Here is a 72,089-nt window from a genome sequence, read left to right as displayed (position 1 = left end):
ACCTTAAGTCTATGCCCTCTAGTTTTGCACTCCCTTACCTTTGGGAAGAGATAGAACATAGAACATAACAGCGCAGAACAGGCCCTTCGGCCCACAATGTTGCACCAACCAGTTAAAAAACAATGACCCTCTAACCTAAACCAATCCCTTTTCATCCATAAACCTATCCACGGATCTCTTAAACGCCCCCAAACTAGGCACATTTACAACTGCAGCAGGCAGGGCATTCCAATCCCTCACCACCCTCTGGGTAAAGAACCTACCCCTGACATCCGTCCTATAACTACCCCCCCTTAATTTAAAGCCATGCCCCCTCGTGCTAGCATCTCCATCCGAGGAAAAAGGCTATCACTATCCACCCTATCTAAGCCTCTAATGTTGATGTTGACTATCTATTGTATCTATGCCCCTCATTATTGTATAGACCTCTAGAAGACCACCCCTAAGCCTCTTATACTCCAGGGAGGAAGGTCCCAGTCTATCTAGCCTCTCCTTATAACTCAAGTCATCAAGTCCCAGTAGCATCCTTGTAAATCTTTTCTGCACTCTTTCTAGTTTAATAATATCCTTTCCACAATAGGGTGACCAGAACTGTACACAGTATTTCAAGTGTGGCATTACAAATGTCTTGTACAATTTCAACAAGCCGTCTCAGCTCCTGCATTCAATATTCTGATGAATGAAACTAAGTATGCTGAATGCCTTCTTCACCATCCTGTCCACATGTGACTCCACTTTCAAGGAGCTTTGAACCTGCAGCCCTAGATCTCTTCCTTCTATAACTCTCCCCAACACCCTACCATTGAACTGGGGAGGATTTCCCAGTTAATTTACCAAAATGTATCACCTCGCATTTATCTCAATTAAACTCCATCAACCCAATGGCCCAATTAATCAAGATCCCATTGCAATCCTAGATAACCTTCACTGTCCACTATGCCACCAATCTTGGTGTCATCTGTAAACTAACCATGCTGCCTAAATTCTCATCCAAATCATTACTATAATGACAAACAACAGTGGACCCAGCACCAATCACAGGCCTCCAGTTTGAAAAACAACCCTCTATAACCACTCTGACTTTTATCAAGCCAATTTTGTATCCAATTGGCTACCTCACCCTGGATCCCGTGAGATTTAACCTTATACAACAACCTACCACGTGGGACCTTGTCAAAGGCCTTGCTAAAGTCCATGTAGACAACATCGACTGCACTGCCCTCATCTACCTTCTTGGCTACTTCTTCAAAAAACTCAAATTCATGAGGCATGATTTTCCATTCACAAAGCCATGCTGACTGTCCTAAATTAGCTTTTCCCTCTCTAAATGCCCAAAGATCCAGTCTCAATACTTTTTCACAATTTATGCACTACAGGCATTAGGCTCACTGGCCTGTAGTTCCCAGGCTTTTCCCTGCAACCCTTCTTAAACAAAGGCACAACATTTGCCACCCTCCAACCTTCGGGCATCTCACCTGTGACTGATTCAAATATCTCTGCTGGGGGACCAACAATTTCCTCTCGCCTCCCACTTCATCCTGGGATTCATTTCATCAGGTCTCAGGGACTTAGCGACTTTGATGTGCTTTAAGACTTCAAACACCACCTCCTCTGTAATATGTACACTCCTCAAGACATCACTATTTCCTTCCCCAGGTTTCCTAACATCCATGCCTTTCTGAACAGTAAATACTGATGAGAAATATTCATCAAGGATCCACATCTATTGTGGATTCGCACAAAAATGACCTTGATGATCTTCAAGAGGCCCGACTTTCTCCTTACATCTTGCCCTTTATGTATTTGTACATAAAGCTCTTTGGATTCTCCTTTATCTTATCTGCCAAAACAATCTTGTGTCCCCTTTCCACCTTCCTGATTTCTCTCAACTCTACTCCTACATCCTCTATACTCAAGGGATCCACTTGATCCCAGCCACCTATGCATGTCATGTGCCTCCTTCTTGACCAGGAACTCAATATCTCAAGTCATCTAAGGTTCCCTACTTCTACCAGCCTTGCCCTTCACTGTAAGGGGAATGTGCTTACCCTGAATCCTAGTTAACACACTTTTGAAAGCTTCCCATTTACCAGCTGTCCCATTGCCTGCCAATCAACTTTTGAAAGTTCCTATGTAATACCATCAAAACTGGCCTTTCCCCAGTTTAGAATTTTAACGTTTGGGCCAGACCTATCATTTTCCATAGCTATCTGAAAACAAATGGAACTATGGTCACTGGTCCCTAAGTGATCCCTCACTAACACTTCTGTCACCTGCCCTTCCTTATTTTCCAAGAGGAAGTCAAATTTTGGTCCTCTCTCTAGTCAAGCCATCCACATACTGAATGAGAAATTCCTCCTGAATACACAACAAATCTTTCTCCATCCTAATAGTATGGCTGTCCCAGTCAATGTTAGGAAAATTAAAGTACCCTACAATTGCCACACTATTTTTCTTGGGCCTATCTGTAATCTCCTTACATATTTACTCAATTCCCCACTGACTATTTGGGGGCCCATAATATAATCCTATCAAAGTGATTTCCCCCTTCTCAGTTCTACCCATATAGACTCGGTGGGCAAACCCTCAGAAATATCAGCCCCCCCGTACTGCTGAGGTATTTCCCTAATCAAAAACGCAACTCCCCCTCCTCCCTTACCTCCTGTTTTATCTTTCCTAAAGCATCCGTACCACGGAATATTGAGCTGCCAGTGTTGTCCTTCCCTTAATCATGTTTCAGTAATAGCTAACCTATCCCAGACCCACTGTATCCATCCATGCCGAGTTCATCTGCCTTACCCATCAGGCCTCTCACTTTGAAATAATGACTTCTCTTGTTGTCTGCCCTGCTTTTGCCTTGATGTGGAGGTGCTGGCATCGGACTGGGGTAGGTACAGTTAGTCATCTCACAACACCAGTTAAAGTCCAACAGGTTTATTTGGTACCATGAGCTTTCAGAGCATTGCCCCTTCACCTGAAGGGGCAATGCTCCAAAAAGCTCAGGCTACCAAATAAACCTGTTGGACTTTAACTGGTGCTGAGACAGTACTTACTCTGCTTTTGCCTGACCTGTCTAGTATTAGGAAACTGACACTGCTATTTAATGTGCTCTCTAACTTTGGTGCTGTCCCCAACCTTCTCTTCTGCATGTCTACTGATTTGAGTCCCAACCCCCCTGCCAAACTATACGATGCCCTGTGTGATTAGACAAGGTGTATGCCTGTTCAATAACACACTTTCAAAAATACATGTTTAAATGTTCTGTCATTATATGTACACAGACAGTACCTCTGCAAAATATATACAAGGCAGTCTGTTATTCTTATCCCAAGTTAATCCATTCTGTTCTAATATTCTTTATTCGTGTTTTAAATCCCAGAGTATTTTGAAGTTCTCTAACATACCACATTAGACATTTTTCATTCCACAAAATGGCCAAATCAACTTGCTGTGGCTCTGGGTTTGATTTGGCCCAATTAAATTTGCATATACACAAAGCATTTCTAGTGATGATGTAACCATTCTGACAATTTTGAGGATCCATTCCAATGCATACTTCTCAAGATCAGGCCACTAGGCTCATTCCTGTTTTCATGACACACTTGGTCTTGGGCATCTTCTTCTTGGCGGATGCCTCATTCTCCCATTCTCATATCAGTTTCTCCTTAACACCAAATTCTCTTGCTGCAACATTGAGTTAATTGACAAGTTAGCAAACGTGATCATTTTTAGCTTGTAAAGATACCCAATTCTTTTTGCAGAGGGCCCTCTTTTCATCATTTGCCAATGCAGTCTGCAATATGGGCATGTCTTTAACTCCTACTCATGATCTTTACAACATGGCTGGCATTGTCTGTATGATCCTATGCCAACCTGTAAGGCAAGTAAAACATGAGGCCACTCCTGATGCAAGTATTCAGCTTGCATGCCGAATGTAGGCCGGTACACAACAGATCTGATGCCTAAAAGAAATGGAGTTGGCTTATACATTAGGATCTATAGTATCTATCTACCAAAGAAACTGAGCCAGGATAATGATCAGAAAATGCAAATAAACTACATTCTATTTTAATTGATAGCTTCCTAGTCTCAGATTCATCACTGTAACATACTGCCCAATACAGTACAATTTTCTTTCCATTCCGTCTTAGATTAACCTAATGTGCAATACTGAAGATTTTCTGTCTGGAGAATAGGCGTTGCTTTAGATGTAAACAGCAGAACTCAGTGGTTTCCATAAATGAATGGCTAAAATGAATGACCTAAATTAAGAGGGATCATTTCAGTAAAGACTTAGTAAATACCAGCATGGCGTTTGCCCTCAGGGTCCAGAATAAAAATAGAATTTTCATTTCAAAGCTGAATCATGGTTGCTGGAAAAATACCACATACGTTTTTTATCATTTGCAAACACCTTCTGTAGTGGTATATCCATTTACATGTTCTTAATAGATGCTGGCAGTGAAGGTTCTAGCATTCTTCAGGGGCAGCATGGTGGAACAATGGTTAGCACTACTGCCTCACAGCAAGAAGTCTCAACACCAGGTTAAAGTCTAGCAGGTTTATTTAGTATTATGAGCTTTCAGAGGGCTGCCCCTTCATCAGGTGAGTGGAGAGTTGGGTTCACAAACAGGGCATATATAGACAAAGACTCAGTTGCAAGATAATGGTTGGAATGTGAATCTTAACAGGTAATCAAGTCTTTACAGGTGCAGACAATGTGAGTGGAGAGAGGATTAAGCACAGGTTGAAGAGATGTGAATTGTCTCAAGCTAGGATAGTGAGTAAGATTTTTGTAAGTTCAGGCCAAATATTTACATGTAGTGTGACATGAACGTGAAATCTCTGTTGAGGTGCCTTCACGTATGTGGAACTTAGCTATCAGTTTCTGCTCGGCAATTCTGCGCTGGTGTGCGTTTTGAAGACTGCCTTGGAGAACGCTTAGCCGAAGATCAGAGGCTGAATGCCCCTAGCTGCTGAAATGTCCCCTGACAGGAAGGGAACATTCCTTCCGGTCGGGGGACACTTCAGCAGCCAAGAGCATTGATGCTCAACGATCATCAATTCTGGTGACTGTTGAGCACCAGGAAGTCATGATGTGGGCATGATGAGCAGAGACTGATAGCCAAGTTCCGCACGCATGAGGACGGTCTCAACAGGGATCTTGGGTTCATGTCGCACTATCTGTAACCCCCGTGACTTGCCTGGGTTTGCAAAACCTCACTTACTGTACTGTCTGGAGACAATACACATCTCTTTAAACTGTGATCAGTGCTCCTACCACTCACATTATCAGCCACTTCAGGTCTTGAACAGCAGGTTAGGTGTAAGGATTCGCATTTTAATCAGTAATCTCTAAACTGTGTGCTTTATATGCTCTGTCTGAGGCCAGAACTCTCCATTCACCTGACGAAGAGGGTAACCCCTCGAAAGCTTGTGAGAATATTATCAAATAAATAGGTTGGACTAAAACCTGGTGTTGTCAGACTTTTTACTGTGTGAGCACCAGGAACCCAGGTCACTGTGAGAAGTTTGCATGTTCTCCCCATGTCTATGTGGATTTCCTCCAGGTTCTTCACTTACCTCCCACACTAAGATGTGCAAGCTAGGTTGATTGGCCATGCTAAATTGCCCATTGGTGTCAGGAGCATTAGCAGGGTAAAACGTGGGGTTGAGGTAGGGCCTGGATGAGATTCTTGTTGGTGCAGTTTCGATTGGCTGTATTGCCTCCTTCTGCAGTTAGGGATTCTAAAGACTCTAACATGTGATGAATTTACATGCTCTTTAAATTGTTCATTCTTCATTCCATGTGGCACAGCACAGTTTTGCTTTAAAGTTGGATATTCACAAGTACAACATTACACTATAGACAAGGGTGGTCATTTGTCCCATCTTAGTTCATTCACCTAGAAACAACAAAGTTGCACCATTTAATTATTTAAATGATTCCAAGGTTTTCACTTTTAGTGCTCTATTATGAAGCCTGTACCACATGTTAACTCAGTATTCTATATAATTCCCAATTTCAGTTTTAAATTGACCTATTACTGGTCTCCTTGTCCTACGCTTGCAATTTAATAAATTGTTTCTCATATTTGCTAATATCGAGAGTCTAGATGACCCTGCATCAGAGAGCCTGCTCTGATGAAGGGTCAGAGGAAATATATGATTATATCAATAAAGGAGGAGTAATTGTCACATCCTGGAGTTTTGCTCCATTTATAACCTCACTCTGATCATCAAAGTTCTGCTGTGTTACTCAGCAGAATCAATGGCATCCTGTAAAACGCCTGCTGTTGGGCATTACTTTTGCTCCTCATACAAGAAAAAAAGCCTGCCTCCTACAAAGTACCAAGACTTAAGCTCTTCCATTGCCTGTTTATATATGGAAGAGTTGGAGAATGGAATGTATTTTTTTCAATATACATGTTCCAGAATTTATGTGCACAGCTGTGCCAAAAATAAGTACACTGAGAAGGGAAAACTGACCATTTAGGAACTAATAGACTTGGTTCTGCATTATAATCACAATCCTCCTCATTCACTCTGCTTTATCATTTCTCCCAAAAAGAGGGTCTTCTGCAATTCACTACAGAACTAAAATGCAGCCATCCATTTGCAATTCAAAATGAAAACTGGAGTCTTGGTGTCTCAACGGGCAACTTCAGGAGTTAGTTATAGACCAACAGGGTCATCATTTTGATCAAATGTCTGTGTTGAGTTAGCTAACTTCAGTTTCCATGGCGGCAGAACTGGTACGAAGTTTCCATGCCCCAAAGCCTGAGCAAGAAAATAACTGAGGTTCCAACTTTCAACCACCTCTGGGTGAGCATCAGGCAGTCAAATAAGCTTGCCAATAGCTACTGTGCCAGACATTAGATTAAGAGGTAGACAACTGGGTAATCCACGATATACCTCTTTTTCTAAATAAACAGTCACTTAACTAGTGATCCAGAGACCCAGGGTAATACTCTGGAGACCCAGGTTTGAATCCCACCACAGATGTTGGAATTTAAAAATGCAATAAAACAGTTTTGACACCACGTGAGTAAAAGCAATCTGCTTGACTGCTACCCCCACCATAAACATTCAATCCCATCACCACAAACTAACAGCAGCCATCACGTTTACCACCTACAAAAGATGTAGTACAGAAAACTCGTGGTGGCGGTGGCATGTGCGCGTGCACCACAACCTACAAGTTCTCCTCCAAGCCACTCACCATCCTGACTGTCACTATTAAAGTGCTGGAAGTTCCTCCCTAACTGTACTGTGAGTGTACCTACACCTCAGACTGCAGTGGTTCAAGGCAATGGCTCATCACCACCTTCAAGAGTAACGAGGGATGGGCAATAAATGCTGATCTAGCCACTGAAGCTCACGTCCAAATCAATTTTTACAAGTGCTTTCAGAATAACGAAACGAGGAAGAATCACAGGAACCCAAGGTTTTATTATTTGCAAATAGTTACTCTGTATTGTGAGCATCATGACCTTGCAACTAAGTAACAAAACAGTGTGTTTACCCATCATCGTTCATCAGGAATCTCAATTATGCAATCTGAGCTCAAATTACAAACAGAATTCCTGCACAAATATCAAACTTAAGTGCTAGGTAACTTCCAGAGATATCTGGAAGAAACAATTAAATAAGCAGTAAAATTTTCAGCTGCATCTTCAATACTACATCCTTCTATCTGCGTTAAATCACGAATCTGAAAATTACTGGAACATTTTTCTCAAAGAATTTCTGCTCAGAGAGTGAAGCTGGTGGGGCAGTTATTTGCCAAATAGGAGCCGCAATGATTTTCTAAAATTACTTAGCAGAATTACTGCACAGCAGGATCAAGGTCTGATTAAATCCCTAGTTCTGAGGGTACAGCTATACTATAATAAGTACTTGGGTGCTCCCATGTGCCAAGTCAGAGCGACAGGATACAGGTTTCAAATCCTCACCTCTACTGAGCTTCCAATCGTGAATATGCCAATGAGGCAAATTAAGTAGAGATCAGAAATCATCCTTTAGCAAAGCAAAACATTATACAGCAAGTAGTTCTCTTATACACCATGCAGTTCTCTTCAACCTTTCAGCATTAGATAAAGTAATTTTGAAACAGAACTGACAACATGCTTCCAATTAGAGAATAATGCCCAAGAGTGAACTTAAAATAACCACACTCCCAAACAGCACATGCATCAGTTGTATGAGAGATTAAACACTAGCATCACAACAAAAAAAACAAGTTATACATAAACATTTGTCTGTCAGCAGCAATTTGTAAAAGAGTCCAGTATCTATAAAAAAGTCTAGTAGAAATGTATACTTAACTCATAAGCACCCACAAGGCTATTAAAAATAGTCTTAATTGCCATGATCACCTCCACCAATACTGGTCTTGGTCAAATCAATATGCTTCAAGTCTGCAGGAATTTGCTTATCATTTAAATCTGCCTATTTCAGTGCATCAAGGCTTTTGAGAAGAGACAACGTCAGGAACTTAGAGGAAATGCTGGAAAATCTCAGCAAGTCTGACAGCATCTGAAGCACAGAAAAGTCTCACAACACCAGGTTAAAGTTCAACAAGTTGGACTTTAACCTGGAGTTGAGACTTTTTAACTGTGCTTACCCCAGTCCAACGCCGGCATCTCCACACCACAGCATCTGTAAGGATCAAAAAGAGCTGATGTTTCGAATCCAGATAATCCTTTGTCAAAGTAGGATTTGAGCTTTGACAAAGGGTCACCTGGACTCAAAACATCAGCTCTTCTCTCTCCTTAAAAAGATACTGCCAGACCTGCTGAGATTTTTCAGCATTTCCTCTTTTGGTTTCAGATTCCAGCATCCACAGTAACTTGCTTTTATCCAACGTCGGGAACTTGCAGTGTATCTCTAATCAGATACAAACAGAGCACTGAGGTCCCCGCCACTTCCACTGTTCCTGTTTATCCAAAACAGCTGCTTATTGTGGGGAAATGCAATTACCATATGTAACAACTTTGCACATTAAGCAGCTGATCCATCTCCATAGGCACATTCTTCAGCATCATCCTGAAAGGCAAGAACAGTCCTAATTTCCTTCTCTCTACAACCAACTACTTTGGATCTTCTTCCCCCAACTCCACCTGCACTCTGAATATGAACTGTCACAAATAATCTCAAGATCTTTATTTTCAACACTGTCCACAGCCTTGCATCAATTTACTTCCACTATCGAAGCCAAACCCAAATCCTCCCTCCCTGATTATATTATAGCCAGCCCAAAACCCACGTCTGCTACTGCTTGTTAAGAACAAGTCCCCACTTCACCTTTAATTTCTAATTTTCCCTGCATAGAATTCCTACAGTGCAGGAGGCCAATTGGCCCAGAGTCTGCACCAACTCTCTAACCAACCCCTGCCCTATCCCCATAACCCGACACATTTATCCCCCTAGTTTACCCACCTTGTATAATCTCCCTAACCTATATATTTTGGGACTGTGGGAGGAAACCGGAGCACCCAGTAAAAGTTCACACACACACACACACACACACACACACACACACACACACACACACACACACACACACACACACACAGGGAGAACGTACAAACTCCACAGTCACCCAAGGCTGGAATAAACTCCAATCCCTGGTCTGTGAGGCAGCAATGCCAATGATTGTGCTGATATTTTAACGCTGTGCCCCTATTCCTAGCCTTATGCTATCTTACATCAATTTATCAACATTCTTTCAGCAACGTCTCCAATCTCCACAAAAACCCACGAGCTGTGCTTATCAAGTTGCCACCTTGCTCTTTCACTTGGCAAATGAATAACTAAATTCACGTTTGCCACTCCCAATGCTTTGTGGTCTCCTCAAATCGGCTTACCACCCAGATATAGTAACAAAATTGTCCTGATCAAAATCAGCTATAATGGGTTTGTGTCTGTGCTTGCAGCATTTTGCTCCATCTTGACCTCTCAATAGGTATCAACTACTCCATACTCTTGCACCGTTTCATGCCATGGTCTACCGGCACAACAATTCCTATTTGTCTCAGTGTAATACATAATAGGCCAGAGGCATCTGTGAAATCTGATGTATTTATCCATAGACCCTCCTCACCTATATACTACCGTTCAGTGGCACCATCCAGAAAAGCAACCATTACCATCAATTCTACAGCTGTTATTGCATTTTATGACTTAATCTCAACATTAAATCATGGAATTACTAAATGTTCTTTTGACACAATGGAAGAATTCTTCGATTCAGAGTAACACCCACAAACATTAGTCTCGTTGACTGCCTGTTCAGGTTGAAACAGGCATCCCTCCCCATCGTTCTCTTGTTGCCAAAAATCTTAAGCCAGGCATCCAAGGCTAAGAAGCAACTTCTTGAATATTCTGATCAACATCTTCTCCAATTCGCACAAACACCAGTCAAATCAGAATCATTCAGGCCAGGTTCTCTCCCACAATGAATGTCATCACTGCCTGGCATCTATTTCCTTGCTGTACTTCACAGCCCTCCAAGTAATCGGTTTTAAGGTTTGCAGTCTTGATCCAACTTGGACCAGCAATCTTTGGCAGATCTATATCCTTTTTTCCACTGATTCTATCCGACAACTTGCCTCCACCTTCTTTGATCCAGAGGCTTTTTTTAAAGCAACAATGTCTTTATTCTTACATTGATTCTAAGACTACTTTGCTTCCTTCAATAACTTTAATATTTCTTTTCAATTAGCCTCCATGTCTTATAAATCTCTAGGGTTCTGTTCCTCTTCACAACCATTCTTATGCAAGAGCGACATTGCACAAATGCAAATGGTAGTAAAAAAATTCCAGGATCATTATTCATTCAACTCGACACCTTCCTGAAACTTTTAAAACCTTCAGCAAAAACAGAACTTGTAAGAAACAAATCTTATCTGTCAACTGTCACCTTGTACCATAGTTTTTCTTGACATATGGGAAGGCCTGCAACATTTGAATTCAAACAATAAACTCTCACTCTGGGTTTGAGTCAAAGCAAAACTACCAAGCAGTTCTGATTTCCTATAAATGCCACTCTGCCAGCAACCAAGCTCTATGCTGTCAATAGAAGGTTATAAAGTTCTGATGTCAGCAACTTTTCTTGTAACCCAGATTCTTAATAAGTGAGTCATAAACTAAGAGCTATTACAAAAATACCACTGTCATATCAGCAATAACTTGCATTCATATAGCACTTTTCATTTAATAAAACATCACAAGATGCTTTACTGGAGTGTTATAAAGTAAAACTTGACACAAAGTCATAGAGAAATAATTGGGCTTGGTCAAAGTAGTAGTTTTTAAAAGGAGCTTTCATGAAAGGAGGTTAAAAAAAGAGGTTTAGGGAGAGAATTAAGAGCCTTGGCAGCTGAATACACTTAAGGAAGCTCTTTTTTTAAAAAAAGCTATTAACGCCACACATAAAAGTAGAAATAAAGAAGAGTCATGCCCTTTGGGAATAAGAAAACTGAGGAAGAAAACAAGTTTTTGAAATAAGAAAACAACATCTGATTTTAGAAGATAATTTTAAGATGAATAATTATATTGTGCTTTTTAACAACCTCAAGATTCCTCAAAGTATTTTAGAGCCAAATAAATACTTTTTTGTCATGTAATCTCTGTTGCAATGTATGAAACTTAGTAGCCAATTTGCACACAGCGATATTCTATAAATAGCAGCATGATAATAAGTAGGTAATTCATTTTAGCAATGTTAGTTCAGGAATAAATATTGACCAGGACATATGAATTATTAGTTTAAGTTTTTGCTTTCCAGAATGACTCTTAAAAGCAGCCATGTTTTATCTGGTAACCCTTCCAAGACAGTCAACAGCTACAGGTTTCAGAAAGATGACTTGTCCTTAGACCAACAGTAATTTATATACTTCAGCCACACTCTATAGCCCACACAACAGTACTGAGACTGGGTAAAAGGGTTTTCTCCCAATATGGAAATGAAGTTCGCAATGTTAAAAAAAGGTAATAAATAAACTTTAACTTTTTAAGTCACAAGTAGGCTTATATTAACATTGCAATGAAGTTATTGTGAAAATCCCCTAGTAGCCATCCTCCAACGCCTGTTTAGGTACACTGAGGGAGATTTTAGCATGGCCAATCCACCTAACCAGCAACAAATTTTCTGCAGATACTTTCAATAACTCAATGTAGAGAAATCTTGTGTCCAAAATACATTGCCATGGCAATGAAATAACTTGCAACAGAGGTAACATTCCTCCGTGTGCTAAGTATAGGCAAGAGTCATATGCAACTTGCGCCAATATCACCTTTGCAACAAAAGTACAAATAGCAATTTCACCAATGTGACTGTTTTCTGAAATATTCAGTGGTTGTTCATTTGCATCACACAAGAACGATGGCAACATACCTTTAAAACAGCATTATTATTTTGTAACATTGTAGAACCTGAAACATATCAAGGGCCCAAATTTATCAGAGGTATAATATTTTAAGGGTACAATGCAGTGGTACAAGCATCTGCGTTTTCTTGTAAAAAGAAAAAACAAAAATCAGAGGAACAAAGTCATAATCGGTGGTTTGAGTGTTTCCTGAGGCAAGCTACTATGGCACAATCTGCCCACTTTCTCAGTAAGACGTCAAGATCCTGTTCACAGCAGATGAGACATAATGGACTTGGAAAAATGCATAAATATTTAATACAAAGTTTACAGGATCAACATTTTAAATACACACAAGTGAAGTGACAAGCAATATTCTGCAAAAGGAAACAGCAGCACAACAGAAAACAAAGACAACTGACTCAAAGTGAAATTAATTTGGAGCACAGCTATTTATGCAACTCAACACCAAAAGTCCACAATCAACTGTAAATAATTTACATTAAAGATATAAAACAAATCTACTGAACAACTTTGATTTGACAATATACTAGTATACAGTGGAAGATATTGTTTCTTTCGCGCTATACAAAGCATATCCTACATAGAAAAGGAGAGTGCAGAATGTAGTGTTAGTCATAGCTAGGGTGTAGAGAAAGCCCAGCTTAGTGCAAGATTGGTCCACTCATAAGTCTGATAGCAGCAGGGAAGAAGCTGGTCACGAGTCGGTTGGTACATGATCTAAGGCTTTTGCATCTTTTTTCCGACGGAAGAAGGTGGAAGAGAGCGTGTCTGGGAAGCTTGGGGACCTTAATTATGCTGGCTGCCTTTCCGAGGCAGTGGGTTTGTAGACGGAGTTGATGAATGGGAGGCTGGTTTGCTTGATGCACTGGTTCAACCTTTCGTAGCTTCTTGTGGTCTTGGACGGAGCAGAAGCCAAACCAAGCTTTCTATGGTGCATCTGTAGAAGTTGGTGAGTAGCAGACATGCCAAATTTCCTAAGCCTCCTGACAAAGTAGAAGTGTTGGTGGTTTTCTTTTAACAAATAGCATCAGCATAGAGTAATCAGGACAGATTGGTGGTGTTCTGGATGCCTGGAAACTCTCGACCATTTCCACTTCATTCCTGTTGACGTGGACAGGAGCATGTTCTCCACTACACTTCCGGAAGTTTCTATCTCATTCCAGGCATGCTAGATGCTGTATTTGTGATGTCACAGGAATACAAGTTGAATAATGTGCACTACAAGCAGATACTTATTTTGACTCTCTGTATATTAAAGATGGAAATATGCAGGTCCTGATAATCTTTCAAAATTAACCCATTTTTAATATGGTAAAATTAAAGGATTCATCAAAATTAATGCAAGCAAAATAACAGCAAAGACAATAATAGCACTAAAAAGTGCCTAACCCGCAAAAGCAGATGATTTCCAGTATTTTAACTTGCAAACAGTGCAAATGCTCAAACTATAAATTTCCAAGCTCCTCTTGATGTACGGATCATTCCCTTGTATTGGAAAACTGTGCAGGCCACTCCACTATTTAAGAGCATTAACACAGAGAAACTGAGGAATTAGAGGCCAGTTAGCTTCATTTCTGTTGCCAAGAAATTACTAAAGTCCATATTAAGAGTTAGGGTGACTAAACACCTTGAAAATTTTCAGCTGATCAGGCAATGAGACAGGCAATATTCTAAAGGGCACGTGATAAAAAAAAACTTGCCAGCTTGAAATTTTTTGAAGTTGTACTTGAAGTGGACAGGACAGTGTTTTTGGATGTTATTTGTATGAACTTCCACAAGACAACTGATGAAGTCCCTCATAAAAGACTGTTAGCTTAAGTTGTAGGCAAATTGTTGACCTGGTCAGGAAATTGGCTGAACAGAAAAAGACAAGAGGGTAGGTTAATGGGCAGATTCTCTAACTGGTTGGATGTGACAAGTGGTGTCCCACAAGCATCCCTGTTATAGCCTCAACTATTCACTGTACCCAATAGCTTAGATGATGGAATATAAATCCACGTATCTAAGTGTTGATGACATCAAGATAGATAGCATTGTAAGTGCTGCAGACGGAAGTGAATTATAGAGGGACAAAATTGATAGATTAAATGAAAGGACAAAATTGAGGTAAATGATTTCAAAGCAAATGTGAGGTCATCCACTTTGGTCCTGAAAAGGATAGAACAGGGTACGTTTGAAATGGGGTAAAGTTAGACATAGTAATAGTTCAAGGAGACTTGGGGTCCAGGTGTCTCTCATTGGCTTTATAGTGTTGTTAATGATCCACATTTACTACTTATCTGTTGTGAGTCTTCAGATGGGAGGACAGTACAATTCAACAAAGAGGAGATCAGGTACACAGATCATTAGAATGTCACGAACAGATACAAAAAGGAATATAAAAGACTAACTGAATACGGCCTTTATCTCTACAGGGATACAATATAAGCGGTAGAAGTCATGGGACAGATATACAACGCCCTGGTTGGACTTTAGCCAGAGTGCTGCAACTAGTTCTGGGAGTCACATCACATTAATGTTGGAGGGAGTACAGCATAGATTTAATCGGGTTAAATGAGAGATTATGCAGATTAGGGCACGATTCCCTGGAATCTAGAAGTTATGATCCTTGGCCAGATTCCCAAATTGTTGGCAGAATCCAGTCAAGGGCTGATAATTTCTTGTTTAAAATAGACAAGTTTGATATTCAAGATACTTGCTTACTGAAGAAAGTCGTAAGACTCCAGGAGTTTTGGATAAACAATAGTAAACTTTACTAGACAAGGTCAGAAAGAAAATAATTTACAATATTTATTCTATACGTTCATCAATTAAAAAGATCTGTGATCAAACACACCACACAATAAATGAACGTGATCAAAACGGATTCCAGGATTTCTCAACCACCACCCCGCCAGAGAGTCAACCAATCTCAGTAAAACTCTGTCCCTTACAAGGGTTTCCTGTCTTCACCTTAGGAGATCTTATTTTGGAATTCTCTCCAAAGATTGCTCCAATTGGATGGCTTCAACAATGGCCCACTTTACAAGGTTTCAATCTTGTCTTCCAAGATTCATGTCCCCTGGAGTTCCAGAGTACACTCAAACACCAATACACAAACACAATTTCAGCTCTTTGGCCTTGCCGCACAGAACACTAGTGGTTCACAGGCTTGTAGTACAGAGTCGTCAACCTTCAGCTGCCTTCTCAGATCTTCAGGGCTTCTCCACCCCTTTGACTACCAGAGGTTCTCCTGAGCCCCTATTCACATAAAAGTCTGCTCTCCAAAGCTCTCTCTCTAATTTGGAGCCTGTGGAGAAAAGCTAGGTAAATGGATTTAGGTCACAGGTCAGCCATGATCTTACTGAATGGCAAACAGGCTCAAAGGCCTCATCTTGTTCATGACAAATGGTTTCTAATTTTTAAACACAAAGTTAGAGCATTTTCCTGTTAAAAAACCCATGCTTTGGGGACAAAAGGACTCAAAACATTAACTCAGTTCTCTCTCCCTACCGATGCTGTCAGATCTGGAGAGATTTTGCAGCATTCTCCATTTGCATGTTAACTCCAGTCAGAACTAATGTTTCCAATAGATTAAAGGATAAGTCTGGGAATAAGCGGTGGGGTTTGGCTCCAAATCCATAGCTACAAAGTTCCAACAATGCTAGGTGTCAACTGATGACAACTTGTATTCAATATATAAACGACATTAAGTGATTGTTTTGATACAATCCACAAATTAACTATGTTCATGATTCCTTGGCAAATGCATATAAATGGCTCCTTGAAGAAGTAGCACTCAAAACATTTTTGTCCACAAAAATGGGACAAAAATAGGGCAAAAATACCAAGACAACCAACTGGTCCTACCCCAACTTTATAGTCAGGAGTTTGCAGCATGGGTACAGGCCCTTCGGCCCAACTTGTCCATATTGCTCAGTTTTTAACTACTAACCTTGCTCCAATTGCCTGTGTTTGGCCCATATCCCTTTATACCCATCTTACCCATGTAATTGTCCAAACACTTTTTAAAAGACAAAATTGTACCCCCCTCTACTACTAACTCTGGCAGATTGTTCCAGACCCTCACCAGTGTGCGTGAAAAAATTTTCCTTCGGGATCCTTTTCTATCTCTCCCCCTCACCTTAAATCTACGCCCCCTAGTATTAGACTCCCCGACCTTTGGGAAAAGACATTGACCATCTATCTTGTCTATGTCCCTCATTATTTTATAGACCTCTGTAAGATCACCCCAAAGCCACCTACTCTCCAGAGAAAAAAGTCCCAGTATATCTTTTTATAATTCAAAACATCAAGTCCCAGTAGCACCTTAGTAAATCTTTTCTGTACTCTTTCTATTTAATAATATCTTTCTATAATAGGGTGACCAGAAATGTAGTGTATTCCAATGTGGCCTTACCAAAGTCTTGTACAACTTCAACAAGGCGTCACAACTCCCGTATTCAATGTTCTGACCAATGAAACCAAACATGCCGAATATCTTCTTGACCACCCTGTCCACCTGCGACTCCATTTCAAGGAGCTATGAACCTGCACTCCTAGATCTCTTTGTTCTATAACTCTTCCCAATGCCCTATTAACTGAGTACGCTCAATCTACCAAAATGCATCACTTCACATTTATCTAAATAAAACTCCTTCCACCATGCATTAATTGAATTGGTCCAATCAATCAAGATCCCGTTGCAATCCTAGATAACTTCCTTGACTGTCCACTATGCCAATCTTGGTGTCATCTGCAAATTAACCATGCCTCTTAAATTCTCATCCAAATCATTAATATAAATAACAAATAACAGTGGACCCAGCACCAATCCCTGAGGTACACCAGTCGCTGGTCACAAACCTCCAGTTTGAAAACAACACTCTGTCTTCTGTCATCAAACCAATATTTTATCCAATTGGCTACCTCACCCTGGATCCCGTGAGATTTAACCTTATGCAGCAACCTACCATACCTTGTCAAAGGCCTTGTCATCCCTCATACAAAAGCTCAGAAACAATGGGAAGAACAGCATGGCTTTTGACGAGACCCCAATAAGTGATGTCTAGTTCCAAACTGGAGAGCTTCAGTCCATGTTGGACTCCAATTTAACCAGATCCTCCTCTTTCCTTTCAACCTCAAGCGTTGAAAATTTGATCTTGCAGTCACATGTTGCACCAGTCACAAAGATTTTGCTTATAAAACTATATGACAATTCACATCATGCACACAGGAGTCACTGTGGTTGGGTACAGTCACGTGTGTGTGGTGGGGTGAGGGCTCTGCTCTGATTCTGTCATAAGGCCGCAGACTGCAGTTTTGCATGAGCGATTTGCAATTTGAAATTGAGCTTAAGGCAGTAGTTCTCAATCAGTTACGTAATTTTTTTTAATGCTTTTACTCATCAACGCTGCTAAAAAAAGTTCACTTTCAGCTTGTGTATGGTCCCACAGGTGCACTACTTCTAGTAATGTTATTCAAGTGCGGGCCTCCACAATCAGAGGGGAGCGTCACAACAAGGTTGTCCTTCGCAAACATCCACATAAGATCTTGCACACAGAACTCCAAACACCAATGTTTGAGGCACTGCAGAGGGTAACATTAGTGTCAGTCTGGGCAGAATGACGGTCAATGACTTTTCTCTTTTGCATGACACAGCTAATCAGGATGGGAAGTCAGGACAAAATTTAGCAGCAATCTCAAACTATTCCAAGAGGTGAAGATTGCAAAAAAAGATTGAACTACAAATTAAAGGAACAAGAGCCATTAAAGATCATCAATAACAACCTTGGAGTTCAAATACATAATTCACTACAAGTGCAAATGAATTTAGAGCCATAGATAAGACTCATTCTCTAACTGCTGCACAACTTAAAAGAAATCATGATAAATTTATGTACAGCAGTTATGGAAACCCCATAATAGAAAGTATACTAAAATCAATGAGAATGTAATGGGGGATTCACCAGAACAATGACAGAGTTATATTTTAACTATAATACAGCAAAATGCTATCAAATAAAAGCTGCCTAATGGCACTCTGGTTTCACATACATCCACAACAGAGCTATAACGAAAATGTATGATATGAGCTAAGAGGTTGACTTTCCTCGCTGGTCACCAGGGCAAAACAGAACAGAATGCCCCAGAGATCTGCATCTCCAGATAACACAAGCATAACACACAGCAAACTGTATTCTAAAGATTTAAAACATGTTGTAATTAGAAAATATTCATAACTCTTTCAGGTATTTTGTGATATTATTGAAATTCTGACTTGTTCCACATACTACAGTTATTAGAACAGATATAAAAACAGACATTATTCTCAAGATAGCTACATTATCTCTCTATTCAGTGAATGTAGAATCATTTGAGCTTTATTCAGAGTGTGTGGCAATCTGAATGTCTCAAAAGGTCAGCTTTGTTGTTAAAAGTTAAGCCGATATATTTTAGAGTCCAATGTGTTTTGAAGAACTGACTAATCACTTTATATTGCTCTCAATGTTGCATAGCCCGAACAAAACCAAAGGTTTTCTCATCCAATTTCTTCCTTTTGGCCTGTCTTTTAACATGGAGGAAGGCTTGAGTGCTATGACCTGACAACTTTGTTAGCAGGAGCACAATGCAGTCTAGACCCATCAAAGCCAGACAGGGTGAAAGGCAGAAGCTAATTGTAAGGCAGCCTCTGGTACTCCCAGCACGCTGTGTCAAGTCAATAACCTATCAATGTAGAAGTGTACCAAGGAATTCCAGAGGCGAAATAAGTCTGTTACAGCGCTGCAAATATAAACATCAACTGGGGAGAACCACAATCTGCTAGATGCATATAAGGTAAAATTCAAAAATCTTGTTCTCGACAGGTAACAGTAGAAGAAACATGTCACCTCCTTTCACAAAGATCAAACTAAACTATTATGGCAACAACGTTTTTGTTCTTTTAAAAAAGTTCTGTGACCATAAATTCACAAGAATTTTTGGGCACTTTGTTTACATTCACACACACGTCCTGATTTTCACACAGATACTGATTATATTTTGTCAACAGGCAAAACATTACAGCCAATGGACGTCAGCAAAGTTGCACATATTCATTGTCACTCTAAAGGAACACAATTTATCCCGCAGTACATTAAAGGGTATTTCGTAAATATAGCAGCATTGTCTACCTGGATGCATTATTAACAAATAATGTTCCACAGCAATCCAATAAAAGTTGAGGTTTCTACCCAGAGATGATGGGCTAAACATCACATGATTCAACAACTCCAACAACAGAATTAAAAAATACAGTCTTACATTCGCGAGTAATTATTCAAGAACTAATGGAACCAGAATAAAAAGGATAAATTAATAGTCAGTTTGGGAAAACAGTATCAATAAAATTAAATGCTCAATCTTTTGGATGAATTGATAGCCCTGTTTACATGATCAATTGCATATAAAAGATGCCAAGGCACTTTTTGAAAACAGTTTGTGAACTCTCCTAGTGACTTAGTCAGCAGTGATCCCTCAAAATGACACCACCAAAACAAACCACCTTATTTATCTCATTTGCTATTCATGGGACCTTGCACATTAACCACTGGTTTGCAGATAAATGTGGCAAATTTCAAAAGGCATGCTTTGACTATGAAGCATTTTGGGTTATCCCGAGGACGTGAGGGATGCTATGAAAATATGTTTTCTCTTTCCTACTATACTAAATTGCACAAGTAAGGCTAATATATAAACACATGTTGACCTCAAGCTGCTAGCCTGAAGCAGAAATAATAACCTTGTACAATGTGAATTCATGCAGTGCAAGGTCAGCAACTATGGCAATTTTGTATCCAGTAAAGTGTAAATATGCATTAAAAAGTTAATAAACCTGTATGATAATCAGTTCATCACTGCAACATGCTTTTAAAATTATAAAATTTCACAGCATCTCACAGGAACAATGACATTAAAAAGGACATTAACATAACAACTTCATTGGAAGGGAGTTGGAGTATAAAAGTAGGGAAGTCTTGCAACAGCTGTGACACAGCACCTAGAGTATGATGTACAGTTTTAGCCGTACTTGAAGAATTCTACTAGCACTGGAAGTGATATAGATCAGGTTGACAAGGTTGATTCCTAGGCTGAAGTAGTTGTCTTAAGGTGAAAGTTGCACATGTGGGCCTGTACTCATTGGAATTTAGAAAAACCAACAGCAATCTTATTGAAACATAAGATTTTTAGGGAGCTTGCTGTGATGGATGCTGGGAATGTTGCCTTTCGTGGAGGAATCTAGAACAGGGGAAGGTGCAGTTTAAAAAAGGGTCTTCCATTTAAAAGAGAGAACACGATTTTTCTTCTCTTGACGTTCACTAATCTTTGAAATACTCTTATCCAGATAATAGTCAAGGGTGGGTCATTGAATTATTCACAGCTGAGGGCAACAATTTTTTCAATCAACAGCAAAATTAAAGTTTACAGGGAAGTGACAGTGGAGATAAGGGCACAACCAGATAGGTCATGATCTTACTAAACGGGAGAACAGGCAGAATGGGCCAAATCCTACTCCTATTACATATCACAAAGTACTTGGATCAGTACCGCCATCCAAGATAAAAGTATGCTCCCATAAATTTCAAAAGATCAGTCCTAATAAACAGTACAACTGATGGTCCAAAAGCCCCCCAAAGCAAATGAGCTTTGGAAGCCAACCTCTCCAACAAACTGGGGAGGAGCTGAAGCAACTATCTGCGTAAAACTGTCACAATAAATCAAATAAATAGGTTGGACTAAAACCTGGTGTTGTCAGACTTTTTACAATAAAATGTCCCAGGGGCGCGTCTGGGGGAATGCGATATGGATCAAGTCCTTACAAACCCAGCACTAACATCAGAGAGAGAGAGTCCTTCCAAAAGAAACAAAGGGGGGGGGGGTGGTGGGGGCGCACGACTCTGCAAAGTTCTCCGAGCCTGAAACTTTTATTTGTGACCATCCACAATCTTATTTTAATTAGTTTCAAATAATAAAAGCTCAGCCCTGTCACAAGTTATTGGGCGATTTAAACTCTGGAGGTAAGGCACGATGGTACACAAGGGTAGTCAGAGCAGCGGGAGGGGGAGACTGGAAGAGGAGACTACCTCCCTTCCCCCCTAACCCCAGCCCCGCCATTCGGCGACAAAGCCCCGGGGAGCAGACCATCCAGCCGCCGCCTAACCCCACCCCCTCTCAAACCTACACACACACACACACACATTTAAATAAATAAATATTTTAATAGATGGCCTTACAAAGGAGAGAAAAAAATCCTTACTGAGGGTGTAAAAGCTCGGGGGGGGGCCTCCTTCTCCTCCTACCCCCGCCGCTGGCTGGGCTGAGCTAAGCAGAGCACCGCACACCCGCCTCACAAGGACAGCCGCAAACTCCTCTCCGCCACTGCCACCTCCGACGCCATCTTGCAGCGCCCGCTCACGTGACCCGAGGCCCGTGGCCGCCCGATTGGCCGCCCGACGTCATGGAAACCGACTGTCCCGCGAGGGAGGGGGTGGACACGCTACCCATTGGCTGATCTGCACGTCAATCAGGGTGGAGGCGCAGCCGATAGGATGTCCTGTACGTCAATCAGAGCAGAGACGCAGCCCATTGGCTGATGTGCGCGTCAATCAGAGCGGAGGCAATGATGCCGCCGCAGATAGCCGTTGGAGACCGCTCCGTCAAATAGGTGAGGGCGGCTGGGTCGTCACCGCCAACCTCCTCCACTCACCTGAAATTTCCCCTCACTACCAACCTCTTCCGCTCACCTGACATTTCCCCTCACTACCAACCTCCTCCGCTCACCTGAAATTTCCCCTCACTACCAACCTCTTCCGCTCACCTGACATTTCCCCTCACTACCAACCTCCTCCGCTCACCTGAAATTTCCCCTCACTACCAACTTCCTTCACTCACCTGAAACTCCCCTCACTACCAACCTCCTCCACTCACCTGAAATTTCCCCTCACTACCAACCTCCTTTACTCACCTGAAACTCCCCTCACTACCAACCTCCTCCACTCACCTGAAATTTCCCCTCACTACCAACCTCCTCCGCTCACCTGAAATTTCCCCTCACTACCAACCTCCTTTACTCACCTGAAACTCCCCTCACCACCAACCTCCTCCCCTCACCACCAACCTCCTCCCCTCACCACCAACCTCCTCCCCTCGGGATGGCGACCTCCTCGTGAACCTGCTTCTGGGCCTGGCGAAACCCGCCATTTACAGCTGCAGGCAGAGGGCAATCGAGGGGGCCATCCATCCTGACTGTCTGCTCCTCTACCGCGGCTACGTTCATGGCCAAGCCTCCCTGGAGAAGGAGTATGCGGTGTCCGCGGGCGCAGTTGACACCTTTCGTGTTTGTTGGGCACCGCAGGGGATGGGGTGCATTATTGACCCAAATAATTACATTTTAATTTGATGTGTCTTAAGTTTCCTTTGTACTTTTGTTTTTGTTCGGGCTGTTCCCCTTCCTTTTGGGAAGCTGCCCCTTTTACTTTGTCCTAATTTAGTTTGAATTTGTTTAATTGGTTTGACCTTAAAAGAGGACTAGCTTCCTCTATTAACCTGAATCCTCCCCTCACTACCAACTTCCTCTATTAACCTGAAACCTCCCCTCACTACCAACCTCCACTCACCTGAAATGTCCCCTCACTATCATCCTCCCTTCTCCTGAAACCTCTCCTTACTACCAACTCTGCTCAACTGAAACCTCCCCTCACTACCATCCTCCTGTCACCTGGAACCTCCCCTCATTACTAACCTCTGCTCACCTCACCATCAACCTCTCCTCACCTCAAACCTCCCCTCATCACCAGCCTTCCCCTCAGTCCAAACCTTTCCTCCAACCTACCCTTACCTCCAATCTATCTTCACCTGAAACCTCCCCTCACCGCCAACCTCTCCTCACCACCAGCCTTCCCCTCAGTCCAAACCTCTCCTCCAGCCTACTTTTACCTCCAAACTGAAACCTCCCCTCACCGCCCAACCTACCCTCACCACAAACTTCCTCTCAGTCCAAACCTCACCACCAACCCCCTGTCCCGCCAGTCCCCCATCCCCTCCAACCTCCCGCCCTGTCCTATCCATTTATTTTTTGACAGGTGGACTAGAATCAAGACACTACCACTTTTTGGCCTTTTGGTTAAAGAGCATGCATTAGATCAAGCCCCAAGATAGGTTGCAATGCCTCATCTTGTCAGCTTGAAGCTTGTTTGTCTTTCTCCAGGGGACCTTGAATTGGATTCAGTTGGATTTTTGAATTTGGTTTTTTGGAGCAAGCAGGGAATGGATTTGGGTTTGCCTGGTCCACTTTGAGCATTAGCTTTGCAACTTTAAGGATGGAGTTTAAAAAAAAGACAGAAAATCTCAGCAGGTCTAACATCATCTGTGAAGAGAGAACAGAACCAACGTTTCGACTCAGAGTGATCCTCTGCCAGAGCTAGAACCGTAATTGCTCCATTTTTATAAACTGCATAATTGAATGATAATGTTTCAATATAACTATTGAAAATGGTTTGGCAGAACAGAGCCTGAAAGAAGATGTTGCGGTCACTGGGACAATTCACATGATTACTGAGCAAGGGAAACAACAATCTGAGATGGGGTGGGGAAAATGACCTGGATAAGATAATTTTGTCAGAGAGAGAGAGTTGGTGCAGACTTGGTAGGCCGAATGGCCCATTCTGCACTGTTGTCATTCTATGAAAAGAGTGCTGGTGGTTGACAAGTTGACCTTGAGACATTGCCATAGAGAATGCAGCAAGGAATGGTTAACAGCCAAGCTTTTATAAAAATTCAAACCAGGAAGGTTCACTCCAATTGATCAGGGCATTGCCATGGGAGTGAAACAGGGAATGGCAGTCTCTACCCTCAACAACCACCCCCCCCACCCCATCTGTCCGCCACAAGGTTCTGTTTAGTTGTAAAAGGCAAAATAAGCGGACATGCCCCTTCTGTAGACAAAGGACGGGGCCTTTTGTGTTAATATATGTGGCTTTTTGTGAGATTAAGTCAGCCATACTGTGAGCCTGACTGACAATGTTAAAATGGTTTTCAATATAATTTTTAGCACACACACAATCAGGATTGCTCAGCAAGTGTTGTTCAATCACTGATTCACACCTAATGTTGAATGCCACATTTTGTGCTTTGCAGGCATGGGCTGGCTGGGTATGGTCAATACTTTACCAATCTGCACTCTCTTCTCACGCAATGTAAATTGTTGTTCCCCTCGGGTTATAACATTAAGGGTAAGACTCTTGGCAGTGTGAAAGATCAGAAGGATCTTGGGGTCCGGATTCATAGGACGCACAAAGCAGCTTCGCAGGTAGAGGCTGTGGTTAAGAAAGCATATGGCATATTGGCATTCATCAATCAAGGAACTGAGTTTAGGAGTCGGGAGATAATGTTGCAGCCGTATAAAACCCTGGTCAGATCCCACTTGGAGTACTGTGCTCAGTTCTGGTTGCCTCATTTCAGAAAGGATGTGGAAGCCATAGAAAGTGTGCAGAGGAGATTTACAAGGATGTTGCCTGGATTGCGTGGCATGCCTTATGAGGGTAAGTTGAGAGAGCTTGGTTTTTTCTCCTTGGAGAGACAAAGGATGAGGGGTGTATAAGATAATGAGAGGTATTGATCGAGTGGATTCTCAGAGGCTTTTTCCCAGGGCTGAAATGGCTGCCACAAGAGGACACAGGTTTAGGGTGCTTGGGAGTAGGTACAGAGGAGATGTCAGGGGCATGTTTTTCACTCAGAGGGTGGTGGGTGCATGGAATCCGCTGCTGGCTGTGTTGGTGGAGGTGGATTCGATAGGGTCTTTTAAGAGTCTTTTGGTTAAGTACATGGAATTTTGTAAGATAGAGGGTTATAGGTATGCCTAGCAGGTAGGGACGTGGTCGGTGCAACTTGTGGGCCGAAGGGCTTGTTTGTGCTGTAGTATTTCTATGTTTCTCTGCTTTTGGTAGTCTTGCAGTTGGTCCTGATGAATTCAAGATAAAGCTTTGCAGCTTGTCTAATTTTTTTCAGCAATTAATATGATAATATTAATGATTCTAATATACTAATATGATTCTAATATACTAGATGAAGTAATTTCAAAGTATTTGCAGCACAGAAACAGATAATTCAGCCCAACTGGTCCACTTTATATTTATATTTATGGTCCATGCTGGTGCTTATGCCCCACACAGGCCTCCTCCCACCCTCACCCTCTAACACCATCAGCTTCTATAACTTAATAAGTATAAAAGCAAAATACTGTAGCTACTGGAAACCTGAAATAAAAACAAAGTGCTGAAAATACTCAGCAGGCCCTCTGGACAGACAGACTGAGTTATTGTTACAGGTGGAGTATGACTGTTCCTTAGAATTGGCTTCTATTGCTTTTTCACTCGTGCTTATCTATATGCTCAAATGTATCGATGATATGCAGAACTATACCACTGGTTTTGATCTCGTCTGCATTCTCATGCATCTGCTCATTTGGCCCAACAAAAACATGCCCATGTTTGTGCTCCACTTGAGCCTCGCTAGTGTCGCCAACCCTCCAGGATTACCCTGGAGCCTCCAGGAATTAAAAGCTAACCCTCAGGACTCTGATGCAGACTAACAACATATTCAAAGAAAAATCAGAAGCAGCTTTAAGAATTTAAAAACGAACAAAAATTCTTCAGACTTTCTTTTCTATTTATTAGATAGAAAAATATGGGATGGGGTTAAAAGGTTGTTTGATGGGTAGTCTAAAACCATTCAATTATGTAACAAAGGGAAAACAGAAAATGCTGAAAATCCCAGCAGGTTTGACAGCATCTGTGGATAGAGAACAGCCAGCGTTTCTTCATTAGAGCAGAATAACAAAGGGCCTGTTTGAGTTCAGATTGGCTATCATGCACTGTGACTAAGGACGTGCCAGGTGACCAAATATGGGACAATGTGCAGAGTGGGTGGGTAGAAGGGGGAAATCATTTAATGACGTCTGCAGGAACATGTCCAACAGAGTTGGCAACCCTCATCCTCCCACCGGTCTTCACCTAAAGCCATCAATACGTCATTTTATTCTCCTTCATCTGTTTCTCGTTGAATGTGTCAATGATATTCACCTCAACTCCTTCCAATAGTTCCACATTCTAGCAAGTCTCCAGATGAAGACGTTTCTTTTGAATTGCGTGTTGGATGTATTGATGATGAGCTATGATCTCATCTGCACATGGAAACATGTCCTCTACCTATACCCTACCAAGTTCTTTCATAATATTAATTTTTAGTAAGTCACTCCTCAGTCTAATCTTTTCCAGAGAAAAGAACCCCATTCTGTTCAATCTGTTTGATCGTCATAAATTCTCAATTTTAGTCTGAATCTAGTAAATCCATATTTATGATTATAGTTTTATTCTTTTTAACTTCTATCATATGGTACTGTGCCTTTAAGAAATGTACTTAAATCATGTTCCTCTGCAGGATGTTTCTGCAGTTCTTGACAATTTGCCTGCACAGTGTTGTCTGTAGCCAGTGTCCTTTATTGTTGCTGAGGCAGTATAATTGATACAATGTTGATTTTAATATGGACTAAAGCAGTGTTCTGTGGTTTTAAAGGTTCCTTAGGATTGCAGAGTGCAGCTTATTTGGGGTGATTGACGTGTTGATATGTGGTTAGGGATAGCTATGCTTCACAGCAAAGTCCAGTTTTTAGTTTCACTTTTCAGTGGTAGCTTGAAGTGGAGAGAAGCAAGTGTGCTTTTGTCCTTTCTCAGGAGTTGGAGTTTCTGTTGTCTGTGTGGCTGTTTTTGAAAACTGTGCAAGATTACATTTACTTCTCAGAAGTTTGGCTGTTTTGAAGATATCCTTCTCTGCAAACAGCTGGCTTGTATTTCTGTCCATAGGTGTTACAAAGCTGAAGATCCCACTGCGTGTGAGCTTCAAAGCTACTTGCTTTTTGTGCTAAGTCTGAAGAAGGGTGTATGTCTGTTGGATGGTGTTTAACTTGGAACAACAAAGATGGCTAGCTGTTAGGAGTTATATTGTCATGTTTCAGTCTTGTAATTGGTAAAAGTTATGCTAATTATTTTTGTTACATTTTAACTGTGTTCTTAAATAAAGTTCGTGTGATAAAAGTAGGTCACTTGAATCGTATCAGCAGTGAAACACCTTGTACTCACCCATGCCAAAATCAGATGTAAAACTTAGGGTCTAGGCTATCTTCATAAAACAGCTTGGAGTTTCTGGCCTGGCACTTAACACTATGAGCTCCAGTTTCTCTGGTACACACTGGTTACAGAAGGTCTCAAGCGTACTTGTGGACATCACATATTCCCTCCCCAGAAAAACATAATCAAAGAGAGGCAGCCTATTCCACTGACTGTACTCTGACCAAACCTGTTAATGGGCACTTTAGCAAGTTCTTACAGGATTTAGAGGCTTCAGAAACACACCCTTGCCACTGCTCCATGTACAAGTTTTACATAAAAATCTACAGCACAGATAGAGGCCATTTGCCCCATCAGCCTAAGCTTATATACTCTGCAGACATCTACCCAAATTTATCCCTTCAAACCCTGACACATTTTTGTTCAGTGGACCTTTCATGGCTGTACAATTTACAGCCAGTGAAACACTTTCTGAAATAAAAAGAGAAAATGCTGGAAATGTTCAGCAGGTTGGCTAGTATGTCCAGAGAGAGAAACACAGTTATCTTTTCAGGATGTTGTCCTGTTGCCTGCTGAGTATTTCTGGTATTTTCTGCTTTTATTTCAGATTTCCAGCATATATGTTACTTCAGTTCAATTTAAGTACTTTTTGGAAGTTAGTTACTCTTATAGGAAATGTAACAGCTGATTTACACAGATCAGACAGCAATGTGATAACGACCAGCTTTTTTTAAAATTGAAAAGCAAAATACTGCAGATGCTGGAAATCTGAAATAATCGCCATCCAAATAATTCCCCTGCCTTATCTATGCCACCTCAATCTCCCCATTCACTTTGTCCCCTCATGTCCAGCTCTATCCTTCTACTCACCTCCTATGTCCTCTTATGCTCCCTCAAATCATAGGAAGTTTATGGCACAAAAAGAGGCCACTTGACCCGTTGTGTCTATGCTGGCTGAAAAAGTGAGACACCAAGCCTAATCCCCCTTTCCAGTGTTTGGTCCAATGTCCTGCAGGTATCTGGGTGAAAAATGTTTTCCTCATCACCCCTCCAATCCCTCTATCAATCACTTTAAATCTATGGCGCCAGTTGCTGATATCTCTGCTAAATTAAATAAGCTCTTCTCACCTGATCCTGGTCACTCACTATTTTGTACGTCTCAATTAAGCCTGCCCTCAGCCTCCTCGTTCCAAGGAAAACAAGCCCAGTCTAAGAATCTGTAATTTTGCAGTACTGGTAGCATCTTCCTTCACTTGCTTTCAACCCTCTTGAGTGCAATTACGTCCTTTGTGTTGATGTAGCTAAAAGTGCACACAGTACTCAAGATATGGCCCAAATCATAGAGCCATACACTACAGAAGAAGCCTTTTGGTCTATCAAGTGTGCACTGACAAAATTACGCTGAATTTACATTAACCCCACTTTGCAGCTCTTGGCCCATAGCCTTGAATGTTAAGACCTTTCAAGTACTCATCACGTACTTTCTAAATGGTTGTCAGGTTTTCCAACTCTATTATCTTCCCAGACAGCATATTCTAAACTCCCACCACCCTCTGGATGAAAAAATGTTTCCTCAAATCCACTCTAAATCTCCTGCCTCTTACCTTAAAATCATGCTTCTTCATTATTGGCCCTTCAAATAAGCACAACAGCTCCATTCTATCCACCCTGGCCATAGCTCTCATATTGTTACAAATTTCAATCAGGTGCCCCATCAGCCTACTCCAAGTCTATCCAGTCTCTCTTCATAGCTCAAATGCTTCAGCCCAGGCAACCTCCTAATGAATCCACTCTCCAGTGCAATCTCATTCTTCTTATAATGTGGTGACTCAATGCCCCAGGAATCTGAATCCCTCCTTCCTATACCATTCCCAATATCAACCTCTATTATTCCACCCATCCCATGTCTTCTCATGCCACCTATGCCAAACTCTTTTGCTCACTTCCTATGTGTCCTCTGTCCCCTTTGCCAAGCTTTGCAATTCCACCCATGCTCTTTCATGCCCTCAGGGCTTTATTCAGTAAGAAGTCTCACAACACCAGGTTAAAGTCCAACAGGTTTATTTGGTAGCAAACGCCACAAGTTTTCGGAGTGCTGCTCCTTTGTCAGGTGAGATGCTACAAGGACTTCACTCACCTGATGAAGGAGCAGTGCTCCGAAAGCTAGTGGTGTTTGCTACCAAACAAACCTGTTGGACTTTAACCTGGTGTTGTGAGACTTCTTACTGTATTTACCCCAGTCCAACACTGGCATCTCCACATCATGACTACAATTGACGCAGGCTTTATTGTCAGCCTTCTAATTGATCACAACTTTACCTTTCCAGTAACCAGACCAAGTCACGGAGTTCTCTTAAAGAGCTGTTTAATGTAAGCTATAGCGAGGTCCCTGGAAAGTCATAGGTCAGTGCAGGTAACTAGCCAGAGCCCAGAATTCAGGAATATACAAGTAGTTATAGTTTCAGCTTTGGTTACAAGTAACTAACATATATTAATCAAGATGTCAGAGTTATCTCTATCCACTCACGGTTATTAAGGTTATATCATTCATAAGGTACAAATAGTAAACCAATCACAATCACATCACGCTAGCTCAATTATAATAACCAATCAGTATGAAGATCTAATTATGTTAATTGACCTAATTCATCATTGTTACAAGTTATCACTGATGACCCAGTTTGTGTCTGTGGATATCACTGCCTTCTTACGGTTCCAGATATCTGATTTAATGATTTCTCTCAGGCTGAAAGTCATGGTGCTTATCTGTGAAGACTTGTATTCTCGTAGCAGCTTATGTGATTCCCCCTTTGGCCATTGGGTGACCATCCAAATAGGCCAATGCAATGTTGAGAATACCTCTCTGAATCCTTCAGGTAGCCAGTCGTCCAGATGTTGAGCGGTATCCTAAACCATTTTGTTATAATTTTCAACTTCTAATTTTTCCCCTATTATACAGGAATCCACGGGAACATTATCCCTGTCACTACGGTCATCACATCCTGATTGTTTCCCACCAATTGGTTAGGCAGTTCCCTGCTGTTTCCAGAACAAATATATGGCACAAGTGGGATGTTCCTGATCATTTCAATTTAGTGACAGTCTGGTGGCTGGGTTCACCTGTTTATGTCCCTTATGGGTCTGTTCTTTGGAGTGTCTGACATTTTCATGAGTGATTTTCATTACTTCTCACATGGCCTGTTGGATCACATTCCCTGGTGTCTTGTCAATGTATAATGAGTCATCCCACCAGGCACCAAACAAGTATCCCAATGTTTTTCCAGGCTAATGGAATAATCAATGAGTCTGTCACTTGCAGACAGAACTGAGATTACTTTTACAAAGTAAACCTCCAGAGATTATCTCTGTCTCGGGGGTGATATGCACCACTTTGTGGGCCCACCTGCATCACCAAAAATGCCTCCTTCGATGGTAAGATAACAGAATTGTCTTGCTGGTGTTCCCTAGAGGCAGTTTTTTTGTCGCAACACTATGGACTTCCTACAGAAACTCAGCACACATGGAGCAGTTGAACCAGGAGCACTCCTCATCACAATGGATGCCTCAGCACTCTACACCAGCATCCGCCACGATGATGGCATTGCTGCAATTGCCTCAGTACTCAATGCCGACAACTGCCAATCTCCAGATACAATTTTACAACTCATCCGCTTCATCCTGGACCACAATGTCTTCACCTTCAACACCCAGTTCTTCATCCAGACACAGGGAACAGCTACGGGGACCAAATTCGATATGCCAACATCTTCATGCCCAGGTTTGAACAAGACCTCTTCACTGCACAGGACCTTCAACTGATGCAATACACTAGATATATTGATGACATTTTCTTCCTTTGGACTCATGGTGAACAATCAGTGAAACAACTTTATGATTACATCAACAAGTTCCATCCCACCATCGGACTCACCCTAGATTACTCTCCAGAATCGGTTGCATTCTTGAACACGCACCTCAGCACTTCACTGTACCGCAAGCCCACGCATAACCTCACGATGCTCCACTTCTCCAGCTTCCATCCTAAACATGTTAAAGAAGCATCCTACAGATAAGCCTTCTGTATACACAGGATCTGCTCAGATGAGGAGAATCGCAACAGACACCTCCAGACGCTGAAAGATGCCCTCATAAGAATAGAATATGGCGCTCAACGCATCAATCAACAGTTCAAACGTGCCACAGCGAAAAACTGCACCGACCTCCTCAGAAGACAAACATGGGACACGGCAGACAGAGTACCCTTCATTGTCCAATACTACCCCGGAGCGGAGAAGCTACAATACCTTCTCCGGAGAGTTCAACATGTCATTATTGAAGATGAACACCTCGCCAAGGCCATCCCCACACCCCCATTTCTTGCCTTCAAACAACCGCACAACCTCAGACAGACCATTGTCCGCAACAAACTACTCAGTCTTCAGGAGAACAGTGAGCACGACACCACACAACCCTGCCACAGCAACCTCTACAAGACATGCTGGATCATCAATACAGATGCCATCATCTCATGTGCAAACACCATCCACCAGGTACATGGTACATACACTTGCAACTCAGCCAACATTGTCTACCTGATACTCTGCAGGAAAGGATGTCCCAAGGCCTGATACTTTGGGGAGACCATGCAGGCACTACAACAATGGATGGATGAATGAACACAGCTTGACAATCAAGAGTGTTCTCTTCCTGTTGGGGAACACTTCAGCAATCATGGGCATTTGGCCTCTGATCTTCAGGTGAGCGTTCTCCAAGGCGGCCTTCACAACACACGACAATGCAGAGTCGCTGAGCAGAGATTGAAAGCCAAGTTCCGCACAAATGAGGATGGCCTCAACTGGGATCTTGGCTTCATGTCACATTATCTGTAACCCCCACGACTTGCCTGAGCTTGCAAAATCTCACTAACTGTCCTGGCTGGAGACGATACAGATTTCTTTAACCTGTGCTTAATCCTCTCTCCGCTCACATTGTCTATACCTTTTAAGACTTGATTACCTGTAAAGATTTGCATTCCAACCATTATTTTGTAAATTGAGTTTGTGTCTTTATATGCCCTGTTTGTGAACAGAACACACACTTACCCGATGAAGGAGCAGTGCTCCGGAAGCTAGTGGCTTATGCTACCAAATAAACCTGTTGGACTTTAACCTGGTGTTGTGAGACTTCTTACGGTGTTCCCTAGAGGCCCAAGGCTCCGACATGCGCACACTATTTAATGCTCTGATTCTGAACAGTATTCTATCCCACTTATGCCTGACTTCCTTATGGGTCATATATCCTTTAGACCTGGCTCAATGAACCCAGCCCTCTTCACTGGATAACCTCCTAGTTGAGGTACCACTAATTCATGTGTTCCTTGGTGAATGTTAAGAAAGTTTAATTTGTACGGTGAGACAAATAAATGTCGAACAAATGAAATTTGTTCCAAATCTCAAATCTTCAATGTCAGACCTAACCTCATTTATCAGCTCTCTGGCCAGATTATCATTCACCTGTCCTTTGACTTGGGCCTCAGTTTGTCTTAATTATTCCTTTGATTACGTGATTAAGTGTTTTTAGGAGTCAAAGGTAGTGTCTGCATACTCGGTCCTATAGGTTCCATAGTGTAGTCCCTTTTCAGTTTCCATGGCATCCCTTGAAGAAAAGCCAGTTCAAACAGCTGTACTGGATTAACTACTAATATCGCCTAATATACGATTTGTATCTCATACCCATGATTCAGGAGCAATTCTGTAAGTATAATCATCAATGATTCTCTGCACTTGGACTTCTGCCCATTTAATGGTATTAGGATGACTGTGGCATATTGAATCTAATATTATTAATAAATCCAAAACTTTGTAGATTACCCCAAGAGATACCGTTGTTACATCAAGTAGTAAAGGTTTAGCTTTCCCAATCCTAACTAACCCATTTGGGGGACGCTCTCACATGTTTGGACAGTGGGTTGGTTTTTGATATCCACAGGTATTAAGCTGGTAACATGAAATATCTCGACAATCAAGTCTTATCTATTACATGTTTACATAGTTCTTGACAATATTGGCCCTTAAGGCCACATTCCGTGACATTGCATAAATATCTCCACAACCCAGTATTGAAATCATAGCTCTGATGAGGGGTCATTTAAACTCGAAACATTTGCTCCATGCTCTCCCCATAAATGCTCTCAAACCTGCTGAGATTTTCCAGCATTTTCTGTTTTTGTTTCAGATTCTAGCATCTGCAGTACTTCGTTTTTGTTTTAGTACTTATATCATATATCCCTTTAATATTCAAATTGCTTCTTTTTCCTCTGAGTCCCATCTCAGTGGGTGTTATAGATAGGCTGCCCCTTTTACTTGCTTCTCGAACTATGGGGAGGTTACAGTACCAGGTTCTCACTGGATCAGCAATTCAGATTGGCACGTTTGGCCTTTCGCAGGGCACAGAAACCTTGCTATCTATCTCAGCTCCTTCCCATGATGGCATGATTACTTATGTCCGATGACTGGTGGGGGTCACTTAATCCACTATTCATACGTTGGGTTTCTTTACTCTTGGTCAGTTGACTGAATTAACAACGTTACATTGGGATGAGGGGAGGAGGGGGACAGTTTGCAAGAGTGGAGTACACAGCAAAAACACTGGCCGGGATTTTGCAAGCAAGGCAAAGGAGCCGTAAGTGCAAAATCCAGCGAGACTTCGTAAGTGAGATTCTCGGCAATGAGATCTCGTAGCCTGATTGTCCCTGCCCTCTGCAATTGACGTGATGAGCTTTCCACCTAGGAAGGTTGGGAACAATATTTAAATACTTTTTCAACCCATTAGTGGTCTCCCTCAGTTTGGAGTCTTCCCATCGGTGAGATTTACAACAGTTTTAAAAACATGAAAAGGGAACCCTCCAGGGAATGCACAGGTATGTCCAGCTTCCTGGGGGTAAAGAACATGCCCAGGCAGTACCCTGGCACTGCACCTGGTATCATACCACTGCCCCTCGCTACCCTGATACTTTTCCCTGGCACTGCACTCAACATCCTGTCATTGTTCCAGTACTCTGGCACTTCCCTCCTGGCACTGCTACCTGACACCATGGCACATCCCCTGGCATCCTGACACTGCCAGCTGATGCCATGGCACTGAGGGGACAGTCCTGGATGGGAGTGGGAAGGTGCCTGTGTTTGCAGGGGGATTCGTCATGTGCAGAGGTGGAGCCTCATATGGGTGATGTTCCTCTTTTATTTGAACCAGCCTCAGGGTGCCCTTTAAAAACAGTGCCCGATCTCTGGAAACCTGACATTGCTGGTTTTTCAGACCCTGTTCCATCAGTGTGATGGTATGGGGCAGGATCTGAAAAACCTAAGTGCTGGACAATATTGTGGGAAAAGCCAGTGAGCTGCTTGCCACTTTCCTCAGCTGTGCCGGCACTTAGAAGAAAAAGGAAAATTCCCTCCATTGTTTTCACCAAGAGTTTGTCAGGATATCTGCTTAACAATTGTCCAGTAGCAACATGATTTTACAGTTTTCTTCAAGTCCAGTTACATGATAATGTTCACATGCCTCTGGTACAAAGTGATTGTGAACCAGTCAGAAAACATGTTCCTGATTACCCAGACTCTCTATTGGCGCAGTAGTGAATAGGTATTCAAAAACCCTTAAAGCTCCTGGGCCATTTGCTTTTCCCAATTGCAGCCAATTTACATTTGTGTATGCCAGCCACAGTGGCACAGCCAAGGACAGTCACCTATCCCTAGCATCCTTGACACCCATTGGTTAAATCTCCTCATCTGCACATACACTCAAGCCTCACCTTCCATGCACATGATCTTTGACCATGTCAAGCTCAACACTACTGCTCCAAAGGCCCACAGTGGAATGGCCCTGGAAATAATAGATCCATTGGTGGTTATCTCCCAAAATTCTTTGGACTCTGGACTGGTTCCTACAAATTGGAGGGTAGTTAATGTAAGCCCACTATTCAAAAAGGAACACAGAGAGAAAACAGGGAACTATAGACCAGTCTAACGTCGGTACTGGGAAGTTGCTGGAGACTATTATCAAGGATTTCATCACTCAGCATTTGGAAGGCAGTGGTATAATCAGACAAAGTCAGCATGGATTTACAAAAAGTGAATCATGCTTGACAAATCTATTGGAATTCTTTGAGGATGTAACTGGTAGAGTAGACTGAGGAAAACCAGTGGATGTGGTTTATTTAAACTTTCAGAAAGCTTTTGACAAGGTCTCACGTAACAGTCTACTATGTAAAATTAAAGTACATGGGATTGCAGGTAATGACTTGAGATGGATAGAAAGCTAGTTAACAGACAGGAAGCAAAGAGTTGGCATAAATGGGTCTTTTTCTGATTGGGAGTCTAATGACTAATGAGGTGCCACAGGGATTTGTGCTAGGACCCCAACTGTTCACATTATATATTAATGACTTGAAAAAGGGAACAAAATGTGTTATATCCAAATTTACAGATGATACAAAGTTGGGTGGAAGGGTGAACTGTGAGAAGGATGCAGATATGCTTCAGTGTGATTTCGACAGGCTGAGTGTGTGGGTATATGCATGACAGATACAGTATAATCTAGATAAATGTGAGGTTATCCACTTTGGTAGCAATAATAGGAAGACAGATTATCACTTAACTGGGTGTAAATTGAGAGAGGTAGATACTCAGCGTGACCTTGGTGTCCTTGGGCATCAGTCGCTGAAAGTAAGTGTATAGGTACAGCACAAATGATATGTTTGCCTTCATTGTGAGAGGCTGTGAATATAGGGATAGGGATGTTTTACTGCAATTGTACAGGACATTGTCGAGGCCACCTGGAGTATTGTGTGCAAATTTGGTGTCTTTATCTGAGGATGATGTCCTTGCTATCATGGGAGTGCAGTTAAGGTTTATTAGGCTGATTCCTGGGATGGCAAGTCTGAACTATGAAGAGAGGTTAAGTTGGTTAGGATTTTATTCACTGGAGTTTAGAAGAATGGGAGGAGATCTCATATAAACTTATAAACTTCTAATAGGGGTTAGAGAGAGTAGATTCAGAATGTTCTTAATGATGATGGAGTCCAGAACTAGGGGGTCATAGTTTAAGGATAAGGGGTAAACCTTTTAGAACTGAGGTGAGGAGAAATTTCTTCACCCAGAGGATGGTGAATGTGTGGAATTCACAACTACAAAATGTAGTTGAGCCCAAAGTGTTGTCCAATTTCAAGAAGAAAGTAGATATAGCTCTTGGGGCTAAAGGGCTCAAGGGATATGGGGGGGGAAGTGGTGATCAGTACGTTGAATTCGATGATCAGCTATCATCAAAATGAATGGTGGAACAGGCTGGCTCAAAGGGCCAAATAGCTTATTCCTGCTTCTAGTTTCTATGTAAAGATTCACCAACCTTCATCTGCCTCTTCAGATCTTCACAGCCTCTCTCAAGCTTGCTTTGCTTCAAATTTTCTCCCTTGAGGGGAGCAGCAGGGTTAATGTGGGGAGTTGCGGGACTGAGAGGCACAGTGGGGTTGACACAGGGGAGCCTTTGGCCACCCCCCTGCAAACCTGCACTCAGCTCAAGCGAGGTGATGTGCGGGGAAGAAAACAGTTTCTGTTGAACCCCTGCAATTTTAATGCTGCACACTGTACACACACTGGGACATACAGTTTAGGAGATCTGTGGTTCAGTTAAGATAGGGTGTATCCAGGATTGCCACTCCAGCAGACACTCCTCCATCTGCAAACTCCGTGCTCTTTGTGCGAAGCAGGTGACCAGCGCTTTCATTCATGACCAATTTCCGACACTTCCTACAAGATAGAAGGACAAAGACTGAGTTAACCAAAAAAAGGGCACAAATCACACACAAGCTCACAAAACACACAAAATACAGTCTCGCTATCAGACATTCTATTTCTCATCTTCCCAACATCCTCTCTTGTGATAATATTGACTCCTCTGTGTGAGAGTACCAGGTAAACCCTTCTTCCCAATGCACACAACTGCTTCCCAAAATTGGCTAAGAGATGGGGCACCGTATGGCGCCAAGGATTTTGTGAGTACCGCACTGCAACCCAATAAACTAGTCTCGCCACATGTGCTTTTCATAGAATCCTCAACAAGCAGCTTAGCATTTCTGTTCCACTAAGAAATATGACTCCTTGATTGGAAGTTTAATATTAAGCTGCTTGCTGAATACTTGGAAGGTCTGTGATTGATTCTACCTCTTTTCACTTGCACCCCAGACAGGCAAAAATAAGTTTTTATTGAAAGAAAAGCACATATTATTGCTGTGATTCCTCACCCTGATATCTGTCACGAGAAACACACCAGAAGCCTCAAAAATGTCCTCTTTTCAAATACAGACAGTAATATCTACATTTTAACACCTAAAATGGATAGGAACATACTTTAGCCCACAAGCAAAAACCATTAATTAATCACTGACACTTCCATAAGTCCTTGTCATGGTATTTTATATGCTCCCTTTGTTTTCCACTGTAAAAGTTATGTTTACTTTCTAGTTCACGCTTTAAGATACACTGAAACAAGAATAATCTCAGTAACTGACGCATTTTTACACAAGAAGAAATTGAACCTTAGTAAACCTGTCTAATACCTTAAGTGTGTGGGGTTACATTTAATGCTAAATTCAAACTGCAGTAACAAATATACCCTCAATGTTGTCTTCAGTAGGGTTATCACGCCACCCTATCATACTCACTGTTGAACTGGTCACTTCAACCACCAGGGAACACACACATCAGCTGTAATAGTACAGGAACATGTCTTACAGACATGACATTTCATGAATCCATTGAGTTCTAATTGAAATCCTGAGTTCAAAGACTCTAGATTTGTGGTCTCAATAGTAATGATTGCAGACAGAGAAGACTCTGGAGAGACCACTTACACTCAAATCTGGAAGTTGTGGTTCTTCTGAAAGAGGTTCACATGCTGATGGTCCTGTGTGTAGACTTGGGCTGCCTGAAAATCCAGGACACTGATTAATTTAGGATAGCTCTTACCGGGTGTTAAGCCTGCTCAAGAGTACACTCCTTTACACCAATACATATGTAAATAAACCTGCTCTTCTGACATCCCCACTTAAACCCAGTTCTCAGCACCACACCTCCCCAACCCTCCTGCTCTATCCATCCTCTCTCCCAGCTGCACTCATCCCCACCCTCAGCTCCACCCCTCCTCCACGCCCCAGCCCAGTCTTGCTGATGTTAGAGAAGAGCCCAGGAGATGGGGAGATCTGGAGTTGAGACTGTTAGAGCAACAGATTTGTTGTCAACAGTAAACACCTCCATTTCATCACCCACCACAAGATCTGGACCAATAACACCAACTCCACAAACTTGTATCAGTACTGGTACATCACACTCCACAATTCAACCCGGGTACAATATACAGTGACTCACAACTCATTACTAATTCTATCTTTGATCACTGTAATATCAATAAATCACGTCACAAAGATACACAAGTGACATCAGAATAACATGGAGATAGTAAGATGCACGTGGCTTTACTGAATCTCCTTTAATTATTTTGTTAGCATGGTTATGCAGCCCACTCGATTTTATTAACATAAGCACCAATATAGATCAACATCTCCCCAGCTTATGACATTGAAAAATGCCATTTACACTTTACATTCACTTCTTATTCTTGCCATAATCTTTTTATTTATGTAGAATGTTGTGGGCTCCTTAAATGACAACATCAAGGACTTCCAACAAAGGTGGTTTACTCCTAAGCTCAACAGCCATATACCATACTTGTGCTCTGCTGGAGATGCTGGGGATAAGTCCTGGTCTCCCAACACCTGACTTCTTGTGTTGCCACGTCATCACGTTCTCACATGACCACTCAGTCTAAATTGTCCCCATTTAGTTGGGGCACCAAGTGGTATGAGATGTAACAGTGTGCACAATAGGAAACTGTACAGACAATTGTGTGACATGCAATTAAACAACTGACAATGTTTAAGTATTTACATATATACTCTGAGGCATGAATTAGGAGCAACTAGTGCATAGCTCACTGTTTTATTCTCTCTCTCTCTCTCCGCCCCTCCCAACCATCCCCCCACCTCCCTGCCACCCCACCCCAATATCTGTTTGAAAGAAAGCTGAACTCCAAAAGTCAGTTCTAAACTAAGTGGTAATTAAGTCCTGGAATCTTGTGTTCAGCTTGTTTAAGCATCCTGAGCGTGTGATTTTGCCAGTAGGTGGTGTTGTAGTTTTTCTGTGTCCTCACAGTTAGCAACATCGTATGTTTCATCTGTGTGCTCATCAAGTGCAGGATGTGCTGCATTGGCTTCTGTAGGGGTCTGCATGTCCGCTATTGCAGAGGGCTGTGCCATAGGCTGGATGACTGAAGTGCTGTGTTATCTGTTGATGCTGGTTCTGATCATTGCAGAAGGTAACGGTGATTGCATACATAGTGGGCGCCATCTGAGACTAGCATGTAGGTGTCCAGTTGTGGGGCATTACTGTGAACCACCGCCAACTGGTCACGGCTACTTGTGGTTTGAATTCTAACCATTTGATCTGGTGTTAGAGGACTGAGTTTATGGGCATATCAATCACAGTGTGTTTTGCTTTTCAATCTGCATTGCAGGAGGGCCTCATTCATGTTTGTTCCAAGTTTGGGCTGCAGCAGAGCCTTGGCAGTAGTAATTGTGGTCCTGGGTGCGCCTGGAAAAGAGTTGTGCTGATGTGGTTGATTTCATAGTTTGAAGAGTGCAACATAGCAATCTGTGCAATCTCAGGCACATTTCTTGGGAAGACGCTTGGGTGAATGAACAGTCCATTCCATCAAACAGTTGGATTGTCGGTATAAGCAGTGCTTGTGATATGCTCAAAGTCCCATCTGTGTGCAAAGTTGTGAAATTCAGCATAGATGAATTGGTGTGTGTGTGGGGGGCAAGTGACTCTTAAGTTTGATGATTACTGTCTTACCCACCATGTTTGGCAGCAGTCAAGCTGGAATATGAATCAACTAAGACTTAATATTGTTTCCCATTCCACTCAGAGATGTCAGTTGTTGTCGGTGACCATGGGAGGTCCAGGGCATCGTGTAAATGCAACAGTTCCTTTGCTTGGTGTGGCTTGAGTGCATTGCATGGTATGCAGCTGGAGATTTCCCTTTCAATGTCTCCGTACACGGAGGTCTATTACGGTGATTCCTTGGCCCTTATTTGGTTGCTTCCAACTCAGGGCGCCCCTGGTGAAGTTGTTGTGCGTATTACCTGTGGGGCGCAGTAGGATGATGGATCACCGGCTGCACAGTTTTAGCCCATCCTGTATCCTTTACTGCTACCCTCTGTCTTCTATGGCCAAGCCAGTTCTGTATCCATCTTGCAAGCTCCTCTCTGATCCTGTGTGACTTCACCGTTCTTACAAATTTACCATGAGGTACCTTGTCAATGGCTTTGCTTAAGTCCATGTGTACAATATCCAATGCCTTTACCTCATCTGTCATGTTTGTCACTTCCTCAAAAAACTCGATCAATTTAGTGCGGCATGACCTCCCCTTCACAAAACCGTGTTGCCTGGAATGGATGGTATTAGTTATGAGGAGATATTGAATGAACAGAAATTATTCCCCCTGGAAAGACAGAGTCTGATGGGCGACCTGATAGAAGTGTAAACATTACGAGAGGAATAGATTGGGTGAACAGTGGAAGCTTTTTTCCCCAAGAGCAGAAATGACAATGAGAAGGCGGCACAAGTTCAAGGTAAGGAGGAAAGGTTCATTGGAGTTGTGCCAGATAAGTCTTTTTACACAGTGTATAGACCCTCATGGCAGACTGGTGCAGAAGGTGAAGTCGCATGGGATCAGAGATGAGCTGGCAAGATGGATACAAAGCTGGCTCAGTCAAAGCAGACAGTGGGTAGCAGTGGAAGGGTGTGTTTCTGAATGGAGGCTGGGACAAGTAGGGATCAATGCTGGGACCTTTGCTGTTTGTAATGTATATAAATAATTTGGAGGAAAATGTAACTGGATTGATTAGTAAGTTTGTGGACAACACAAAGGTTGGTGGATTTGCGGATAGCAATGAAGACCATCAGAGGCTACAGCAGGATATAGATCAGTTGGTCATCCATTTCTGATGGCAAAGAATATGCAGAGCTCATGGGGAAGCTCCCTTGGCCCTCTGGCCAGCCCCTCATGATGATATTGTGCAGTTGCTTACATGTGACATCAGCCTGTAAGCCCTTTTTGAGTTCCTGAGTTCAATGAGAAGACAGCACATCTATTGCCATAATGATTATGTCTTCCTGAGGATCCGCCTGATTTCTGGTGTATAAGAGGCTCTGGAAAGGCATCAGGCAAGTAAGGTCCTTGTCACATTTGCAGACAACGCTGAGGTTTAAAAGGTTTATTCATCAGTGTCAGAAGTAGACTTATGTTAACATTGCACTGAAGTTACTGTGAAAATCCCCTAGTCCCCACACTCTGGTGCCTGTTCGTGTACACTGAGGGAGAATTTAGCATGGCCAGTGCACCCAACCAGAAAGTCTTTGGGACTGTGGTAGGAAACTGGAGCACCCGGGGGGAAGCCAGGCAGATACAGGGAGAACGTGTAGACTCCACACAGACAGTGACCCAAGCTAGGAATCGAACCCGGGTCCCTGGCACTGTGAGGCAGCAGTGCTAACCACTGTGCCACCGTTACGCTGAGATTGTAACGTTGCAACTTTAGCATCATGCATTGCAGATAAGGTGTGAAGGGGCTTTATGAGATAGTTATGAGTGACTGGCAATTTATTTCAACAATTATAGGACAACCACAAATGAAGTCATGAAATTTCTGATAGGCGAAGACTAGAGTGAGGAGTTCCTTTTTGATCTGTATATATCAAGTCTCCGTGTAAGTGAGGGTCCTTGATGCAAAGGCTATTGGTCTGTCATTCTGGAGACTGCACCAAGTCCATGCTGGGAGGCATCTGCTGATATAAGTATGGATGCTCAAAAGCCAAAGTATTGTGGCACCGATGAGGCTGAGTCTGTTGAAGATTGTTGTATGGTGTTCTTGCCAGCACTATTCAATGTGCTGATGGAGAAGTTGACTAAGAGGCCTGTGACCTCACAATAGCATGGGATGAAATTAGTAAGATAATTTGTCACATTAAGAAAGTGCAGTAGACTGTTCTTGGCTATGAGAACGGTCATTTGTTCTATAGCCATTGTCTTGTCTAGGTCAACTCTTATATCATCATCTGGGTAAATAATCCACATAAGGAACCTGGTTAACCCTTTCACTGGATTAAGCTTCAATTGGATATCCTGCTGGCCGCTGCCACTGAAGGAAGATGATGCCTGTACTTAAAATTCTTAGTTTTTCACCTAAAATCTCTGCTTCATTTCTCAGATTGTTGGTTGATGGCTGCTTGTGGACTAAATTGGCTCGCAGCTGCTTGTGGACCAAATTGCTGTATCTTCCACAAAGCAATCAATCCCTGATTGGGTCTTCAGTGAAAGTTCCAAACGCACATTTCTCTGCCAATATTTTCAGAATGGCTCTGTCAGATTGTATTGACTTATTTGCACTTTGGTTCATTGAATGGAATGCATTTCTAACAAGGATTGGGTTTTTTTTACTGGGAGACAGATGTTCACAAACTATTTCAGGATCATCTCAAGATCTTCTTTTCCATCCTCTATCTGGAAAGCAAGCAACTCAAATTTTTTGATGGTCTCAGGACCTACAAGATTTAATAGAATATAAACCTGTATCCTCTTCGACTTGTCAGGAAGTGCAACACCGCTGTAAATATGCCACTCTTTTCAAACCTATCCACAATATTTTAATCAAAGATGAGTGGATTGATGTAGCGAAGTCCTTGTGTCATACCGCCAACTCCTGACATCATGTGGAAAGTTGTGACAATGAGGTCAATCACTGACACCAAGGATTTCCAACAAAGATAGCTTATTCCTAAGCTGAACAGTTACAAAGAATACTTGTGCTTTGCCTGAGATTGGGGGGATAACTCCCACACTCTTGCCTTGTGACCTCTTATGTAACTGTGACATCATGTTCTCGTGATCACTTGATCCACAATATGGTCACATGATCCAGATGTCACTGGCTAGGCCAGTATTTATTGCCCATCCCTAATTGCACTTGAGAAGGTGGTGGTGAGCTGACTTCTTGAACTGCTGCAGTTCCTGTGGTTCAGGTACACCCAGCGTGCTGTTAATAAGGGAGTTCCAGGATTTTTCCCCAGTGACAATGAAGGAATGGCAATATATTTCCAAGATGAGTAATTTTGAGGGTCACTCAAAGTCACTCAAGGACTTTGCAGGTGGTGGATGTTGCAACAGCTGCTCTTGTTCCTCTCAGTGGTAGAGGTTGTAGGTTACACACATCATTTCCAAGGAGACTTGGCAAGCTGGTGTACAACATTCCAGATGTACTGTCACTATGGTCTGATCAAGGATGGAGTGAACGTAACTTGTTTAAACACTGCATCCTATGCTCAACTGAGAGTGGTTTTAACTCAGTGGGCAGACTCCCACTTGAACCGACTTTTAAAAAGCCTGCCCTGCACCAATGACACATTGAGGACGGACTAATAGGAATCCTCAGAGGACATAAAGCTTTAGCAGTCCTGGCAGCACCAAAATTCAGTGCTCGTTGCTGTTGAGGGTGGAAGGAGGCACAGGAAGAATTGTAACTGCATCTAGAGACGGGTAAGTTTCAGGCTTTTAAGGCGGGGAAGGATCAGAGAGCCGAGAGAGCAGGTGACAAGCAACAAAACAGAGGTGCCACCAATGCGTATATGACATGCCTAATTGATAAATCACCCAACACCTGCCCCTCCATTCCTCATGCCATTTTGAAGAAGTCTTTTAAAAAAATAGCCTTTACACTCAGCCCAGCATGTGCCTTTTAGAAATGTTTCCCTCACAATTTTGTTGGGAATATGGAAATAGAGAACCCATTTTATGATGTCATTGACGTACAGTGACAGGGAATTCTTTATCTTGAGATAGACGGGATCCAGTTTGGCTAAATGTGGTTGAAGTTTGTCTGTATCCACCCACAGGAGATTGCCACTTGGACAGGCTCTGGACTATCTGCTTAGCCCTGTGAAACCTAGGCCACCATTGAGTAAAAGACAGAGACTTTCCCATCATTCAAATGTTTTAAAGCATTTAGCAAACAGATAATTAGTTTGTGTGTGGTGTGTGTACAGTTATGTCGGCAAACTGACCATATTTCACTCAGCTAGATCCCACAACAGCAGTGTGATAAATGACCCGTGGTAATTTTGGTTGCAACACTGAGAAATCTCCCTGCTTGTCTTCAAATTGCTGACCCACTGGAATCGACCTGAGTGGCTGCTGCCTTCAGCAATACAGCACTCAGTGCTTTACTACAGAGCAGACCTGGGTCTCCAGTCTTGGGAAAAGAGCTGGGACTCAAATGGCAGTGCGAGCAATAAAGTCAGCACCTTCAACAGAAAATAGAAGTGAAGGTGATGCGTGGGGGAAACATGAAAGATGAAAACCGTTTCTCATCTGATGTAGACTCCAAACACTTCCAACTCAACTACACATTCTGACAATTTCAGAGCTGATCCTGGGTGCAGTAAGTAGCAATTGCTTGATAGAGCAGACACAGCACGGTTTCATTAAAGGGAAGTCGTGTCTGACAAATTTACTGGAGTTCTATGAGGATGTGTCTAGGGCGGTCGATAGAGGAGAGCCGGTGGATGTGGTCTTTCTGGATTTTCAGAAGGCGTTTGACAAAGTACCTCATAAGAGGTTATTGCAGAAGGTCAGGGGACTTGGAGTTGGGGGTAGGGTGTTAGCGTGGATAGAGGATTGGTTGTCAAATAGGAGGCAGAGAGTGGGGGTCAACGGGTGCTATTCAGATTGGCGGATAGTGACTAGTGGAGTGCCCCAGGGGTCGGTGCTGGGGCCTCAGCTTTTTACCATTTATATAGATGATCTGGAGGAGGGAACCGAGTGTAGGGTGTTGAAATTTGTGGATGACACCAAGATTGGGGGAACAGCAAATTGTGCGGAGGGTGTGGAGAGTCTGCAGAAGGATCTAGATAGGCTGGGCGAATGGGCCAGGAAATGGCAAATGGAATTTAATATTGGCAAGTGTGAGGTGGTCCACTTTGGTAGGAAGAATGGTAGGAAGGACTATTACTTACGGGGCGAAAAACTGCAGCAGGCGACGGTGCAGAGGGACCTCGGGGTCCTTGTGCATGAGTCGCAAAAACCCAGCCTGCAGGTGCAGCAGGTGGTCAGGAAGGCGAATGGGATGCTGGCCTTCATAGCGAAGGGGATTGAATATAAAAGTAGGGAGGTCTTGCTGCAGCTGTATAGGGCATTGGTGAGGCCGCAGCTGGAGTACTGTGTGCAGTTTTGGGCGCCGCACCTGCGCAAAGATATTTTGGCCTTGGAGGGAGTGCAGAGGAGGTTTACTAGGCTGATACCGGAGTTGAGGGGGTTGAGCTATGAGGAGAGGCTAAATAAACTAGGCTTGTACTCGTTGGAGTTTAGAAGAATGAGGGGAGATCTCATTGAGACGTATAAGATGATGAATGGGATGGATAGGATAGAGGTGGAGAGACTCTTCCCGCTCAAAAAAGACAGTAGGACTAGGGGGCACAGCCTCAAGATAAAGGGGGGGCGTTTTAGAACGGAGTTGAGGAGGAACTTCTTCACTCAAAGGGTGGTGAATCTCTGGAATTCTCTGCCCGTTGAAGTGGTGGAGGCTGCCTCGCTAAATATTTTCAAGAAGCGGGTTGATGGGTTTTTGATAAGAGAGGGGATTAAGGGTTATGGGGAGAGGGCGGGAAGGTGGAACTGAGCCACGACAGATCAGCCATGATCTTATTGAATGGCGGGGCAGGCTCGAAGGGCCAGATGGCCTACTCCTGCTCCTATTTCTTATGTTCTTATGTTCTTATGTTTACTGTCTGTGGTTTGATCCTGTCCATCAGGATATAGGCTGATCATTTTGGTCCATCCTTAATATTTCCAAGGAGCTGCTTGAGCTCTTCTCCAAAAATATTGTTTCCTGACGGAAAGACAAATAGCAAAAAATAAACACGCAAGACATGTTGCAAGAAAAAGACACACAGAATCTATTATCTAATGATTTAATTGTTGGAGAAAGGACAACATGCTTTTAGCTGTCTTTTGGCACCTAGTAAACCCCAGGAAGTTTCACTCCTTTAGGTGAGAAATGAATGCAGAAGAATTCAGGATGGAGGTATGACTGAAGGTATGCCGTCAATGTCTGAAGATATTGGAGCTTGTTGCTACCTTATCCTGCCCTGATACAGCCCCAAGAGCCCTTGCATTTATGTGTGAGTACAGGCCAAAGATTTAAAATGAGGCAGAACAAACTACTTAAAAATTCAAGACTGCCTTCCAAGGTGAATGTGAAAAAGCAAACTAGAAACCATCAGGGGAGTTTCAAGAGAGGAGTGTTTCCAATAATTCAAAGATCCATTGCAACTTGAAGAGACTTTGGATGGGATTTTCCATCTGCCCTCCCCCAACTCCTCCGACTGTGTTCTTTCTGGCAGAAGGGAAAGTTTGCCATTGGCTGCCGGAGGGATCTTCTGGTCCTGCTGAAGTCTATTGTATGGCTCACCTGCCCTGCTGCTGGGGGTTGTCTTCAGCAGGGTTGTAAAATCCTGCTGGTGGCATGGGGGGAAAATCCCGTCCATTAAAAATGCAAAGAGTTGGATATTAATTAAAACAATGGTTGCCACATACAGTCCCATCTAGAAGCCCCTGGAAGTACACGATGGGTAAATATCTCAGGCCTGCCTGCCAGTCATTGCAGGGAGATTGCAAGTGATAAAGGGGATGTCAAGAAAGTTTTCAGCAGAGGAAACAGACTATAAATCTGTGATTTCTCCCTCCGTCTTTTAAAGCAAGTGTATTAACTGGTTCAGAAGACAACTTTGGTAGAAATCTATCAGATAACCAAGACCTTGTAATAATTGCAATATATTTTATATCTGAGCGGTCCAAGAAACCAGCTAACCTAAATCGACCAAAATGTTGAACAACTTATGCTCAAGGCAAACAAAGGACACAACTGTAATTTATTAACTTTATTTATTGGCCTCGAACTTCCTTTATATCTGATGAATGTGTGTATGTACTTTTGCTCTTTCTTTGACTCAAGAAAACCTTGCTTGATTATTTTCTATTACTTACAGCTGAAATAGTTAAATAAATTCTGATCTGGAAAAGGCATATCTTCATGAAAAAAAATCTTTGTTATGACCAACTGAGGAAGTTGAATCCTTCTCACCTGGTCATGGCAGATTGACTTTAGTTTAATGTTTCAACTGAAAGACAGCACTGCTAGTATGAGAGCACTCCCTCAGTAATGCACTAGATTTTAGATTTTGTTCTCTAGTCCCAGAAGTGGCATTTGAACCCACAATTTTCTGACTTAGCGCGCTATGAATGAGCCACGGCTGGTGTTTGGCACTTTAAAAGTAATGAATTATTTCTGACACTTCCTACTGACAGGGTGATGGTGGAAAGGTCAGACCACACATTCTTTGCTCTCGGGTGACCTTTGGACCCAAATACAAGAGAATAATTTGGCCTTGAATTTATAATCAGAGTGCGCCATCGTCATACCTCCCTCATCATACAAAGCCTTCAGGATCTTCCATTGCTTTCTTTATTATCTCATCACCCTCAGGACCCTGTCAACACAAAGAACGTCCAAGTTAAACTATTAATCATTTGAGGTGGAAGGTCATTTGCTTTCTCGAGGGTTAATTTTCTTCAGTCCGTCATTGTGAGAAAACCCAGTTTGATTGTCACACTCAGTGTATCAACCCAACCAGCATGCTTCTCAATATTTCCCCTCTCCCTTACCCTCTAACTTCCTCTTCCATTCCTTTCGGTCCTGGAGCTCTCTCGTTCACGTTGGAGTTGGATTTTAGGCACACAACCTGATTTCCAGTAGCTGCATTCGTGAATATTAGCTCCTCCTTTTCCTACCAATAATTCTACCATTAGATCAATTCCTTTTTTGTTTCTGGTACAGAGATTCCCTTGGATCTCCTCAAGTACAATTGATACAATGAGCCAGACTGTGTTAGAAAGCTTAAGGAACATCATGATTGCGCCTGTTCCTGTATTCACTACAAGAGCGCACGGACAATAGGAACATACCTACTGTTGCTCAATTAGGTGCCCCAGTGTTAATTGTGGGTGAAGAGTTGATGCAAGGCCTTTCTTAACTGCTATGGAGGTGTCGGTGTTGGACTGGGGTAGGCACAGTAAGAAGTCTCACAACATCAGGTTAAAGTCCAATAGGTTTATTTGATAGCATGAGCTTTCGGAGCGCTGGCCCTTCATCAGGTGAGCCACTCACCTGATGAATAGGTAGCACTCTGAAAGCTCATGCTACCAAATAAACCTGTTGGACTTTAACCTGCTATTGTGAGACTTCTTACTGTTTCTTAGCCTGCACAGACCAAGTGTGCATTCCATTTTGAACTATTGAGGTGGGAGCAGCATGGTGACAGTGGTAAGCACTGCTTCCTTACAGCTTCAGGGACCTGAATTCAACTTCAGCCTTGGGTGACTATCTGTGCAGAAGTTTGCACATTCTCTGTGTCTGCATGGGTTTCTTCTGGGTGCTCTGGTTTCCTTCCACAGTTCAAAGATGTGCAGGTTAGGGGGAGTGGCCATGCAATTTAGCCCCCTTCGTTTTCCGAGATGCTTAGGTTCAATGGATTAGCAATGATAAATGCATAGGTTAGATGGATTAGCCATGGTAAATGCATAGGATTATGGGGATTTTGGGGTTGGGGGAGGTGAGGAAGAGATCCTGAGTAAGATATTCTGTCAAGAGCCAGTGCAGACTTGATGGGTCATTGTAGGAATTCTGTGATTTATGAGATGATTAAGGAATGATGTAAGTGAGGTACATGCCCTATAAGATCCTTCAGTTATCTCAGAGAAATTATTAACGCTGGTTGGCGGTGGGGAGAGGCCAAAACCAAAGGATGTAACCATAAAATCGCAGTTAAGTGATGTCGGGAAGCATTTCCTTATCCAAAGGGCAGTGGAAGCCTGCAACTCTCTCCTCTTCCAAAATGTCATTGAAGCTGAGGGTCAATTGAAAATTCCAAGACTGAGATTAATGGATTTTTGTTCAAGGAGGATTCTGAGTAACATAAAAACAATGCAAACAAATAGGTAATCCATTATCTAATTAAATGGTAGAATAGGATTGAGGGCTGAAGGGACTGATCTTGTTCCTTTCATGGGCCAGCTAATCAATGCCTTAACTAGTATTGTAAGAATGCACCAGTCTCTATGCAAAGTTAATGTAACCCCCTTTAAGCATTCATGATAACATTTACATTTTCTTGTGAATTTCACAGGAATATTTCAGTGTTACAGTTTGAAGTAAACTATTGATGAAAAGCTCTTATTAATATACAAAAGAAAGTCCTGCATTTGTTTCTTCATGCACTGAGCGTTTTAAAAATGTTGCATTATTTGGGCACTTGGATTTTTTTTTACAAAAAGATCATAGATTCATCTTTGGACTGGGGGCCAAAAATGCCTTTTCAAAGAAATCACCTGACCAGCACAGTACTTGTTTGTTTTGAACTGCAATCACTTTAATAGTTGGGGAAAAAACTAAAAAAGGCCAAGGTTTACTCAAAATCCAGTGTCAGAGACAATTTAAGTTTTGAACCTGTTCATTTTGAACTCAGGAATAAGTTGAGAAGGAAGGCTACCCTAACTAACTCTCTCCTTGCCTTGCCTTTAACTCCACGTGGCTACATTTTGCATAGCAAACTTCTTACTGCAAAACTAACTTTCGTTAAGCATAGACCAAATCCCAGTGTGTGGCACCATTTACTATCCATGAGTCTACTTGTGAGAAACTTCCTTCCTGCCCCCCAGGAGGGCAATCATTAGGAGAGTTTTGCAGCTGGAAATTGCAACTGTCTTTACCTCATCGATGCTGTACAGGCCAACAAAAGTGGCACAGATTTGTTCAGCAGATTTTGGGCAGTCGGTTAAGTACTTCTCCACCACTCCACTCTGAGCAAGCTCCTGTTGTATTTTTTTGGTTCCCACAAGTTGAGTGGCAATATCTGGACATTTAATTGCTTTGGAACGCTCAATCAACAATCTTGCATCCCAGCACTGGAGCAAAAAAGGAATGAAAAGTTAAATGGGCATAATGATTGTCTGTCAACATAGCGCAACATTATCATAAATCCAATGTAAGACATGTACCACTTGCTCACAAACATTACTTCCGGTTCTCAAAATTTCTCATCACATTTTTCTGTCAATGTTTCAACTTCAACATTGTCGCAAGACCGAAAACAAGGCAGATTCTGGCCACAAGGTGGTTCATTTGACCAATTTTCCATAAGGTCACAGTACATTCAAGGATGAGGTAGCCCATGTGGTCCATATTATTTCATACATGCAAAATAACTCTTCATTCCCCTCAGAACCTACTTAATTGCTGCTAAAGTAATTCAAGAATTTTGCTTCCTCCATTCAGTATAGAACATTCTGTTGAGATTCTTACATTCTTCAGGAAGTACACCCTCCTGGTGTTAGACCTAAAGTTACCCATTTACTAATTCAAATCTGTGTTTCATTGCACAAATCCCTTTTGTTTAATTTAGGTAATATTCCAGATGAACTATTTTCACACAACCTTCTAAATGTTTCCTGCTTTTCTTATCAATTTCAGTTTAGAAAGCTTGAACTGGCCCCAGCATCCACTGAATTTTGAGGGGGGACTATTCCAGTTTTCTACCACCCATTGTGTGATTTCTCTCAATAACAAAGCTCCGATTTAGAGACTGTTATGATGACCATGGGGTATTATCAATAGGTCTCCCATGGGCCTTATAGAATACACACTCCCCCATTAGGCGAGTAAAGGCTGAACAGTACTCTGAAAGCACTGTAAATAAAGGGTGATTGTGATGGAAGATTGGCCTCTAAGATTATTACATTGGTGACGAGGAGTAAAGCGAGTTTTTTTATCCTCCAGACCATCTGTACATTTGAGACAAGTAATCTGCTGGTGATTCAAATGCCTCTTTTTGGTAAACTTGAAGTCTACGATGCATAGAAGAGTGGGCCCAACATACAGAGCACATGCATTACTTATGGGCCATTACTGGGCCAGCAGTATTAAGAGGGATGAGAAGCAGAAAGTGACCCTATTAATGGCCTGTCCTTCAATGTAATAACAAGTCTGACTTATGGGGTGCCCCTTATTCCAAAACCTTTAATAAATTGGGGTACTTGCTTAAAGGCAATTATGAACCAAAACCTTCCATAATGCTCCAACAATACCATTTTAACACAGCAGGGCTAACTGCTGGGGAACCTTATCCACTTTCTAACCAGGTTCCGAAGGTTGTTCCAGATTGAAGACCTGTACACCCGGTTATTGGGGGGGGCCAAATATTTTTGAAGTTGGATATGATCCACACAACTTGAATTGGACGACTCTTCCCAAAGGTATGTAACAAATAATACCCACAAAGGCCCATACGAGTACACTCGCCTGCTATTTGGAGTCTCATCTGCATGTCCAACATACTCCAAGGGCTGTCTCAGGTAGCGGTGTACCTGGACAATGTCTTGGTCACAGGGACTTCGGAACACGAACACCTCACGAACCAGGAAAAGGTCTTATGATGATTTTCAGAGGTCAGGGTACACCTGAAATGGGGAAAAAAAATGTCTCCAAAGCAAGTGCAGTGGCCTATTTGGGCTATCAGGTGGATGGTGAGGATCTTCATCCCATGGAGGACAAGGTGAGAGCCATTAAGAGGGCATCAACTCCAAGGAACACAACAGAATTGAAACCCTTCCTGGGGTTAGTGAATTATTGCAGGAAACTTGTTCTTAATTTAGCTTCTTTGCTGGTCCCTTTGTAAGCCCTACCAAGGAAATACTCAAGGTGGTCTTGAGAGGCGCCACAGCTGGAGGCTTTCAACAACATTAAACAGCAACTTTTGTCCTCTGATTTATTGGCCCACTTTGAGCCCAAAAAGGATATTGACACATGATACCTCCACTCACAGGGGGTGGTTCTGGAGAGATGGAACAAACAGTCCTATTGTGTACGCATCCTTCTGGACACTGAGTGGAGGTACTCCCAGATCAAGAGGGGTTGTCAGATGACCTTAGCATTAAAAAATTCCATCAATATGTCTACAACAGATGCTTCATTGTAGTTACTGACCATATACTGCTGCTGGGGCTTTTTAAACAAACAAGGCAATACCCCATTGCTTCCACCTGATACACCCTGACTGATGTAGTTAGACACTGTGTTTGGAATTTTCCCATCTCGTCCACCATGGGAAACGTAGAAGTTGAAACATGGACAACGCAAAGGTCCTTTGACCTTGGGTGGCATTTTCCGGCCTTGGGCTGAGCATGGCTGGAAATTCTTGTTCTTTGAATCTGCCAAGAGAATCAAAAACTGATCCCCTCGGCCTCCCTATATCCATGGGAGTGTCTTCGTAGGCCCTGGGTGTGAATGCATTTAGACTTTGCTGGGCCTTTTTTGGGATGCACGTTTTTAATTCTGGTTGAGGAGCATTCCAAATGGCTGGAGATACATTGCATGGGTTCCACCACTTTCCTTACTACCATTCAGAAACTACGACAAAGTTTCTGCATGCACTGGATACCTGAAGTTTTGGTTTCTGACTATGGCACAGCCTTTACTAGCATCAAGCTTCAGACTTTCATGCTTCCCAATGGAATCAAACACATTAGGACAGTACCCATCATTATATGGGTTGGCTGAGTGGTGCAGTCTTTTAAGCTCAACATGAAAAAGAAACCTGCATCATGCCTTGAGACCAAACTGGCATGATTTTTATTCAACTAAAGGACTACCAGTCACACAACTACAGGAATCGTCCCAGTGAGATTGTTAATGAGTTGGCGGTTTTGAGCAAGATTATGCTCACTTTTGCCAAACCTGATGGGGAGGGTGAAGCCCCAACAGGAGAACCAGAAGAACTATGATTCTATCTGGACTGAAAGAATGTTCAAAATCAATGGCCCAGTCCACATGAGGAACTTCAGGGATGGCCTCAGATGAGTCATGATAGGGGGATGCCGGCGTTGGACTGGAGTAAACTCAGTAAGAAGTCTCACAACACCAGATTAAAGTCCAACAGGTTTATTTGGTAGCAAAAGCCGCTAGCTTTCAGAGTGCTGCTCCTTCATCAGGTGAATGGGATTTCAGTTCACAAACAGGGCATATAAAGACACAAACTCAATTTACAAAATAATGGTTGGAATGCATGCCTTTACAGATAATCAAGTCTTAAAGTTACAGACAATGTGAGTGGGGAGAGGGTTAAGCACATGTTAAAGAGATGTGTATTGTCTCCATCAGGACAGTTAGTGAGATTTTGCAAGCCGAGGCAAGTTGCAGGGGTTACAGATGGTGTGACATGAATCCAAGATCCCAGTTGAGGCCGTCCTCATGTGTGCGGAACTTAGCTATCAGTCTCTGCTCAGCGACTTTGCGCTGTCGTGTGTCATGAAGACCGCCTTCGAGAACACTTACCCGAAGATCAGAGACTGAATGCCCGTGACCGCTGAAGTGTTTCCCAACAGGATGAGAACACTCTTGCTTGGTGATTGTCGAGCGGTGTTCATTCATCCGTTGACGTAGCATTTGCATAGTCTCCCCAGTGTACCATGCCTCGGGACATCCTTTCCTGCAGCATATCAGGTAGACAATGTTGGCCGAGTTGCAGGTGTATGGACCGTGTACCTGGTGGATGGTGTTCTCACGTGAGATGATGGCATCCGTGTCGATGATCTGACATGTCTTGCAGAGATTGCTGTGGCAGGGTTGTGTGGTGTTGTGGTCACTGTTCTCCTGAAGGCTGTGTAGTTTGCTGCAGACAATGGTCCGTTTGAGATTGTGCGGTTGTTTGAAGGCAAGAAGTGGGGGTGTGGGGATGGCTTTGGCGAGATGTTCGTCTTCATCAATGACATGTTGAAGGTTCCGGAGAAGATGTCGAAGCTTCTCCGCTCTGGGAAAGTACTGGACAACGACGGGTACTCTGTCTGCCATGTCCTGTGTTTGTCTTCTGAGGAGGTCGGTGCGGTTTTTCGCTGTAGCAAGTTGGAACTGTTGATTGATGCGTCGAGGGCCATATCCTGTTCTTATGAGGGCATCTTTCAGCGTCTGGAGGTGTCTGTTTCGATCCTTCTCATCTGAGCAGATCCTGTGTATACGAAAGACTTGTCCATAGAGGATGGCTTCTTTAACGTGTTTAGGGTGGAGCTGGAAAAGGGGGGCATCTTGAGGTTATCCGTGGGCTTGCGGTACAATGAAGTGCTGAGGTGACCGTCCTTGCTCCAGTGAAGTGCTGAGGTGACCATCAAGGATGGACTTGAGGGCAGAGAAATGTTATGCTGGCTGTGGGGGATTGTTAATAGATCTCCTCATGAGCTTCATAGAATAGGAACGCTGCTTTAGACGATTGGAGGCTTGCCCAATAGGGAAGGAGCGGTGGAGGGGTTTAAAACCAGCTGGCTCCATTTAGGCCGGCAGTCAAAAGACTTAGGGTTTGACCTGTACTCTGTATCCACAGAACAACACTCTGAGAGCACAGTAAATAAAGGGTGATTGGTGATGGAAGACTGGCCTCAGTAAGATTATCACAGAGACCATTCTTCAATTGCAACAGAGAGCTTACTCTTTGTAAATGGTTGGGTCAATATTTCAATTTCAGTTCTGTCACTAACTGAAATGATGCAGATGCAGGCTCTGGTCACTAGGTGGTCCCTTTGATCAGTTCTTTCACGATGCGCAAGAACAAGCCAGGCAGGACATTTGATCACCATTTCCATGACAATCAATACTATAAAAACCAAGAAAGTCCTGCATCTGAACTATGGTCTGTGCAGGGTTAGTTGACCTGAAAACAGGTGGACTATTAGCTTGGCTTGTCAGTGAGAGTGAACAGAAAGGGAAAAGGAATTGTGAGCACTCACATCATCGTTGTAATCCTCTGGATTGTATCCTGTGCGAAAGTAAGCAACTGCAATTCCATATCCATCTCTAAACATTAACACAATATGGACAATCATTATTAAAAATCTTTGCTCATCCTTGATGTCCAAGTCATACAGCAACATCTTCGGGAGAACAAATCTACTCATAAATTATGACAAACAAAATTCAACCAGAGAGAAAACTAAAACCCAAAGTCCTCCACGTAGAAATCCAACTACAATGCATTCGTTATGGTTTAAGAGTAAAGCTAATTATTTTGGTAAAACATTCCTGTCTGACCTTAAGAACAGTTACCTGGAGCAAAACCTTGCCAAGAAGACTCTTGCTAATTTTTACAGATGAATCATAGAAAGCATCCTTTCCAGATGTATCACAGCGCGGTATGGCTCTTGATCTGACTTAGACCGCAAGAAATTTCAAAGGGTCGTGAATGAAGCCCAGTGCATCACACAAATCAGCCTCCCATCCACTGACTCCGTCTATATTTCCCACTGCCTCAGAAAAGCAGCCAAAATAATCAAGGACGCCACGCACCCTGGACATTCTCTCTTCCACCTTCTTCCGTCGGTAAAAAGATACAAAAGTCTCACATCATGTACCAAACGACTCCAGAACAGCTTCTTCCCTGCTGCTGTCAGACCTTTGAATGGACCTTCCTTATATTAAGTTGATCGTTCTCTACACCCTAGCTATGACTGTAACATTACATTCTGCATCCTCTCCTTTCCTTCTCCCTATGTACTCTATGAACAGTATGCTTTGTCTGCATAATGCACAAGAAACAATACTTTTCACTGTGTACCAATACATGTGACAATAATAAATCATATCAAATTAAGAAACACCAAAAAAAAACTCACATGAAAAGTCTTTTTTCATCCAAGAACCCTTTCTCGTGTATGTCCAGAAAGTTTCTTCTTATTACACAAATATTTCTGAACAGATAAAGCAAAATGAAAAGAACAATCTTGTTGGTGAAGCTTTCCATCTTATGTTTCAATTTCAAATTGAAATTCAAATTACCCTGGAAAGGAAAATAGCTCAAAAATTTGAACAACAGGTTAAGCAACCTGCTTCAGGCTGCCACTATGCAATGGCGACACAAGTGCCATTTTTAACCTGCTGCTGCCTGTCCAAAAAGATGCTCTGTCTTCTACACAGCTGAGCAGCAGCGTGTATGAATTTCAGTGCTGGTACAATGCTAGGTGCATGGGGTTTATGTTCCAACAGTTGGCTGATCAAATCAAATAGCCCATTCCTTTAGTCATTTGTAACAGGCAGAGTACAGGCCATATTCAACCTGCCTGGGTTTGCAAAACCCTCTGATTGGGCAGCACTTGCTGAACACTCCTAAGTGCACTAATAGCTGCACTAACAACTAATTTAAGATAATCAGTTGAGCCCTTAATGTGATTCATTTATGCTTACAACATATGTTCATATGCAGGGACCAATCTCTACACACAAAACAAATATGTTCAAGAGCTTTTTTTTCAATTACCTGGGAGCTATTGTCGTGGTTCCCCAAGACGACAACTTATTTAACCCGATTGAAACAGAGAGTCTGAGTTGTAATCTTCCAAGCAGTAGACTTTATTTTCCAGTACAAGAGAATAAAGCCGGGATGTCCAGAACACTCCACAGAGCCCTCGGCTTACAGTCTTTTTATGCACATTTCAGCTCCATATCTCAAGATTCTTATCTTGTCTTTACAATGCGACCTCGTTTAGCCACCATTGTTTCTGTACTGACCCCTTATTTACCTTGCTTGAGATTGGTCACCCATTGTTACGTCTCTTTTCCTCTCGAAACCATGGTAGTTACATCCTTTGCCCTTATCTTTACGACTCTGCTTGTACAACAATAGTGGTTTAGCTGACTTAGGCCGAATGTGAAGAAAAACATGCTCACTTTATTCTTTCCTGCTTGTTACGATCATATATTAAGCTGGACAGCTGTATAGTACCCATTGTCTCCCCAAGTGACTGCTGTTTGCATTTGCTAATAAGTAACTGCTATACTACTTCTCTGGGTCTCCTGCTCTGATCACATTTGCTACACTTGATTATATTAGGTTACAAATCAGCTATACTTGATTACCCATCCCAATTCTACTTACCCATCCTAATTCTACTTCAAGGAAGACACTCTAATACTATCCGTGATTCCATATTTCATACCCAGTTTAGGTACAATTGTTCAGTACAAATTCTCTAAGTACTAACATGCTTACATATTGAGTACAAATTTCCTTACACTATGGGTGTCTCTAATTTCCCGTTGCTTTCTCCATGGTAATATCTTGACCAGCCAACAAATCAAAATCTTTTTCTCCTATTGTATAAATTGTTGGGATTACTTGAAATTTGGCATTCTCGCATTGATCCAGATGATTGCAAGACATAAAATTTTGGCAACTTCTCTCTCTCTCTCAGAAATATCGGGGAAATAATGAAAATTGCTGTATTGGCAAAGGCTAACTTTGCATTCTCTTCCTCCACATTATTTTCCATGCATTTCTGTTTCCATGCCTTGCTGTCTTTTACATTCCTTGGTATACAGAATGGGTTAACACCGTCAGTTCTCAGTGCACATTCAGGCTGATGTAAGGAAGCGTACAATGCACTGGATAACACAGAATACACTCAGTATTAAGGACCCTGCTGATGTACAGTGCAAAGGCATCCCAAATCCTAGGAGGGAATGCCGATTCTTAACTATTTTGTTTTGTAATTTGGGAAAACGTGAGAAAAGAGATGAAACCCAGTGTGGAAAGTCTTGTTGTAAAGGATTCAAACAATGTTTACTGTACATTAAAAAAGACAACACGAAAGACAACAGTAAATAACAACTTTTAAAATTAACTACGATAATGGTTACCCAAACAGTATATTCAAATTACTCCCCAGTCTAAACCTAGCTACCTTCCTAAACTCCAAAAGTACTCCTTCCCAAGAGCAACATCCCATAGGTTTTAACATCAAGAACCAAATCCAGTAAATAATTACCACACAGAATCATAAAATCCTACAGTGCAGAAGGAGGCCATTCAGCCCATCAAGTCTGCACCAACCACAATTCCATCCAGGCCCTACCTGCATGCATTTACCCCAGAGTCCCCCTGACACCAAGGGGCAATTTAGCATGGTCAATGCATTTCAGTGCTGGTACAATGCTAGGTGCATGGGCTTTATGTCCCAACAACTGGCTGATCAAATCAAATAGCCCATTCCTTTGGACATTTGTAACAGGCAGAGTACAGACCATATTCAACCAGCCCAGGCTTGCAAAACCCCCTCATTGGGCAGCACTTGCTGAACACTCCCAAGTGCACTAATAGCTGCACCAACAGCTAATTTAACCCGCACAACCGGAGCAGCCGGAGGAAACGCACACAGGCACAGGAAGAACTTGCAAACTCCATACACCGTGACCCAAGCCAGGAATCAAACCCAGATCCCTGGCACTGTGAGGCAGCAGTGCTAACCACCGTGCCACCCTGCTGCCCCAGGGCCTGTAGTTTTCTCTTGGGAACCTTGCTTCTGGTTTAGAGTGGAATCCATGGGGTCTCACAGATAGACGTTTTCAGCTTTCTTTTCTGCACAACAGTTTGATTCACTGAGAGAGTTCTGGACATGGCTACGATCTCGGTCCCTGGACAGCAAGTCTCCACTTTGCTCAGCAAAGTATGTTTCACCCTACTACTGGGATAGTCTGCATTACAAAGTCTTCAGTGCAGTGAAATCCCGATCAATTATTCTTATCCAGTTCAATACTTTTCATTTCAACCACCTAATGCCAGAAACTTTGTATCTTTTGTTAAGTAATAAGATTGGGTCATAAAACATAAAAAGCCAAAAAAGATTAACAGTGCAGTTTATGAATGTGAAAATTCAATATGGAAATAGGACTTTGGGCAGAATTTTCTCACCATGCCTGCCGTGGGAATCATAGCGGGCCAGACACAAGTCATGCAAAAGTCTTTTGACCTCGGGTGGGATTTTCTGATTCTTGTAGTGAGTGCAGCTAGGAAATCCTGTCCTTTGTGTCCACAAGTACTGTCTCGTTGTTATTGCTACCATTCCTGCCCTGGTTAGATTCATCTGCGACATGTAGATTGTTTAGGTCAAAATTAAATAACTTTTCCCTTCTTGTTAGTTTTTCACCACTTGCGGCTGATCTAATCTGGCAAAAATCTCCTTCAGAACTCAGCCATATGGTCAGTAGTGGTGCTTCCAAGCCACTCTTTGTGCTGGACACTGAAGTTCACTCCCCCCACCCAGAATACATCCCGTGCCCTTGCTACATTGTGTACTGCTTCCAAATGATGTTCAACATATGAAATGCTAATTCATCAGCTGAGGGAGATGGATATATAGCAATCAGCAGCAACAGTTTCCTTGCTCATGTTTGACCCAGTGCCCTGAAACATCATAGTGTCCTGAGCCAACACTGAGAACTCTCAGGATCAATCCTTCCAGACTGTATACCATTGTCCTGCCAATGGGACAGGATATACTCAAGAATTGTGATGGTGGTGTGTGGGATATTGTCTGTAAGGTATGATTCAGTGAGTATAACTACGTCAGGCTGTTGCTTAACTTGTCAGTGGGACAGCTGTTCCATTTTGGGCAGCAGTACCCAGATGTTACTCAGAAAGACCTGGCAGGATTGACTGAGTAGGGTATGCAACTGTCATTTCTGATGCCCAGGTAGTCTATCCTGTTTTATTTTTATTTAACTTCAAAAGAACTGAATGGTTTGCTATAATGTCGCAAAGTGCGAAGTTAACTGTTAAGTATATTGCTCTGGGTCTGGTATCACATGTAGACCAGACTTGGTAAGGATGGCATATTTCCTTCACTGAATTAGTAAACTGGGTGTTTTTTCTGAAACCCAGTACTTTCACGATCGTCATTACTGAGCCTAGCTTTTTATTCCAGATTGTTCTTTATTAATTGAGTTCAAACTTTCCCGACTTGCATGGTGAGACTAGGACTCATGTAGTTGGCATATCAGTCCAGGTACCTGGATTACTAGTCCAGTAACAATACCGCTGTGCTACTTACTATACCTGTAACTGGGCAAGAAAATGATAGGTGCAATGCAATACTCTCAGTTGTGAAGATGTGCAGATGCCGGCATTGGACTGGGGTGGGCACAGTAAGAAGTCTCACAACACCAGGTTAAAGTCCAACAGGCTTATTTGATAGCACAAGCTTTTGGAGTGCTGCCCCTTCATTCACCTGATGAAGGGGCAGAGCTCCAAAACAAACCTGTTGGACTTTCACCTGTGTTGTGAGACTTCTCAATTGTGAAGTTATCAACATTGGCAAAAAATTCAAAATCTTGAAAATGTTTACAATCAGAGGCATTTGGGTGTCTTTGTACATGAATTACGAAGTTAATTTGTGAGGCAGCAAACAATTAAGAAGGCAAATGATATGTTAGCTCTTGATAAAAAGTGATTGGAATAGAAGAGTAAAGAAGTCTTACGGCATGTCTTTTGGAATTGGTGAGGTCACATTCAGAATTGCTTTCAGTTCTTGGCATCTTATTTAAGGAAGGTTGTTATAGCCCTAGAGAGAATGCAAAGAAGATTTACTAGAATGACACCAGGAATGAGGAATTCTAGATAAAAGAAAAGATTAGAGAAATTGGTCTTATTCTCCTTGAAGCAGAAAGGGTTAAGAAATGACGTTATTGAGATGTTCAAAATGATGAACAATTTTTACAGGGTAAAGAAGGATGCTCTGCTTCCACTAGTTGGTATTTCAGTGGCTGGGGGGGGCCACAATTTCAAGATGGTCAGCAAGAGAGTTAGAAGTGGGATGAGGAGAAACCTTACTCACAGAATTTTTGGGATTTGGAATGTGCTGCCTTGGAAAGTGGTGAAGGTGGATTCCACAGGAGGTTTCAAAAGAGCTGGATACATAGTTGAAAGTGATGAATTTAGGGGGTTATGGAGATAGGACTGGAGAATTGTACTAGCTGGGTCGCTGGTGCAGACATGATGGATCGAATGGTCTCATTTTGTGTTGTAAAATTGTATGGGGGCAATTTTACTGGCTCAGGATACTAGTCAATGGGTGGAGTGGGCTGGTAAGATTGTGCCTGGTTTCTCAGCTCTCATGATATTAACAGCCCCGGATTTCAGACGTGATCAGCCTCGTGCCTGGGAAGGGTGAGAAGCTGATTTAAATATTTAAAACAACATTTTAATATAATTAGTGAGCTCTGGACAGTCTCGTCCAGGCTCATTTACCTTAACAGCCTCACCTGTGAAGGTTCTCACCAGCAAGGAGCATGTGTGGTCACCGTCAATGAGGATTTGATGTGGTGGCCTTGCTGATATGAGGCTATCCAGGTGGTTGGGGCTAGTAGGAGCAGTTCCCCTTGGGTAGTGCCAGCTGGAACCCTGGCATTGTTAGCCTGGCACCCTGGCACTGGCCACTGGCCACCAGGCTTTGCCAAGGGACAGGGCCATGATAGGGACAGGGCCTAAGGGAAGGGGATGGGGTCATAATAGGGACAGGGCTAAGAGGAGGCGGTTGGGGGCGCTGTACACTCTGCAATTGGTGATTAGCTGGGGCAGCGACCAACTGAGGGACTGAGGGAGGGGTTTGGAAGGGGTGATCAACCTAGGTGAGTATCGGGGTGATATCTGGGGGTTGGGGATGGTATGATCAGCAGGGGAGGCCAGCAATCGGGGGGGTGACGTAATGTCCATGGGGAGATGACTGGCAGATCTCTCTCTGTTTTTGTTGCACAGAACAGAGATCTGCACATGTACGTTAGCGCCCTCTAGTGTGAGCAGCCAGCTTGTGGGTGAACTTAGGCCCTGCCCCCACCCCCCTGCTAATGAGAATCAGATTGTGCATCATTTTTTGCACTAAGTGGAGGAAGATTTCATTTGAGGCCTTGCTGAAAAAATGGATCTGTAATTCTCCTGTTTTCACATTCATCTGGCACTTAGAATGTTTTTAGTCAGATTGCCCCCTATGATTCTACAAATACTGTGCGCGGCTTTGGTTTCCTTTAGTTGAGATACATTTCACAATGTGTTGATCCACTCAATATTTCTACAGAAATCATAGAAGTACTTTAAAATAGCCTGTGATTTCACTCGAAACAGTGAATACAATAAAAATATTTAGCAACTTCTGAAACGAACTGACTGTAGTAAATCTACGCTGTCCATTTCTCACCATTCCTCACAATGAAAATGTAGTCAGATATTAAATCAAATTAACCCAAACCTCCCTAACCTAGCCCAGTTGATACAGACTTATACCACAGCTCCATCTCCAAGCAGCGTTGGTCAAAGATATTCCTTTTCAACCACGAAGAGAACCACTGCCCTGGATAAAAACACAGAAAAGTACAATGAGCTTGGTATCCCAGGTAACAATCAATTCAGTTTGAATTCCTGATAAACACAATGTCCCAGGTCTGAGATTGCAGTTTAAGGAAACCAAATCAAATACATTGACTGGGTCCCTTGTTTATGGTGACCAAACTCAGTTATTATTACACTGAATGCCAAGACTTTTATCAGCCATATTGTGGGATTAACATTCTATCTATTCTTGCATCTGTCCTGAAAGTTCCATGAAGAAAAGAAACTAACAGTATGGGCAGGATTTTCTGATCCAGTGAATGTCGACACTCCATTGTTGGTTTGCCTGTGGCTGGAGAGGCAAGCCATGCAGAATTCCCTAGGCTTTTGCGGGATCGGAATATCCCACTGGCTGCAATGGCAAGCTGCCTCTACCATTAGAAAGACACTGTTGCAGGGGGAGGGGGTTGGAAAATTCTGGCCATTGTTTCTATTTTCAGAACAACTTCTGAAAATTATATGCTGCCTTGACCATAAAGTACCCAAGGGTGCTTTACGTAATGTTTGATGGGCGCATACTGTTGTAATGTAGAAGATCTGCAGCTAATTCTTGCACAGAAGACATTTGTTTTTTTCATTCACGGGATGTAAGCTTCAGTGGCTGAGCCAGAATTTATTGCCCATCCTTTATGACCCTCGAGAAGGTGGTGGTGAGTTGCTTTCTCAAGCCGCAGTCCATATGGTGTACAAATAGCAATATGGTAATAGAGGGATAATGTTTTAGTAAAGTTCTCTGAAGGACAACCATTGGTCTGGACTTCCCTGTTCACCTTTGGAATAGGGCCATAGGTACTTTTACATTTGTCTGACAACATAGACATGGTCTTGGATTAACATCTCATCTGAAATATGGCACCTCCGATACTGCAATGTAGTACCAAGGAAGTGCTGCACTGTGAGCATGAAGCTCACATCACTGGAGTGATCTTTGATCCTACAACTTACTATCTGTTGAATCGATGCTAAGAATGCTACTGAGTTAGCTGTAGCGTCTAATAGGCTTTGTTGATGGATGTTAAATATCTAGTAGTTTAGGGTAATAATGTGAAGAGGTGTGTATTGATTAGTAAATTATGCTCAGATGTGTGTATAAAGAAGAGTTAGCCAGCACTAGAGGAGAGTGTTAGAGTGGGTAAGCAATTTCTGTGACAAGTATTAAACAGGCTCCACCAAAGCAACCTAATCTCCATCTCCATCTCTACCTCCTTCACAACTAGGCTTGGGAATTTCTCTGTCATTTGGTAGCAGAGGATCATTGCCTGCCAGTGATCATTTCATAAAATCGTAAAATCTCTACAGTGCAGAAGGAGGCCATTCAGCCCATTGAGTCTGCCTGGACCACAATCCCACCCAGGCCCTATTCCCATAACCCCACATATTTACTCTATTAATCCCCCTGACACTGGGGTCAATTTAGCATGGCCAGTTAACCTAACCCACACATCTTTGGACCATGGGAAGAAACCGGAGCGCCTGGATGAAACCCATACAGAAGTTGGGAGAACGTGCAAACTCCACACAGACAGTGACCCGAGGCCAGAATTGAACCCGGGTTCCTGGCACTGTGAGGCAGCAATGCTAACTGCTTTGCCTCTGTGCCGCAACTAGACTGGATTGAAATCAGATACAAGGTGGCAGGATATGATCTTTCAGCACTGTTCTGTGAAATGGAACTTTATGAAATCAATGTATTGACATGGGTTAAATCTCCACTGAAAAGAAAACTAGAGATGGCTTTAGTACTTTTCATGTCCTGTTGGGAGCAAGATGTGCTGCAAAGTGTTCTGGGCATCTAGAAACTTGAAGCTCTCGACAATTTCCACTTCATCTCCATTGATATAGACAGGGACATGTCCTCCACTATGCATCCTGAAGCTGTAACTATCTCCTTTGTTTTACTGACACTGAGTGAGAGATTATTGTCGTTGCACCATTTCACAAGGTTCTCTATCTCTTTCCTGTACTCTGTCTCATGATTGTTTGAGATCTGACCCATTACAGTGGTGCCACCTGCAAACTTGAAAATGGAGTTGGATTGGAATTTGGCCACACAGTCACAGGTGTATAAGGTGTATTGTAAGGGGCTGATGGCACAGCCTTGCGGGGCACCGATGTTCTTGCCTTTCCTTATTGGTTGTGGCCTGTGGGTTAGGAAGTCTAGGATCCAGTTGGAGAGGGAAGAGCCAAGCCCTAGACCACAGAATTTGGAGTTGAGTTTTGTTGCGATAATGGTGTTGAAGAAGTCTATTATAAGGGTCTTTGTTATCCAAGTGTTTCAGGGTTGAGCACAGGGCCAGGGAGATGCATCTGCTGTAGACCTGTTGCGGTGATAGGTAAAGTATACTGGATCTGGGCAATCTGCAAGACCAGGATTGATCTGCCATGAATAACCTTTCAAAACACTTCATAATGATGGATGTCAGAGCCACCGAATGATAGGTATTAAAGCATGCTGCCTGGCTTTTTTTTTGGTACAGGGATGATGGTTGTCTTCTTGAACCAGGTAGGGACCTCAGATCAGTGTAAGGATAGATTAAAGATGTCTGTGAATATCCCCGCCAGCTAGTCTGCACAGAATCTGAGTGCTTGTCTGGGTGCCCCATCCGAGCTAGTCACTTTCTTGGAACTAGACCCTCAGGAACTGGACAATGAAAAAGGTTGAACTTTCTCTTGGAACTCTGGACATAAAGTTTATATGAAAGATGACTTCTTGAATGCCTATGAGGCTTAATCAGTCTTTACCAACTTAAAATGAGCTCTTTAGCAATGATACCAAAGATGGAGGTTACAATGCTAGCAGCATTTCAAGACTTTTTGATTATAGGGCCCAAACATTAGGACAAAAAAAGAATTACAAACAAAAAGCACAAGTACAGAGACCCTTTTTGGAGCTGTAACAGGCAGGAGTATGGAAGGATGATGAACCCCAGGATTAACCTAGGGTTGGTTACCAAGTGCTTCAGATGTGACTCTAAAGTATCATTACACATTGAATTGCCCAAAAATGAAAAACAGGATTTTTTGGACAACACGTTGTTTGGAAGGCAAGGAGATGATACTGACCAATCAGAGGGAACCCTATTGGTCACCAGGTAATGAGTATCATATTTGTAGATTCATTCAATTGTGGAGTTCTAGATATCTGCGGTATGTGGAGTGGACTGGATAATTTGTCATATAGATTCTTTAGGTAAGGGAGTAGGAAGTAAAGTCAAAGAATGTGACAGTTCTACTTGTTTCAGGTTTGGTGATGGTAACATGATGTAGCCACCAAAAAGAGTAGTAATTGTGTATAAAATGGCAGCAGTAAATCACTTTTATCCGTGCTGATATGGTACTGGGTAAAATACCTTAAGTAAACCTTCAATGGCAGAGGTTCAAAAGGTTGGAGGCAGAGCATAATAAAACAATTGTTTTTGGGAAACCTATAATTTACAATTATCACAGTTGGGACATTATCATATTCTTTTAAAGCTTATCATCACTAGACCGACATAAATATTATCAGCAATACCAGACAGTGTTCGATCCTTAAAGTTAGGCTCAACTGTAACGGTTTCCATGGGTACATCCTCTCGAAACATTATCTAGATTTACATAAGAACAAAGAACAAAGAAAATTACAACTCAGGAACAGGACCTTTGGCCCTCCAAGCCTGCACTGACCATGCTGCCCCACTTAACTAAAAAATGAAAAGTAGACAAGGCACAAAAGACCAGAAATATGTATGGAATCAAACACAAGCAAGAGGCAAAAGCTTTGAGGAAAAAATTAGAACAAATGCATGTTTGAAAGAGACAGGGTATCCAGCACAAAACTTGCCAGCCAACTGTTGACCAAATTTACTGCTTCTAGATTCAAGTGTCTTTCTTTTCCACCCACCCCACAATACCAGTTACCAGTCTGATCTCAAGTTCAAACGTTACTTACTCTGATGACCCATACAGTTGCCAGGCTTTTGCAATTCCTTCAGCAATGCCTTTTACAGCATTGTTAGTCAAGATCTTAGCTGCTTCATCAGATTTTCCCCAGAAGTTAAGGACGCGTCTGCATGAAACATCAGAAAAGAGGCATTATAAATGTTGTCAACGTGTTTAAAAACTAGGCACCATTAAATGGTGTAATTTTAAAGCACGTGCACGACCTAGCACTTCCTGTACACAAATCCTTGAAGGACAAGTTGATAAGGTTGTCAAGATGAGAAAAAAACACTTTATTAACAGAGGTTTGAGTATGAAACCAAGGAGGTTACAACACACTTGTCAACAATTAGCCCTTAGCTAGGGTATTGTGGCCAACTCAAACCATATTCAAGGACGGATATCAAGCAGTTATGTGGAAAGAATGGAGAATCTCAGATTACTCTCGAGCAAAGAAGATAAAGGAAAGGTGTTCAAAAATGAAGAGTTTTAACAAGGATGGATCAGAAGAAACTGATTCCACTGGCAGGAAGTGACAGATTTAAGATAATTGGGAAAAGGACAAGGAGAGAGATGAGACAATATTTTTAATGCAGCCAAGTTGGAATCCTGAAAGGATAATGTGAACAGAGTCAATCATAATTTCAATGGGGAATTAAATAAATATTTGAAAGGGAATAATTTTCAGAATGATGGGGAAAGGGCATGGAAGTGTAACTAATTGGCTTGCTCTTTCAAAGAGCCAGCAGAGATATGATGGGCTGAATGGTCTCGGCAGTTTGATTCCTTTGGCCTACTCTTCTGTTTAGCTGTTTATATTTAATCCAGTCTTTCCCTTTCAAGCCAATGCTCAACTATTCTCTGGGGATATTCATAGAATCCCTACAGTGTTGAAGGAAGCCATTCAGCCCATCAAGTCTGCACCAGCACCAATCCCAACCAAGCCGTATTCCTGTGGCCCCATTCATTTACGCTGCTAATCCCCCAGACACTAAGAGGCAATTTAGTATGGTCAATCAATCCAACCTGCACACCTTGAGTGTTGCTGCCTGGAGGAAATCCACGCAGACATGGGGAGAACGTGAAAACTCCACACAGTCACCTGGATGCTGGAATTGAATCCTGGTCCCTGGATCTGTGAGGCAACAGTGCTAGCCACCATGCCACCCGCTGTTGCTGGCACAAAGTCCATTACAAACTAGCTGCTGAAGGAACTTTCTATAGATTGACACCTGCCTGCAAACCCCTCGCAGCTGCCACTGGAGAGATTCTAGATTATTAAGATTAGACAAACATAAGAAAATGACAGGCAATTTACATTTGTGATAGGCTATGGGTTTTTTGCATGTTTATAAATGACATTTATGACTCAATTGAGGCATGAAATATCAACATACTTACACTTGGTGCAGGTACATACTTAGCATGTGTGCTTTAAGGTGGCAAAATTAAGCAAAAGTTTGTGTGATGGGTTCATCCCTTGTAAAGATGTGCAGGTTAGTGTACAAGGATGTGACCTTTGACGTCTGAATTAAAAGAGTAATAAAAGCCACAAGAGCTTCTCTGCCCTGAAGATGGGAGAGGGGGGAGAAATTGCTCTGGGTCCCTGTGTTGATTGTTTGCTCCCTCTCCTCTCCTTTTGCCATGTGCATGTATAGAACTTTAATGGGAACATAATCAGATATGGCAATGATCACATGATTGATATAATGGTTGATATTCACCATCTTGGCTCACGTGCGGGGGAACAGCTGAGGCACCTTAAGCCTTTCAGCACTCTAGTCCAGAGAAGATACATCAGAGTCATTAGGAAGCCAACTATAAATATATGGCTGGGACTCTCTGACCTTGCCCATGGCTGGGATCCTCTGTTCCCATTGCAGAGAATGGAGATTTGGCTGAGTTCCAAATTCCCTGTTCTCACGCGCAGTAGTGGCGGAGCATATATAATTATAGAATCCCTACAGTGCAGAAGGAGGCAATTCGGCCCATCGGGTCTGCACCAGCCACAACTCCAACCGGGTCCTATTTCCATAAAGCCACATATTTACCCTGACACTAGGGTCAATTTAGCATAACCAATCAACCCGGCCCATTTGTATTTGGACTGTGGGAGGAAACCCGTGCACCTGGAGGAAACCCATGCAGACACAGGAAGAACGTGTAAACTCCACATGGACGGTGACCCAAGACTGGAATTGAACCGGGTCCCTGGCGCTGTGAGGCAGCAGTTCTAACCATTGTACCACCATGCTGCCCATACATATATACATCTACAAAAGGAAATGGTAGCGTAGTACGAGTAATACAGGACCAAAAAACCAGACTAATGCTCTATGGACATGGGTTCAAATCCAACCACAGGAGCTGGTGGAATTGAAATGCAATTAATGAAATCTAGAATTAAAAGCTAGTCTCTGGAATGACCGTGAAACTGTTGTCGATTGTCATAAAAACCCATCTGATTCACAAAGGTCCTTTAGGGAATGAAATCTGGAAGGGAAAAGAAATGGTCTGGTCTACATGTGACCCCAGACCCACAGCAATGTTGTCGATTCTTAACTGCCCTCTGAAATTGCCAAGCAAGCCACTTAGTTGAAGGGCAAATAGGGATGGGCAACAAATGCTGGCCTTGCCAGTGACACCTACAACCCATGAAGGAATATTTCAATAAATATCATTACAGAATTTGTGCAGAACAGACAAGTCCATTCAGCCCCTTTGGTCCATGCTAATATAAATGTTCCATGAGCCTCCTCCTGCTGCAGTTGAAAGATAATGCTTTGTGTCTGTCAAAAGAGAAATCAATTTTTGTTAAGCTGTAAAAATCACTAGTTGAGTTCTTACCGATGTACATCTGAGACTCGCTTAACCAGTCCTGCAAGACCAGCAGCAATGGTATTTATTTCTATTTGTTTCAAGGAACTGCTGTGATCACATCCTTTCTCAAACATGTAGTCAGATCTATTGTTACCTAAAGTAATAGATTAAAATAGGGAAAAGGAAGGGAAAAAAATCTTAGTTGATTCAAGGAACAAAAGCAAGAAGTGGGCACTTTTAACTCAAAAATTCATATGCATAGATTTTAAGTAGTGTTCAACCCCTTAAGAATTTGAAGATCTACATTTTTGTCCCACATGACCCACTAATCTTATCCACTTTCTTTCTGCAAACATCACTCAAGATGGCTGCAGTGTCCTCATTATCTAGAGGCATGGGGGACAAGGTGGGAGACATGGGGGAACAGCGCCAAGGACCCAGGTTCGATTCCTGGCTTGGATCACTGTCCGTGTGGAGTTTGTACGTTTTCCCCGTGTCTGTGTGGGTTTCTTCTGGGTACTACAGTTTTCTTCTATTCAGATTGGGTGCTTTACTTCCTGAATAACTTTGTGGTGGTAGATACATACATAACCTTGAGATATATGGGGTGGCACAGTAGCACAGTGTTTAGCACTGTTGCCACACAGCGCCAGGGACCCGGGTTCAATCCCGCCTTGAGTCACTGTGTGGAGTTTGCATACTCTCCCCATGTCTGCGTGGGTTTTCTCTGGATGCTCCAGTTTCCTCCCACAGTCCAAAGACGTGCAGGTTAAGTGGATTGGCCATGTTAAATTGCCCCTTAGTGTAAGGGGGAGTAGCTAGGGTAAATGTATTATGAGGATAGAGTCTGTGTGGGATCGTGGCCAGTGCAGACTTGATGGGCCAAATGGTCTTCTTCTGCATTGTAGGATTCTATGATGCTAATATGTGCCTGGGTTGAAGGAGCATATGCAAGGTGCTTTCGACTCAAATGAGTGCATATGAATGAAGTGGTGTTGTTGCAGCCACAGCTATGTCTAGTCAATCACACTGCAGAGGTTCAAGGTGGCAACACATCTTCTCAAGGACAATTAAGGATGGGCAACAAACGCAACACTCATATCTCATGAGAGAATTTTAAAAATCTACTGAACAGCACAGCACAGGACTGTCAGTAGTTCTCACAGTTTAGAGACTTTTACATTCAGACAATTGCCCTCGCACTGCTGTTTAAAATCAATAATCCCAAGGAAAACAGAACAATCACTTGTGGATAGGTTCAATTTCCCCATCTGTCCCAGTTAGGTTAAAATAAGATCACTACCTGGGTAATACCTTCTTCGAGCACCTGCTTGTAGATGCGGAAGAGACCAGCAGTAAATTCATCCACTTCTACAGTGCTGCAAGTGAGAGTAGAAGAATTACTTAACAAGGTGGCAGCAAAGCCTTAAGGATCCTCACTGCATGTTTACTGGCCAGCCCTGCAGCCCTCCACCGCTGGCCTTCTGGATCCCCACCCCCCTGATCATTGGACTCCTAGACCTCCCCAGGCCAGTCCATATGTATCCCTACCCCCATCCCCACACTGGCTAGCCCGAATATCCCTGACACCCCATCTGACCAGCCCTGGTCTCGTGACCCCCGCTCCCCCCTCCCCTCCACCACCTGGATGGCCAACCCCTATCACTTTTTCCCTCTGCCTGCGATCCCGATTGCAGGGTGGCAGCGAGTCCTCCCCCCCAATACAGATGCCCCCCCCCCCCCCCCCCCCCAAATAGACTCTACCCCTATGTCTGCCCCTTTGGCACTGCCTGATGCCTGGTGGGCAATGCCAAGGTGGCACTTGGGCAGTGACAGTTTGCCCCTTGGGCAGTGCAAGGATGCCAGGCTGGCACTGTCCCCCACCTTATCCCTCCAATGGGCTTGGCCGCCTGTTCCCCATCAGTGGGAAGCAGTAGTAAACCCCGCTGAAGTGAATCACATCTAATCGGGGGTGAGACACTAACAGGCCTGTAGCCCTCAGTTCGGATCTGCTAATGACACTGAAATCCTGATTTACATATTGTAATCAGCTCTGCATAGATTTCCAGTGTGAAGCTGATTACGCTGGAAATCTTTACCTGGCAGACTTGCCAAGGCTGCAATGCCCAACGGGAAGCCTGCGAAACGGCCTCTGCTGATGTCTCCTAGCCCATTGTGCTTGAGCAGTGCAGCAGGCTGGGAGAATACCCAACCCCCCTGTATGTTTTCTCACTAGGAAAGAATAGTTTTAGATATTGGATGTAAACACAGTTCTGAAGGAGGTTCTGTACCTAAATTTTAACAACTTGCATATCTATAACACCTTCAATGTTCAAAGC

At 42.7% G+C, this 72,089-nt stretch overlaps 1 protein-coding gene and 1 pseudogene across 1 annotated transcript in view; both read right to left on the bottom strand.

Moving 5' to 3' along the window:
• LOC145353813 (E3 ubiquitin-protein ligase Itchy-like) overlaps positions 1–21,819 on the bottom strand; it is an 85,665-nt gene extending 63,846 nt beyond the window's left edge. The window contains exon 1 of the mRNA XM_080204641.1: positions 21,670–21,819. The gene's annotated coding sequence lies outside the window, so the exon portion shown is untranslated. The remainder of the gene's footprint in view (positions 1–21,669) is intronic.
• A 26,370-nt stretch (positions 21,820–48,189) lies between these two features.
• Positions 48,190–71,078, bottom strand: LOC145354082 (glutathione synthetase-like; annotated as a pseudogene).
• Between the last annotated feature and the right edge of the window lie 1,011 nt (positions 71,079–72,089).

Source organism: Carcharhinus amblyrhynchos, chromosome 16, assembly GCF_965287045.1.
Source record: "Carcharhinus amblyrhynchos chromosome 16, sCarAmb.v2.hapA, whole genome shotgun sequence".
Classification (NCBI taxonomy): Eukaryota; Metazoa; Chordata; class Chondrichthyes; order Carcharhiniformes; family Carcharhinidae; genus Carcharhinus; species Carcharhinus amblyrhynchos.
This window is presented reverse-complemented; position numbering and strand designations above follow the sequence as displayed.